The sequence below is a fragment of the Humulus lupulus genome, chromosome X (assembly GCF_963169125.1).
Source record: "Humulus lupulus chromosome X, drHumLupu1.1, whole genome shotgun sequence".
Lineage (NCBI taxonomy): Eukaryota > Viridiplantae > Streptophyta > Magnoliopsida > Rosales > Cannabaceae > Humulus > Humulus lupulus.
Window position 1 is genome coordinate 194,500,828 of NC_084802.1, and position 72,089 is coordinate 194,572,916.

General features: G+C 40.3%; 1 protein-coding gene across 3 annotated transcripts; it reads right to left on the bottom strand.

The window, feature by feature from the left end:
• Positions 1 to 24,398: 24,398 nt before the first annotated feature.
• Positions 24,399 to 39,908, bottom strand: LOC133804366 (L-arabinokinase-like). 3 transcript variants are annotated; one of them, XM_062242530.1, is made up of 29 exons: positions 39,694 to 39,905; positions 39,494 to 39,601; positions 39,258 to 39,326; positions 39,065 to 39,148; positions 38,856 to 38,932; positions 38,427 to 38,493; positions 38,213 to 38,270; positions 38,025 to 38,092; positions 37,886 to 37,948; positions 37,328 to 37,381; positions 37,118 to 37,220; positions 36,938 to 37,047; positions 36,649 to 36,768; positions 35,740 to 35,796; positions 34,987 to 35,159; positions 34,725 to 34,893; positions 34,023 to 34,106; positions 33,789 to 33,914; positions 33,395 to 33,525; positions 33,234 to 33,315; positions 32,716 to 32,833; positions 27,469 to 27,512; positions 27,260 to 27,355; positions 27,102 to 27,178; positions 26,663 to 26,863; positions 26,347 to 26,512; positions 25,871 to 25,942; positions 24,867 to 25,070; positions 24,399 to 24,632 (listed from the first exon to the last, which is right to left on the bottom strand). In XM_062242530.1, the coding sequence occupies exons 1-29, from the start codon at positions 39,799 to 39,801 to the stop codon at positions 24,510 to 24,512; spliced, it is 3,012 nt and encodes a 1,003-aa protein (XP_062098514.1). In that variant the 5' UTR covers positions 39,802 to 39,905; the 3' UTR covers positions 24,399 to 24,509. The 3 variants fall into 3 exon arrangements, with proteins under 3 accessions (XP_062098514.1, XP_062098515.1, XP_062098516.1); XM_062242531.1 differs by having other exon boundaries at positions 32,716 to 32,803; positions 39,694 to 39,904; XM_062242532.1 differs by lacking the exon at positions 24,399 to 24,632 and having other exon boundaries at positions 24,975 to 25,059; positions 39,694 to 39,908.
• Between the last annotated feature and the right edge of the window lie 32,181 nt (positions 39,909 to 72,089).

Genomic DNA, 72,089 nt, shown 5'->3' on the forward strand with positions numbered 1-72,089 from the left:
TTTTGGCAGTCTGAGAGGACAATTCAGATATTGGAAGATATGCTACAAGCCTGTGTGTTAGACTTTGGGGGATCTTGGAGTAAATATCTCCCATTGATTGAGTTCTCGTATAATAATAGCTATCAAGCGACTATCGGAGTGGCTCCGTATAAGATGCTGTATGGGAGAAAGTGTAGGTCACCGATACACTGGGATGAGACAGGTGAGAGAAGATATTTAGGTCCTGAGATGGTTCAAAGGACCAATGAGGCAATTGAGAAGATTAGAGCTCGTATGCTCGCCTCCCAGAGTCTTCAGAAGAGTTACTCAGATCTGAGACGCAGGAATGTGGAGTTTCAAGTCGGCGATCATGTGTTCCTCAGGGTTTCACCCCTGAGAGGAGTGAAACGATTCGGTGTTTGGGGCAAGCTGAGTCCCAGGTTTGTTGGCCCCTTCGAGGTTCTGGAACGAGTTGGAGAGGTGGCTTACAGGTTAGCAATGCCTCCAGCTCTATCAGGGGTTCATGATGTGTTTCATGTGTCCATGCTCCGGAAATATAAATCAGATACTACTCATGTGTTAAGCTATGAGAATTTGGAGTTGGATCAAGATTTTTCATACGAGGAGAATCCTGTTCAGATCCTTGATAGAAAGGACAAAGTCTTGCGGAGCAAGACCATTGCCTTGGTTAAAGTGCTGTGGAAAAATAGCAAGGTTGAAGAGGCGACGTGGGAGCTTGAGTCTGATATGCGGGAGCAGCATCCCGAGTTGTTCAGGTAATTTCGAGGACGAAATTCTTGTAAGGGGGGGATAATTGTAACACCCCAAGTTACTAATAAGGTTTAGGACCTTGATTAGCAGGGATTTAGATTACTTTAGCTGAAGGAAAAAGGAAATACGTATTATACTTAGTCATATGCTTTGTTTATGCTGAAATTGGGAGAAACCTAGAGGAAAAGAGAAGAAAAGGAAGAAAGGAAGGGAGTTGGGAATTCTGAGATTTAGGAGAGGAGTTAAGGTGGTTTGAAGTAATTGAAGCCAAACAACAATCAAGATTTGTTCTGAGGTAAGAATTGCTCCTGTTTTACTGAGTTTTAAGCTTGATTTTAGAAAGTAAGAATGGAAATTTAAGGATAGCTATGGCTGGTTTTTATGAGAATTCAGCTTGTTAATCAAGAGGAGTTGGTCTAAAGCTGGGATTGGGGGAAGCTCAAGCTGAGTTATTGATTGAGGTAAGAGTTTTTGTCACCTTTGAATTTTCGTTTCTGGTGTGGTTTGAGTATATTGAAGCATGGGTTAAGTTTTTCAAGTCTTGGTTTGAGTTTTTGAAATTTGAAACCAAAGGGTGGATTTTGGGTGTGATTTTTTATGATTGAGCTGGTTTATGATGTTTATAGGTTGTTAAATGGTTTATTTGGGGTTTTAAACTGATTTTGGGGTTTAGGTATGTGTTTGGGTTGAATTGGGAGTGTTTTGGTTCAGGAAAAAATGCAGAGGAAAACCTAGATTTCTGGGTTCGCGAAGGAGCGCCGCGGCCCTGTTCTGGGCACCGCGGCACGAGGCTGCTTCAAGACAGGGGAATACTTTCTGACCTGCTGGGTGTCACGGGCCAGCTATTTGGGTACTCCAACTAGACAAAACGTGCGGCACTTGCAGACTCTTCAAGCTAGCAAGTCATCCTACAACACACACCTACAGGCAAACAAACTCAGCGGTTAGCCACATACACATCTCGGACATGCAACGGGCAATAACGAAGTATGAGCAAGCACAAAGCAAGTCATTCCTAGGAACGTCCACACAACACAAAGCACACAACAAGGCAAGTGGCACACAATGGCCCAACGAAGATAGCAAACAAGTACACATAAAAAACAAGGAAGCACACAGGGGCAAGTATGGATAAATGTTATTTCATTAATATATAGCCTTGATAGGGCAAGGGAGTACACAGCTTTGGCCCCTATCTACTGATGGCCATGGTGCTTCCCTAAGTCACCAGGTCACCTCCCCCTAAGGAGCCTTCTAGGGAAATAAAGTCTTCCCAGGAACATATATGATTTTTGTCTGGGAGACATATGCAATATCCCATGAGGTTGCTTGGTGCAAGACTTGACTAATGATCAAGCACCAAGGCATGCTCATTACAAAATGGTCCCATGTGGGTGTGCCAAAGGGGCAGCACGCCACACTAGGCGCCGCGGCCCTCTAGGGTAGCGCCGCGGCGCTAGGCTATTTTCAGAACATGGAATTTTGCAATTTTGAGCTTTTGCTCCGGGGGTTCGGGGGATGTTTCTAATGAATTGTTTTAAAAAATTTGGGGATTCCGAGAGTGTGGGATTGGCCCCGGGAAGTGGTTTTGGATTGGTTAGTATTAAAGGATGTTTTATATGTGTTGTGACTAGGTCTCCGGAGAGGCTCGGGTTAGAGGACCGTGCTCGCAGCCTTGGTGCATCGGAAAGCTCGAGATACAGGTAAGAAAATTGTAGCACCCGTAGAGCAGGGCTTGGGCCCATAGTATTGTTGCAGGGCGCGGCCCTAGATTGTATTGTTGCTAGGGTGTAGCTCTAAATGAATGCTTTTATACTTGATTGTTATTTGGGAATGCTAGATGTGGTAATAGCAGGGGGAACGGCGAAGGGTCGAGAACGGCGAAGGCCGAGAACGGCAGTGGGGCCGGGAATACCACTTAGCACATGGAGTGCTCGTGGTTAGGGTGAGACCCCAGTGGATACATGGGATATCCTTACGGTGTAGACCGAGATCCCAGGCTTTGGTAACGCTTCTAGGACGGCATGGCCGTATATGTGTTTTAATCTTGTGGACTGTCTGATTAACTGTGAGTTATCTGCTATAGTGATTGTGTGATATGCATATGTTATGTGCTGTATGAGTTTTCTTGCTGGACTTCAGCTCACAGATTCTCTGTGTTGCAGGTAAGGGCAAGGAGAAAGTCAACCAGCCATGAGTACGGAGAGCGTGGGGGCGGCGCGTACATGTTTGGCCTGCCCGACTGCTTTGGGTTGGGGCATTTTGAGAAATGGCTGTATTAAACTATGTTTTTTGATAATTAGTCATCTGTAAACCTATTTTGCATTGTAAATATTTTACAAACCTCGTTTTGGGATCCCATATGTTAAACTCTTGAATTTTTATGAAATTGAGTATTTTTAAAGATTGCAGCTGTTATACCCAGATTTCGAGCCATGTTAATTATGACCTCGAAAGTTGGATTCGCAAATAAGTGGACTCATAAGGTTGGAAGCAAGCTCCAGGATCATATGCTGAGCTTGCAGGATATGGACGATCTCGAGTATGTGACCTCGAAGAGTTCATGATCTCGAAAGATAGCCCCGGGAACACATTCATCTTCGGAGACAACTTCGGATCAGGGTTCCCCGAGCTCGACGCGCATACGATCTCGAACAGGTTGAGTGGCCTCAGAAGATGTCTCCAGCTCGAAAGGTGACAGGAAACCTGGGAGACTAAAGCCTTGGAGATATGCAATAATCACTTTGAATATTTACAAGTATTATAAATATGAGATATAATCCTCATTTATTAATATAAATCCCCTAGAATCGTGGGATATTATTTGATCAGTTATGCGTTTCCTGGTCTTCAAGGACGTTTCCTTTTATATCTGATTATAGGCATTTAAAGCCATTTATTTAATTTACACAAAAAGAGTAACTACCCAAAATATGTGGGAGAGTATTCTGCATCCTTCTCTATAAATAGAGAAGCCATGCACCATTGTAAAGGACCGAAATTCTGATCCTGGAGAAAAAACTCTGAAGAATTCATGTTTAAGAATTTTCAGAGATAATCTTGAGTTTAATAACAGAGACTCGTGGACTAGGCAGATTTAACTGCTGAACCACGTAAAAATCGCGTGTTTGATTTTTTTTATTGTATTTGGCCATTATTTATTATTGTTTTTGTGCTCTTCTTTCACTGTTTGACGAAAAACGGCGTCAACAGTTTGGTGCTTTCATTGAGAGCCTTAAGCATTCATCCCTGAGAGATTCATGGTCGCAAATAATCAGAACACTCCTGAAGAAAATTACCCAAGGTGTCCTGGAAAACAACCAATGGAGAACCCGGATGTTGATGAGAGAAGTGGGTCCTCTGATTCCCGGGGACCACCTCCACAACCAAGGGATGAGGACATGTACTACAATCCAGAGCGCTACGTTCCTATTGTAGAACTGGAAAACCGGCAGTTGAAACAGCTGTTGGCAGAGGCCAACAAACGAAATGAGGAGTTGACTAGGATGGCCGCAGAGGCGCAGGTGGCTCAGCCCCCGCCTCCGCGCAAAAACCAAGTCCCTCCTCCAAGGGGCGTGCATGTTCCTCCCCGGAGGCCCCGTGGACGTCCACGAAAAAATGCTGCCACGAGGAGGCCGACTCAACCTCCGGCACCAGCGGAGCCATCTGCTCCTCCTAGGCCACAGAGGAGTACCCGAGCTCGGGTCCCGCCTAACCCACCTGTGGAAGTGCCTCCAGGAACTGAGAATAACCGAACCCTTGCTGAGGCTCGGACTCAGGTACCTGGGAGTGCACCGAATGCAACTGACCCATCTCGGGCAAATTCTGGCCCCTCTAGGCCGCGACAAGGGAGACAGCCACCGTCGCCTATACGGTTCCCTCCGTCTCCCATAAGATATCCTTCACCTCCCCGCAGAAACGCTCAACCTGTTCGAGATCAGGATCAAGGGTGTACGGGGGATAGACGAGGACACAGGGAGACTTTCCAGGAGCGGAGAGGCGCTCAATCTGAGAAAAGTCAGACGTCCCAATCTTGCACTGCGGAGACGAGGCGACATGGGAAGAACCCATCGCGAAATGACCGATCAATGAGTTTCACCAATGACGAGTCCGAAGATACCAGGTCCGTCAGTAAACACGACCGAGGTCGTAAGAATACTGGAAGCCACAAGAATCGTCCTGACCTGCGAAATCATCTGAATCAGAGTAGGAGGAAGGAAGATCAGACAAATCCGGACCTGAGGAATCACCTGAATGGGCGTAGGGATCCCTCACGGAGACGCGAACCTGGAATCCTGATCAATGACTGTCAATTCCAGACAGCACCTCCCACGGACCCAGTCCAAGAAAGGATCGATCAGCTCGAAAAAGCCTTTAGGCTTTTAAAGAATGAACGAGGGAATGGTCGATATGAGGATTCTGATGAGGAGCTCGAGCCATTTGCTCCACACATTTCTAACACTCAATTTCCTCAAGGGTTCCGGATTCCTCACGTCCCAGCGTTTGAAGGAAAAACCGACCCATGTAGTCACCTGAGTACATTCAACACTATTATGAGAGCTAGTAACGTGGGTTACGAGCTCAGGTGCATGTTGTTTCCAACATCATTGGCAGGGCCTGCCAAAATTTGGTTCGAAAAGTACAAGAAGCACTCAATAACTTCATGGGAACAGTTGTCCAGAGACTTCAAGAAGCAGTTCCGAGCTATGGTGGGAGTCAGGCCAGAGGCATCCACTTTGACCAACGTCCGACAACAGCCAGGCAAAACACTGAAAAGCTATCTGACAAGATTTAATCTGGAGGTCGCCCAGGCTCGAGATGTGGATGACAGTGGGCACCTGATGGCTATCCGAGCTGGTGTTTTACCCGGAAGTGCCCTTTGGGACGACATGCAAGGGAAACTGGTGAGGTCAATAACCGAGTTTAACAGACGGGCCCAGAGATTTGTCAATGTAGAGGAGGCGAGGTCAACGCTCAAGGCGACCTCGCAGACCAAAACTACAACGATAAACATTAACTCCGCCTCAACCTCGGCTGACCCAGCAGCTCCACAGCCTACCTTGGAGAATCCCTCCAAGAGGAAAAAGAGCGAGGGAAATAACCCCGAGGCTGAAGGAGGAAAGAAAAAGAAAGGAGAAAGGTATTTCTCCGTATATAAAGTACACACCGAACTCAACGAGTCTCGGGAAAACATATACCTGGCTAATGAAAACCAGGTCCCCTTCAGGCGTCCGGACCCAATGAGAAATCAAAAGTCCAAAAGGGATTCCAGTAAGTATTGTTGGTTCCACAGAGACACCGGACACACAACTGATGAATGTCGACAGCTGAAGGATGAGATCGAAGGGTTGATCTCGAGAGGTTACTTCCAGCAGTACGTCAAAAACCAGAGTACTGGACAGACTACTGCAAGCCAGAGAGTAGTCGCGCCTTCGACGGCACAAAATAATAACTCCCAATCTCGGGAAGAAGACAGGCCCCCGCCGATAGATGGAGAGGACGTAATAACCATCTCGGGAGGGCCTCATCTCGTAGGAGGGGGCAGAAATGCTCAAAAGAGATATGTAAACGAGCTGAAGACAGGGGACGGGTCTCCTTATGAACCCGAACCTAGGGCACCGAAAAGCCAAAGGATTGAAACACAACCGATAACCTTCACTGAGGAGGACGCTTCCCATGTTCAGTTCCCTCATCATGATCCATTGGTTATTACTCTTCAGCTTGCCAACAAAAGAGTCCGCCGAGTTCTCATAGATAATGGGAGCTCGGTCAACATTCTTTATAAGGCGACCCTCGAGAAAATGGGACTCTCCCTTCGCGACCTGAAGGCGTGTGCAACTACTTTGTACGGCTTTTCAGGAGAAGGAACTGCCTGTATGGGATCCATTGAACTCCCTGTGACCTTGGGAGACTATCCGGTCTCGGTGACCAAGATAATGGAGTTCGTGGTAGTAGAGTTACCATCTTCCTACAATGTACTGCTCAGGAGACCCGCCCTGGTCGGGCTGGGGGCAGTTTCATCTGTGAGGCATCTGGCCCTTAAGTTCCCAACTCCAAGCGGAGTCGGGACATTAAAAGGAGATCAATTGGCAGGAAGGGAGTTATAGCATTTCTCTGAGTGGAAAGAAACAAACGAGCGCTCAAACACTCATTATCATACAAAATAAAGATGGAACAGTCTTAGAAATTGATGAAGAGATCGACTCGAGGATTGAGGAGAAAGTTGACCTCGAACCTTTAGAGGAGCTCCAAGAAATTCAGCTCGAGGAAGTTGATCCCTCGAAGAAGGTGAAGGTCGGAAAACACCTCCGAGACGAGGCAAAATAGCAATTAATTTGCTTTCTGAAGAAAAACCAAGATGTCTTCGCATGGTCACACTCAGACATGGTGGGGATAAGCCCGAATGTTGCGAGCCACACATTAAACATAGACAAAAGCTTTCCCCCGAAGCAACAAAAGCGAGGACAGCTGGACGAGGACAGAAAGAAAGCATTAAAGGAGGAAGTTGACAGGTTAAAAGCAAACCATTTCATTAGGGATGCCTTTTACCCTAACTGGGTAGCCAATCCAGTGTTGGTCCCAAAGCCCAATGGGACATGGAGAACCTGTATTGACTACTCGGATCTCAACAAAGCTTTTCCAAAAGACTGCTTTCCGCTGCCAAGAATTGATCAGCTCGTGGATGCCACAGCGGGGCATGGCTTGATGTCATTCATGGATGCATATTCTGGATACAACCAGATTCCCATGCATGCCCCCGACCAAGAACATACGAGCTTCATCACAGATAAAGGGCTATACTGTTATAATGTTATGCCGTTTGGGCTCAAGAACGCTGGAGCTACATATCAGCGACTCGTAAACATGATGTTTTCAGAGCAAATAGGGAACAACATGGAAGTTTATGTTGATGACATGCTTGTAAAGTCTCAACTTAACAAGAACCATGTTGATGACCTCGAAGAGTGCTTTGGCGTGCTCAGAAAATACAACATGAAGCTAAATCCTCAGAAGTGCACTTTTGGGGTATCTTCGGGAAAATTTCTGGGTTTCATTGTCAACTCTCGTGGAATCGAGGCTAATCCCGATAAAATAAAGGCCCTGATTGATATGCCTTCGCCTCGGAAGCATAAAGATGTCCAAAGCTTGACTGGCAGGATGGCCGCCCTGAGCAGATTCATCTCGAAGTCAATGGATCGTGGCCTTCCATTCTTCAACTTATTGAGAGGAAGTAAGAAGTTTGAATGGACAGAGGAGTGCGAGCTGGCCTTTCAGGAGCTCAAAAGACACCTCGCTGAACCACCCATCCTGTCAAAACCCGAAACGGGAGAAGTATTGTACCTATACCTCTCAACCACCGAACATGCGATAAGCGCGGTGCTCATTCGAGAGGAAGAGAGGGTGCAGAAACCCGTATATTACATCAGTAAGAGATTACTGGGGGCAGAGTCAAGGTATCCATTGATGGAGAAACTCGCCCTCAGTTTAATTCATTCGTCTCGTAAGCTCCGCCCCTATTTTCAGGCACATCCCATCCATGTACTGACAGATCAACCACTTAGGCAGGTCCTGTCTAAACCAAAGGCGTCAGGTCGACTCCTTAAATGGGTTGTTGAGCTCGGACAATTCGAGATCACCTACCATCCAAGAATGACCATTAAGGCACAAGCATTGGCAGACTTTATAGTGGAATGTATTGGGATAGCCGACGACGAGGTAATAACCACGGCCCACGAGCTATGGAAACTTTACGTCGACGGCTCGTCAAATGAAAATGGAGCGGGGGCAGGAGTTATCCTGATCACTCCTGCAGGGAGAAAATTTCACTCTGCTTTAAGATTTGGCTTTAAAGCATCTAATAATGAAGCTGAGTACGAGGCTCTACTCGCGGGACTATGAATAGCAAAAGAGCTCAAAGCCAAAGCTATACATTGCTACAGTGACTCCCAGCTCGTGGTTAATCAAATCTTGGGAGAATATCAGGCTCGTGGCACAAGAATGGCAGCTTATCTGGAGAAGGCAAAATCCGCATTGGAGTATTTCGAATTTTACGCAATCGAACAGGTTCCCCAAGAACAAAACTCAAATGCAGATGCCTTAGCTCGACTCGCCACTTCCGCCGAAAATGAAGAACTGAATGTTGTACCCATAGAACACCTATCAACACCAAGCATTACTGAGCCAGACGAGGAAGATGTGTGTATGACTGAAACAGAGCCGACCTGGATGAGTCCAATAGTTGACTATCTCGAAAATGGAATTCTTCCAAAAGATCGAAATCAAGCTCGAAAATTGATGTATCAACTTCCTCGTTACACCATTCTGGACGGAAAGCTATACAGAAGAGGGTATTCCATGCCGCTGCTTAGATGTGTAACCCCTCCCGAAGCTAAGAAAATCATTGAAGAAATTCATGAAGGGTTCTGCGGAGACCACACCGGGGGGCATAGACTATCCAAGAAGATCATACGCCAAGGATATTTCTGGCCAACCATTAAAACAGACTCTTTTGAGTATGTGAAGAAATGCGACAAATGCCAGAGATTCGCCACGATACCCCGAGCTCCACCATCCGAACTGACCATGTTGACATCCCCATGGCCTTTCGCAGTATGGGGCATCGACCTCATAGGCTCTCTCCCAACCGGAAAAGGCGGAGTAAAATATGTTGTAGTCGCCGTTGATTACTTCACGAAATGGACGGAGGCTGAACCATTGGCAACCATAACTTCGAAAAAGATCCTTGATTTCGTGGTAAAGAACATTGTATGCCGATACGGAGTACCGAGAAAAATCGTATCCGATAACGGAACTCAGTTCGATTGCGACTTGTTCACCAGCTTTTGCAAAAAGAATGGCATAATAAAGAGTTTTTCATCTGTGGCTCACCCTCAGGCGAATGGTCAGGTCGAGGCCGTTAACAAAACTCTCAAGAGTTCTCTGAAGAAAAATTTGGAAGAAGCCAAGGGACGATGGCCCGAGGAATTACCTCAAGTCCTTTGGGGGTATAGGACCACGGCTCGGACCTCAACAGGGCATACCCCGTTCTCTCTAGCATACGGCTGCGAGGCAATGTTGCCCATCGAGGTCGAAATCCCAACGATTTGAACTCAGGTTTACGATCAAAGTTCCAATCACACTCAGCTCGAAGAAACCCTAGACTTGATTGATGAAAAAAGAGAAGAGGCTCAGCTGAGAAACGTTGCTTACCAGCAACGAACTACACGATATTTCAATAAGAGGGTTCGAGATCGAAAGTTCGGAATGGGAGATCTGGTATTAAGACGCGTGTTCTTAGCAACCCGAGATTTAGCAGCTGGGGTGCTCGAGCCGAACTGGGAAGGACCATACCAGATAGAGTCAGTCATCCGACCTGGTGTATACAAACTTGTGAGATTGGATGGGAGCCTGATACCGCGAGCATGGAATGGCGAACACCTTAGACCTTACTACCAATAGTGTAGGAAGTGTTGCCTGTAACCATGACTTTCTATCTGTACTAGTTTGTTTGTTTGTTTTTGAATTTCATCAAATAAAAGGTCTATTTTGTTCCATATGTAATCTCTTTTTATTTTTGCAATCTCTCTTAATTTAATAACCTATGGTCACACTCATAGGATATTAAGGGGGCATCATTGGTATATGTACCATCAGATTAAAAAATAAAATATATATATATGAAGTATTTGGAGATAACCAAGTACGCGAGCTTAGATAGTTCGGACATAACCGACTTATCAAAAAAAAAAATCTAAAGTATTTGGAGATAACCAAATACGCGAGCTTAGATAGTTCGGACATAACCGAACTACCAAAAATCTAAAACGTTTGGAGTTAACCAGATGTGCAAACTTAACAGGTCTGGAACAAACCAGCTAAAAAATTGATCGATGATAAGTAGGAGCCTAAACCTATCACGAGACAAGTCGAGACCGAGGCTGGAATATCTTAAGAGAAAAATAGTTTCAAACTCTTAACCTCGGAACAAAAAATGAGGATGAGGAAAAGTGACTAAACAAAAAAAGATATAACCAGATCATTCACATTACATACCATATAAGTACTCTTGAGTTCATAGGTTAAAGTAATATCCGACCTTGATAAGTAACGAGGTCGGAAGCGGATAATTCGAATAAACTATGCATGAATGCATCGAATTTCGAGCCTAAATCCAAACTATGTTTGTATGAATTAAATAAACATAACCGGCTCATCAATATAAAAATATGCAAAATATTTCGAGCCAAGAAATGTAAAGCATATAAAAGAATGGTAAAAGAAATTGTATCAGCCCCGTGGGCATATATTAAAATAACTACAGAAATAAGGGGACGCAGCCCCGATAACTGATCTCCCCGAGGTCAGATTCAAGGAAGAGGAGTCTCCTTGGCCTTCTCAACATCAGTGGCACCGGACCCCCCAGGACGAATAGCATGACTATCCTCTTGAGCTCCCTCCGAAACGGTGTCCGGAGCAGCCTTCTCCTTCTCGAGCTGTTCAGCCTCTTCCTTCTCGAGCCGAGCATTCCATCGTTCAAGAAGCGACGCCTCGTGGGGACCTAAGAAGCTGGTGTCCAGATCTTCATTATAAGCCCACATCCGGTACATGGCTGAGTCGACCGCCTTTTCCTTCTTTTCTTTGTACTCGGCAAGAAGGCGAGTTTTGGCATCCTCTATGATGTCGAAGGTGGCGGCCTTGTCCTCTTCGAGCTTCTTATTGGTCTCCCGAAGCTGGCTATTATCTTTCTTTTTCTCCTCGAGTTCAGCTCTCAGCTTTCCGAGCTCCTTGACCATGTCCTCACGCTCCTTAACCACTGCCTCGAGCTTAGCATTCGCCGCCTGCAGATCGTCATTCGCTCTAAGGTGGAGGTCCTTCGCCTCTTGAGCATGAGTCCTGCTCGAATGGATCTCGTTGTTCAGCTCGTAATTGAGCTGGGCAGTGAAGGCAAGAGCCTGAAAAAAGGAAGAAACCGCCATTAGCCTCAGGTCAGTATGAATGTAAGCAAAAGGAATATAGAAGGATACTTACCGCAGCAGTGTGCTCGATACTCTTCTCGTAAAGGACAGTGCGGTCTCGAGTGCCAGTTAGGCACTGCCACTGAGGAGCTTCGAAACTGCCATAGCTCTGGCCGATCCGGGACATAACATCCGAGATCAGCGTAGATCCGTGAGGTCCAGCAGCATTATCCACCACATACGAGTCCATATGGGTGGAGATTGTTAGCTTCTGAACTCGAGAAGCAGAAGGCCTTCTGGAAAGCTGAGCTGAAGACGTTTCGCCCACCACAGGAGGTTGGGACTCAATGGCAGGGGCACCAACCAGCGAATTCGGTCCAACTGCGGAGACGACGGCCTGTGAGGATGGCATTGTCGTGGAGGCGCTAGCCTGGATAGTCGACGCAGCAATAGAGCTCGAAACCGGCGGGGCAAGGGGAGGTGTCTTTTTGGACCTCTTGGAGCCTTTGCCCAGCTGACCGGTCTTCAGTGACCCCGCCCTAGGGCGTTTGCTCCTCTTAGCGCCTGCATTGTCGATAAGGGCGTCAAGGTCGGAGTCCATCTCGCCTGCACAAGTCACAACACAATGAGTCAGTAAAAGAGAAATGTACATCAAGTAATTTCGGTATCAGACATATAGAGTGATGATAGAAGAAACCTAACTGGAACTCTCCCCTGAGCTCGAGCTTGGGGACCATGAAATTCCCCCGTCTTCAGAGGAGGCGGGGGGAGTGCCTTCCCTATAAGTAGGTGATAACCTCGAGAGGTCCCTATAATCATTGGTCCCATACTGCACAACTATCCTATTCCACACCTCGTCCGTGGTGTACATGGTGTCGTATTTCCCGAGCCCACTATCGAACCTATGGACACAGTCATCTACCCAACTCCATATGTAGAAATGGTATCTATCATGTGGGCACGAGACTAACCTATTGGGCCTGTGTTCTAGTAGTGTGGGGGACCACATCCTCGAGGTAGGGAGGACTTTACCTTCATCTGAGTCCGAGCTCGAGGCTTCATCATTGGCCTCATTCCCGGACCGCGGACTCCTCAGACGAACTGGGAGTGATGGCCTCCTATCTCTCCTCGGAGGAAGGGCGCCTGTGGGCAGTGGCACCTCCTCCCAGCGTTCATATTTTTTGCTGGACCAGTCAGAGGTTGACTGGCCCTCTCCCAACAACCCGCAAGCTCGGAGCTTGTCCTCGTGTAATAGATACGAGAGAGACCTCCTGCCATAAGGAAGTTGGAGCAAGACCTCTCTGTGCCTCATCATTGTTTCATTGGGGGTGGGACGCTTAAAATTAGCTGAAAAGAGAAACACATTTCGTCTAAATATGGATTTAAGAACTAAAGTCTCGAGCTCAGGAATAAAAGTAACGAGAATACTTACGAATCCGCCTGAACGAGTAATGTCGAGACAGGGACAGACCATCTGTCCAGAAGAAGGCCTTCTTGAAATCAGGCGGGTGATTGGGGAGATCCCCAAAAACCTTCGTCTCTTTGGGATAGCTCGAGAGAGAGTAAAAACCATCCCCTCCCCGAGCTCGGGAGGGGTTACTTTTCAAACAAAAGAGATATAAAATCTCTTGAGGTGAAGGTCCTTCCCACCTCAGCTCGTGGTACAAGGACCTCAGGGCAGACAGCACCCTGTACGACTTGGTGTTGAGTTGGAACGGTGCCAACCCAACGAAATCAGTAAAGTCTTTGAAAAAAGACTTCAAGGGCAGCAAAGCTCCTGCCCTCATGTGCTCCTGGCTCCATGCCGCGTATCTCACTGTGGCATCGCGGCCGCCAGGAGCGAAACAGCTCCGTTCATGGCTGGTCGGAACTCGACACTTAAAGGCGTCTGACGAGCTAAGGCCATGGAAGGTCAGGATTTCAGATATTTGGCTGGTTGTGGTAACCGTGCTCCAGTAGAGCTCGGCCTCGAACATCTCCTTCCTCGGCTGCAAGGATGAAGTTTCCCCCATTAATGAAAACTGGAGTTCCCCTGGATGATACGCAACAGTGACTTTTAGCGCAGGGTCGAGGGGAATGGGCCTAGGTCCTGAATTGGGCTCCGGATAGAGGGCCTACCGAAGAACTCTTCTCTTCTTTTCAATGACCTCGTCTATCTGGCGGCGATAGTGAGCTCGAATGTCTTCTTGCTCGCGTGCAAGCTCGTATTCTCTTATCCGACGTTGGTTCCGGGCGAAGAGCGATTCTGGGCTCGGAGATTTCGGCTCGTAAGGGATTGCCAGCAATGACCCCCACCGTCTTTCCAGATTCTGTGACATCTAACGAGAAAGAAAAAATGGTGAGGGCCATGCATGCAAGAATCACGAGCTCGATGGGTTGAGCTCGGAAATTTAGGAACGAGACTAAATACTAAGACCCTTATTGAAGAGTCAGGGGCGTGTATTCCACGAAAAAGAAAAGGAGCGTGGATGATTTTTTGAAAATCCTGAAATTCAAGGGAAAGAAGAGTGGCGATTAACCAGGAAAGGCGTCTTTGGGTTTCGTGCATTTATCAAGACCCACGTTTTTATCCGAAAGCTTAGAGCACAAGAAACGTTGCCTAAAAATTTCAAAACCCAGAAAATGGGAACCACATTCAAACGTCAAAACTGGGTATAAACCAGAGACGAAAATCCAGAATGAAAGTCTAAAAGGCATGAAAGCCTATCGTGTTAAAACTTCCTATCATGGATGCAAACTAGTATAAACAGATACACAGCAAGAACAGTTTAAATAAAAAAATGGCATACTTACACAGTAATGGCGATTGCAGAGAGATCGTCGATTGAAGAAGAGGTTGCAGAAAAGAGCTCACTGACTCGAACAGACCAGGATTCCTTTGCTTCTTTGGTTGAGAAAACATGCACAGAATAGGAATTTTGCAGAGAGGTCTCTGAGTTTGTTTTTCTTTTTTTTGCTTATGGCGAATGAATGTAAAAGTGAAGAAGAAGATGAAGAGTGGGGTCTTGTATATATAAGTGGGGAAAAGGAATTAATCAGGAGCGTCGAGTGAAATCCTCACTAGATCGAACGGATGGGGATCAATGACAAGAAGGCGCCGAAAAGTTGTCAGACGGACGATCGTGGGCGTGTTTCCAAGGCACTCGAGTACCAAAAGTGAGCAATACCCAGCTGACGCGTGTCCATTTTCAAAGGTGTGACGGTACAGTTCTCAAGGAAAGTAGTTCAAAATTTTCCTTCTCTTAGGATTCGAACAAATACTTTTGAGGGGGCAAAATGTTATACCCAGATTTCAAGCCATGTTAATTATGACCTCGAAAGTTGGATTCGCAAATAAGTGGACTCATAAGGTTGGAAGCAAGCTTCAGGATCATATGCCGAGCTTGCAGGATATGGACGATCTCGAGTATGGTGACCTCGAAGAGTTCATGATCTCGAAAGATAGCCCCGGGAACACATTCATCTTCGGAGACAACTTCGGATCAGGGTTCCCCGAGCTCGACGCGCATACGATCTCGAACAGGTTGAGTGACCTCAGAAGATGTCTCCAGCTCGAAAGGTGACAGGAAACCTGGGAGACTAAAGCCTTGGAGATATGCAATAATCACTTTGAATATTTACAAGTATTATAAATATGAGATATAATCCTCATTTATTAATATAAATCCCCTAGAATTGTGGGATATTATTTGATCAGTTATGCGTTTCCTGGTCTTCAGGGACGTTTCCTTGTATATCTGATTATAGGCATTTAAAGCCATTTATTTAATTTACACAAAAAGAGTAACTACCCAAAATATGTGGGATAGTATTCTGCATCCTTCTCTATAAATAGAGAAGCCATGCACCATTGTAAAGGACCGAAATTCTGATCCTGGAGAAAAAACTCTGAAGAATTCATGTTTAAGAATTTTCAGAGATAATCTTGAGTTTAATAACAGAGACTCGTGGACTAGGCAGATTTAACTGCTGAACCACGTAAAAATCGCGTGTTTGATTTGTTTTATTGTATTTGGCCATTATTTATTATTGTTTTTGTGCTCTTCTTTCACTGTTTGACGAAAAACGGCGTCAACAGCAGCCTTGTCCTTTTGTTTAATCACACTTTTGTTTAAAGAAAACCTCGCTTGGCGAGTTAATTGCACTTTATAAACTCACTTAGTAACGGCTCTAAGGTAGTAGGGAGTTACATACTCCATGGAATCCTCATTCATTCTAGGCCAGAAAAATCCTTGCCGCAAAATCTTTTTAGATAGGCTCTGCCCCCCAGCATGATCTCCACAGAACCCCTCGTGCACTTCAGGTAATAAGTTTTTTGACTGGTCGGGTGCTATGCACCTGAGTAGAGGCAAAGAGTACCCTCTTCTATACAGCACCCCATCCATCATAATGTACCTAGCAGCTTGCCTCATAATCTTCTTTGCTTCATTACGATCATCTGGGAGGGTTCCTTGCTCAAGGTAAGCAATGATGGGTGTCATCCAAGTGTCAACTATTGTGATGGGCATGGCTTCTTGTTCATTAATGCTCGGCTCCGCTAAGTATTCCACTGGTACTACATTCAGAGTTCCAGCATCTTTTGCACTAGCTAATTTTGCTAAAGCGTCTGCGTTAGAGTTCTGCTCCCGTGGTACCAACTTAATGGTATACTCCTCGAATTGTGCTAGCAGGTCCTTGGTCTTATTCAAGTATGCCATCATGCGCAGGCCCCTTGCCTGATATTCCCCTAAGACTTAGTAGACCACCAATTGGGAATCACTGTTCACTTCAACCGATCGGGCACGTACATCTCTAGCTAAGCGCAAGCCTACTAGGAGGGCTTCATACTCCGCCTCATTGTTAGAAGCATTAAATCCGAACCTTAGTGCACAATGAATTCGATGCTTCTCTGGCATGACCAATATAATTCCAGCTCCTGAATGATGCTCGTTCGACGACCCATCAACAAAAAGTTGCCAAGTAGGAAGATCCTTTCTCTGCCCAGTTACACATTCTTGCTAGTCGGGAATATCAGCAATCCCAGTACATTTAGCAATGAAATCTGCCAAAGCCTGACCCTTAACAGGAAATCTCAGTTGGTACTTGATTTCGAATTGGACCAATTCAACCGCCCATTTAAGTAGCCGACCAGACGACTCCGGCTTCTGCAAGACTTGGCCTAGGGGCTGGTCGGTAAGGACTTTAATGGGGTGTGCCTGGAAATACGGTCGCAACTTGCGAGATGCAAGTACCAAGCAATAGGCCAACTTCTCGATCACGGGGTACCTGGACTCTGCTCCTACCAGTCGCTTGCTAACGTAGTACACCGGACGCTGTACTCTATCTTCTTCTCGTACTAGGGCAGCACTAACAGCGTGCTCCGTGACTGCTAGGTAAATAAAGAGGTCTTCTCCATCAACTGGCTTCAAAAGAACAGGAGGTTGGGCCAAGTGTTCTTTTATGGCTTGGAAAGCTTCACATTCTACTGTCCATTCAAACTTCTTGTTCCCTCTAAGCAGGTTAAAAAATGGGATACACTTGTCTGTCGATTTGGAGATGAACCTACTTAGAGCTGCAATCCGGCCAGTCAAGCTTTGCACATCCTTAATTTTGGCCGGAGACTTCATTTCTGCTAGCGCCCTTATCTTTTCTAGATTTTCCTCTATTCCTCGGGAGCTCACAATAAACCCAAGAAATTTTCCAGAACTTACTCCAAATGAGCACTTGAGGGGGTTTAACTTCATGTTGTACTTTCTCAGTATTGCAAAGCACTCCTCTAAGTCTCGTACATGTTCTTCAGCTTCCTTTGACTTCACCAGCATATCATCTATGTACACCTCCATGTTCTTGCTGATTAAGTCACGGAACATACCATTCATCAAACGTTGGTAGGTAGCTCCGGCGTTCTTCAATCCAAATGGCATGACCTTATAACAGTACAACCCTATGTCCGTTCAGAAACTGGTATGCTCTTCATCAGGAGGATGCATGCTAATCTGGTTATACCCCGAATACGCATCCATGAAGGACAATGTTTCATGACCAGAGGTCGCATCCACCAACTGGTCTATTCTCGACAGAGGAAAACAGTCCTTTGGGCATGCTTTGTTCAAGTCTGTAAAGTCCACACAAGTCCTCCATTTTCCATTGGGCTTGGGCACTAACACTGGGTTTGAAACCCAGGCAGGGTAATATGCTTCCCTTATGAACCCGTTCTCCTTTAGCCGCTCCACCTCCTCCTTGAGAGCCTTTGCTCGATCTTTGTCAAGCAATCTCCTCTTCTGCTGCATTGTTGGATAGCTTTCATCCACATTGAGCACGTGGCTGATCACAGTTGGTGAGATACCCACCATATCCTTGTGAGACCAGGCGAATACATCTTGATTCCTTCGCAAAAATTCTATCAGTTGTGCTCTCACTTCTGCCTTCAACTTTTTTCCAACTTTGACCCCTCTGGTCGGATCGTTCTCATCTATTAGGACCTCCTCTAACTCCTCGGATGGCCCCACATCACTTTCATAATCCCCAAAGCGAGGATCAAAGTCCCTTCCCTTGCTTTGGGCAACGCCCTATTTGGTGACTTCATCACCGGATGGGGCTTTTTGTTCTCTCAAACCAAGAGTGCTTCCTTGGCCAAACTCTTCTAACATCTCTTCCTGATCGGTTACGACTGCAAATCTTAGGTCGACATCCATCTCGTCTACCTCCTCTCTCTCGGCACATACAATCATGTTTCTTTCCTTGGCCCCCTTCCTTGCTTTTGCTACCGAGGCATTATAACATTCCCTAGCCTCTCTCTGGTCTCCTCGGATGCAGCCTATGCCTGCACTGGTCGGGAACTTCATAGACAGGTGCCACATAGAGACTACCGCATGCAAAGTTGTGAGCAGTGGTCGACCAATAACCACATTATAGGCGGACGGGCAGTCAACTATCAAAAATTATGTCATCACTGTCTCATGCTTGGGAGCATCCCCCATTGTGACTGGCAACTTGATCATTCCAGCTGGTGAAAATCCTTCTCCAGTGAACCCATAAATGACTTGAGAGCATGGCTTCAAGTCATTGATAGATAGCTTCATCCTCTCAAAGGATGATTTATAGATGATGTTCACAGAACTCCCTGTGTCAATCAAACACCTCTTCACCTTCATATTCGCTATTTGGACTATCACGACGAGAGGATCATTATGAGGATATCTCACGTGTCGAGCATCATCCTTAGTGAAAGTGAGGGACTCACTTTCGTATCGTGGGTTCTTCGGAGGTCGCTCCTCCACAGCCATAACTTCGGAGGTTGATGCTACATCCAACTCATGACGAAGGGTGCGAGCATACCTCTCCCTTGCCTTGTTGCTATCTACAGCCAGATGTGGACCTCCACATATGGTGTCTAGAGTGAAGTCCACAGGCTCAAGCTACAAAGGTGGGGATCGTTGCCGCTTGAACCCAGGATTGTTGTTACTTCCCTCTCCTTGGGTCTTTTCTGCTCGATACTTTTTCAGTTTCCCCGACCGGAGGAGAAACTCTATCTCATCCTTGAAATGATTGCACTCATTCATGTCGTGCCCATAGTCTCCATGGAAGCGACAGAACTTGTTCATATGTCTTTTACTCATCTCCTTCTTGATTGGTGGGGGTTTCCGGTAGGGGACCTCCTGATGGGTTGCGAGATATATCTCCGCTCGGCATGCCGAAAGAGTGCTGTAATTAGTGAACCGAGGTTCATACTTAGTTGGCCTGTCATTTGATCCCGACTTAGCCTTCTTTTCATTGTGGCGGTCAGACCCGTTATTCCCACGTTTCTTACCACCAGTTTGCTCACTTCCACCATTCTTGGGAGGATCAGTCGATCTGCTCGGATTGTTCAAGCCCTTCTCTCCCTTCTCAATCGCATCATCCAACTTCATATACTTGTTCGCCCGGTCAAGAAATTGTTGTAACGTTGAAATTGGGTTGCGATGAATGCTGTCCCACAAAGGACTCCGATAGATTATGCCGGAAGAAATTGCCACCATCTTCCCCTCATCTCCAACTGCAGTAGCTCGGTTAGCTTCTCTCATGAACCTTTGTATGTAGTTCTTGAGAGACTCGTCCTTCCCTTGTTTAATATCTGCCAAGTGATTGGCGTAAACTGGAGGGGTCCGAGCAGCACTAAACTGCCTGCAAAATTCCTTTCTAAAACTTTCCCAAGAAGTGATAGAGTTTGGCTTAAAATTCCAATACCACTCCTGGGCAGTGTCGGACAATGTAGTAGGGAAGACTCTGCACCGATAGTCATCACTCACTCCGAGCAGCTCCATCTGATCTTCGAATTTCCCTACATGCCTTATCGGATCTGCCTTTTTTGTATAAACTGGCAGTACCAGTGCTTTGTACTTCGCTGGTGGCTGGGCTGCTCTAATTCGAGCACAGAATGGGCTGCCACTCTTGTGGTCTACTGGATTGATCGCAGACGGTCGTTTCGATAGACCCTGAACTGCTGTTGTCAGAGCATCAAGCTGGGCTTGGATGCCTGGGGCCACTGCTTGGGACTCCGTCTCGGGACCGCCTGGTCGGGCGCTATCACCCGGCATACCATCATCAAGTATTTCTACTTGACTGGTAGGTCGGTTCGGATCTCGCCCTTCGACCGGGACGGTCCTTCTCCTATCAGCAATGACGTCTCTTAGATCATTCTGAGCGGTATTCTTTCCTAACCGATCAAACACTGTACTCCGAGTTTTTTCGGAAGGCTTGCCATGCGGAACATGCTCCTTGCCACTACGCTAGTTGGGATGCAGTGGTGGCCTTCCTGTCTGCGCTGGGCGGTCTTTTCCTCCTCGATGGTTATTATCATTCTTCTCCTTCGACTGGTCAGTGTGATGACTATCAGCTTCATCACGACCATGCCCATCTTTGAAGTGTAAAGTTTCTTTACCTCGAGGAGCTCTATTTTGCTCCTGCTCAGGTGGAGTTTTCTTGCTACCTGATTTATGACTTCCTGATCTAGAAGTCTCTGATCGGTGGCTCCTTGAGGGGGTTTTGGAGTTCCCCCTTTGGGTTGAGGTGGTGCCCGACCAGACCCCTTCTTCTTCCCGACCAGGTGGGTTACTACCACTCCTGTTTGGCCCTCAAGAATTGGGTCTATCAATGTTTTTACGACCAGCTTCTGTGGTCCTTGCTCCCGGGATGGCTGCTCCTCGTGCTACAGCTTGGGCATTGGCCTAGGTCAGCTGCATAGCTGCCTCCAGAGCGAGTGCAGCCTCGCGATGTCGCCTATCGACCTCCTCCTACTGTCGCCGGATCTCCTCACTCCTAGCGTCCATCTCCCGTCTTTGCTGCTCAAATGCAGCCTTCTGCCTAGCCATTTCTTCAGTGAACGCCTCCTGTCTGGCGTTGAATTGTGCCATTTCCTCCTGGAAAGCCCCCATGGCCTCCTGGAGTTGTTCAACCTCTGGAGTCACGTCCTCGAGCATGACTCTAGGCTCAGTCTCACGGTCTTGAGGGCCAGGAACTTCTGATCTGGCAGGCTCTTTAGAGGAACTTGTCCTCTTGGAGGCCGCATTGGTGTTCTTAGGTGCCATAATACTTCAGGGATCGTCTGTCTTTCTCTTCAAGCTCTCAATGAAAGCACCAAAATGTTGACCGCGTTTTTGGTCAATGACGTGTAGATGTCAAAACGACAAAAACCTTCAAGATAAATTAACGACACAGACGATTTTTATAGTTGTTCAGCCCCAATGTGTTGGTAATAGCCTAATCCACTTATAGTTATGATTATAGATCTACACTCAAGATCAGATGAACCTGAGTCAACTGAGTTTCTTCAGTGCAGATTACAAGAATACAAGAATTCTCTCAAGATACAAGTACTCTCTCTCTAGAAAATTAGAATTCGAATCAAAAGTCATTTTTATGATGCCATAAGCCTTGTATTTATAGGCTCAGGATCGTACAGATGATGTCCCTCATAATCGGGATATTTTGTTATTCTCATTATATTTAATATACAATAATATTCAAAATATAACGATACACTATATTTATGGGGTAATTTGAGAGATTCCCGCGCAAGCCAAGACCGATTCTTGTTGAAGCCGTTTCTGGGATCTCTTGCGTAGCCCTGCTCTGTCTAGTCAATCCATATCACATTCAGGCTGGTCGGGCAAACCTTCACTGGGCGGACATGCACCTGACTGGGCAGACATGCACTTGACTGGGCAGACATGCACCTGGCTGGGCAGACATGCACTTGACTGCGCAGACATGCACTTAGCTGGCCGGATATGCACTTGGCTGGTCGGACATGGTCATGACCGGTCGGCCAAGGTCATGCCTGGGCAGATAAACATGTGACTGATCGGACAAGGCCATGCCTGGGCAGACAAACATGTGACTGATCGGACAAAGTCATGCCTGGTCGGTCATGACACTTGACTGGCCAGTCAAAATTCTTCATTGGTCTACCGGGTCACTCCTAAGCCTGATCACCCAACCATTCCTTGCCATTTGTCTTTCTATTGCCGCGTCATTGTTTTCAAATTTTGGGGATAACAGACACTACAATGTGTAAGTAGATTATATCGTAGATTAACAAGTCAGTGTAAATCCTGTGCACTGACTAATCTTAGGACTAACTTATTTTTGAACATATAATCATATTTATATTCCACTGTGATTACGTCACTATAAATATGATTAGCTATATGCTCGGGATTTAATAGAAGTTCATATTAAACAAATAATCACGATAATAAAACATGTGATTAAAGTGATTGACCATGTCAAAAATGATTTCTATTCTTTTATTGATAATAAAATGAGATTACAAAGAAATTGAGTTTTAATAAAGGTATAAAACCCCAACAGAAACATGTTCTAGGTTTTCTTATATTAATTTGTTTAATATATTATTTACATGAAAATAAATAAGATCGTGTATAAGTATTCCCAACAGAGAGAGAGTGTGGTAGGAAAATAAGTTGACAGAGAGTATAAGAAATAAGAAATAAATAAAAATTAGAATAAAAATATGATATTGTGTTAGTTTCTCATTTTATGCTATTGTGTTGTTGTAAAATTGATGTTAGTAATTTTATTCCTTTACCAGTTTATGTTGTGTTGCTTTGGTGTTGACGTAACGTTGACAAAACTAAAATCAATACAAAAACTTTAAAATTACAACTGCGGATATAATATATTATAGACAACATTTTGGCAAAACAAAAGCTCAAGGGAATTCATAATTTTTAAATGTGATGTCCAACATTAATAACAATAAAAAAAAATTGACAATAATCCAAAATTGTTATATAACAACGAATTAAACTAAATATAAAAATAAATATGTCTATAATTCAAAATCAATGAACATATGTTAAAAGTATAAAAACAGTAGTTGTTATGTTGATTTGTTGTTGTTGGAGTCTTGATTATTTTGGTATGCATGATCAGTTTGCCCAACCCAAAAGCCCTTCATTTACCTTTGGGCTTGATTGGAGCTTCACTATTACTGTCCACTTTTACCACTTGCTTATTCGACAAAAGTACTCAGCAAAATACACTTCAAAAACACCACAATCACTACAGAACAATAGAAAAACAACATCTAACTAATAAAAAAAACTAGAGACCAGCAAAATAGAATAAAACTTTAAACATAAACAAAATTTAATAGATACTTGCTTATCTTCTTGCCCAGGCAAACCCTAAAACAACAACCCAACACAACCTAAACACTGAAAGAGCCCAACACAAACTCTAAAATAACACTTAATAAAATGAAAAAATAAACATACTAAAAGAATTATAAGAACTAACACTAAACAACATATCTCAATCATTCAAGCATTACATCAAACACATTGTATGCCTTATGAAAAATAGCACTAATATATATGAAAATATAACAAACAATTAAAAAAAACAAAACAGAAAAGGTAACATAAACATAAAAAACAACAAGATAATAAAATGCACTAACAACTAAGGGAGTAAAAATAAAATCAAATTAACAAAAAAAATCAACAAAACAAAAATATGATAGCATAGTGGGTCACGCCGGCGACAGAGAAAAGTAGCTAGAATATGGTGCTACATGGTTTCCGGAACTAAGGAGGATGATCTTGGGCAGAGAGGTGATAGAGGAAGAAGAAGAAGAGAAAAAAAATGTTAGAGGAAGAAGAAGAGAGAAAAAATGATAGAGGAAGAAGAAAGAGAGAAAATGATGTGTGGTGGGTAATGTGTGTCAATAACCATATTAGTATTTTTGTAAATTAAAAATTATAAAGATAGTACAAAAAAAATAAACCAAAACAGTAAAAGAAAAAAAAAAATATCCACCTAGTAAAAATGTTAGAAAGTGGCTCATAGTCATTTTCTGTAAAAATCTCAAAAAAAAAAAAAAAAAGACCTCATCACTCTAAAATATTGTTTTATTTACTTACTTTCTTTTGAATCTTTGAAATGTTTGTTAAGATTTGTTTTTTCTTTTTTTTTTTCTTTTGGGAAGATTTTATCTATTGTTCTGAGGTTTTAATATTGATTTTGGGAATGAGGTTTCATTATTTTGCTCAATGGTAATTATATTTTTTTTAATCTGTCAATTTTTTCCGCGCATCTTTCTGGACTATATGAAAAAAAGAACTTTACTATTGAGACTATTGAGCGTGTAGCGTATAGAGGGAGAGGGGTTCAAATTCCCATTGTATAAAAGATAAATTAAAAAATAAATTTATAAATAGAAACAGACGTCATTTTTATTAATCGATGCAACTTATTGGAAAAAGTTTAATATAAGTTATAAATAGAAAATAAAATAATAGTGTTCCTTTGAAATCTCAATTAATTTTGCTTGGCAGAGCTGCGACGGCGTAATCTAAGATACCCAAACTTCCCAGCGCCTGGTGATGAACCCTCAAAAATAAAGGGCAAATAGCCCGTGGCATCTTTGTATCTCTGCTGAACCTGAACGTTAACAATTTGACAGCTCAGTACTCCCCATCTTAAGACAACAATATTTTATATAAAGATGTAAACAACATAAGACGAGAATCATTTGGTTGTTCATCTTACAAAAGTATTATGTCTTTATCCAGAAATTGTCAAAAAAGAAAAATCAAGTAAATGCAAAGTTGAACTATAATTATAATGTGATCATGAAGAGAAAGAGAAGAACTATGTTTTAGTGCAAAAAGTTACCTCAAGAATTTGTTGGCTGCTCTGTAAGCAGTTCCTTCCAATCACACAAACTGTTCCCCCTGAGCCTCCGCCTGTTATCTTGGCTCCAAACAATGTCCCCTCATCAGATTTAGAGACTTTACTATGTTGCAATTCTTGTACCAATTGTACAAGCCTATCCGTTCCATCCGAGCCAAGTCCACAAGCACTGTAGCTATAATGGCACTAGACAAAAATGAACAAATAATAAATAAAAACAAAATAGTCAAGACAATGTTTTTATGTAGTTTGTTTGTCTCTCTATGTCGGTTTTTCTTTCCAGGGAGGAAAAAAAAAGACAACTGAAAGATGTTTATATTTAAGTTCAGTAAGGAAAATTAAATGCATGTTTCTTCTTGTAGACCAACTGTTGTTGCTTATTGGTTCTGCACTTTTGGTTCTTGATTTTCTTTCATCATCCCATGTTACACAACCCATCAAATCCCAATTAAATCCAAGTAGTGTTTTTCAAACCAGATTTCGATTTATTTAAGCACATAAACAGTTTAACTTGTAGATATGTCCCAACTAAATCTATGAGAACGTTCAGATTTGTTAGGTAATTGAAAACAAGTAAACAAACTTGCCCTAAACTACACTAGTTGCCACTTGGATGGACAAGTCAGCCACCATCTATCAAATGACTGCATCTGGATCGAACCAGTAATGGCATGAAATGGAAAAGGGAAGTGGTTCTACCACGTAAAAGTTAAGATACTATGGTTAACCACTTCATTCAAAGTTTAAAATAATTGAATACAACCTCAGACATCTGGAAGAAAGTTCAACGCCCTAAAAATATGCTCTCCAATCTTCTTCTTTCTTTCTTTCTCCTAATAACCTGAAAGAGATTCTCCTCTAACTTGTTTCTTATGAGGCAATATTTCAATTGTGCTATGATCTTAGATCTTAAACGTCTGCCTGTTGCTATTGTTTGTAAAAGTATACGTAACTACAAAATTAATTTTAAAACAATTTTCAAATACCTGATACAATAATTCTCCAAGAGCTGTAAGTTGCTCGTGTGACGTTGTTGATGTTAACAATGCTTTGAATGCCTGGAATCAAGCAATTGGGAGAGAAAGACATGTGAAATTAAATGCATAATAATAAATAAGACCATATATATAAATTAAAACAACAACAACAAAAAATATGTTGTGTATGTAACATAAAACGTCAAATCAGGTGGAAGTATAAACAGCCTGTAACATATGACCTGAGAAGGATAGCAACCTCTAATGTCGTTAACTTTACCACAGGGGAAGAGTGAGTAGCTAAATTGGGAAGACATCAATTTCAAACTATAGACACAGGGGAAGAGTGAGCAGCTAAATTGGGAAGACATCAATTTCAAACTATAGACACACCCTTTGATGAAAGTATGCTATTCAATCTTTGATATACTTTTCCATATGCTGTTCATTGACGGGTGCATAACAGTTAACTTGAAAATTCTAACCTTGACCCGGAAATTTTCATATATAGGATGTCTAGTAGGTGCTATAACTCCATAATTACGCTTTGGATCAATTACTGTGACTGGATCATTGTGGTTAACATATTTTTCCTCAAATGTCTCACCAAGCATGAACTCGGGCAGCATCTTAACATAAACGGCCTCATATCTGTACACCAAAAGTTTAATTTGAAATGACAAATTCATTTCAGAGTATGATGACCAAATTAATTGCATTGCATGACCCAGTAGTTAAGATAATTGCAAATTTGCACTTCAAAAAAAAAAAGAAAAAGAAAACCTACAGATAAAAGTTTACCTGTGAGGTGACAGGTTGCATAAGTAATCTAATGATGTTTCAGATTTTAGTAGTTCAATACCATCATCACCCAACTCATCGAGGCTGAATCCATTTGCATCAGGCAGTGATCGAGATAGGATAGAAGATGCTATGGACTTAATTATTTTTTGACCCATAAAGGTGCCTATCCTGACGGATCCATAGTCAGCACCTCCAACGCTACAAAGGAGAAAAATAAACATAAAAGCCTCTTTAATTTGTGGATTCGAGAAGCGTACACTATATTGATAAAGAAGAAGAATAACGCACCGATATAAAAAAGTAATTCAACCTTTCAAATTCATATGAATTCATTAAATTTCTTTCTTGACCCATGTAAAATCGTTAGTTCAGAAAACCCATCCATGACACAAGGCAACAATCATAGATGACACACCAACATAAATAGCCTTTCTACCTGTGTCTTATTCCGGAATCAATTCCCCAAAATCGTATGTGGCCAGGAATTTCAACAAGCCCAATTACCTCAGCAGGCTGCAAAATGACAAGTAAATTTAACAATTATCTTCTAATCTCGGTAGCAATAGCAGCAAGGTTGTTCTTATCAATGAATACCTGGCACACCATTGCAAGAAGTTTATTGGCTTCGCCACAAGCTGAAGTCATCTGGTCCATAACACCACACGGAGCTCCAACAATATGATTCTCCACCTAATAATGAATTGAAAAATAATGATTTAAACATTCTTCTGGAACATAATTCAGGACATCTCAACAGTAATGTAGGAAAAAGTATTGGAGAGAACACTCTTTTAAAGTCTAACCTTTTGGCAAAGCAATGCAAGATCTCTTGGATTAATAGTTAATCCTGCAAAGTAGAGCAGTCAGCTTAAATAGTTTGTGTATGCAAGATAGTCTATGTTGACAATTAGTAGTTAAAGAAAATGGTATGAGAGAAATTATTTTTATTTCTGTATTCTCTATCTTTTACAACATAGAACTAGACTATATATACAACATACCTCTGAGACCCTACACATTCAAAAATAAATACAATAAACAGGAATTCCTATAGACTAGGAAACTGAAACAACAATTGAAAACATAAATTCCTTGCTATCAACATGTGACAACCAATAACTAGCTTGATTTCCAACACTCCCCCTCAAGCTAGATGATATATGCTAAACATTCTTAATTTGGAGCTGAGTTCACTGAAATTAGGGCAATGGAGAGTTTTGGTTAAGATGTCAGCTGCTTGTTGTCTTGAGGAAGCTGCTTGTTGTCTTGAGGGAACATGCTTCAAGGTGATGATTTTACCTTCAATCTTCTCATTGATGAAATGACGATCAATTTTGACATGTTTGGTTCTATCATGATGGACTGAATTCTTCGCAATTGTTTTAGCTGATTGATTACCACATAAAACATTTATAGGGCCCTCAAGGCGAATTCTGAGTTCATCAAGTAAGTGTTTTCAGCCACATTCCTTCATAAATTCCATGTGCTAAGGCACAGAATTCTGCTTCAACACTGCTGCGAGCTACTACCTGGTTGCTTCTTGCTGCGCCAAGATACGAGATTTCCCCAAATATAGGAGCAGTATCGGAAGTGGATCTTCGGTCAGTGAGAGAAACAGCCCAGTATGCACCTGTGTAGATTTTATGCACCTGTGTAGATTTTAAGATCCCTGTGAAAAGTTTTTCTGAACATTAGCCATTTTCCTGGCGTTCCTTTGAGGTACCTAGGAATCTGATATACAACATCCATGTGTTCCTCTGCTGAGAAATTGACTAACAACACTTACAGCAAAGCTTATATCAGGCCGAGTGTGAGTTAGGTAGATTAATTTTCCCACGAGACGTTGGTACCTTCCCCGATCAACTTTTATTCCGTCTGTCTGTGCTCCAAGTTTGGTATTAGGATCCATCGGTGTGTCAACTGGCTTGCACCCAATCACCCATGTTTCCTGTAAAAGGTCGATGACATATTTTCGTTGAGTGACTGAGATGCCTAGACTGGATCTTACCACTTCCATCCCTAGGAAGTATCTTAATTGACCTACATCCTTTATCTCAAATTCACTGGAGAGGAGCTACTTGAGATGAGTAATTTCCTCCATGAAATATCCTGTAACCACAATATCATCGACATAAACTATTAACACCCCCGCTGAATGTTTTACAAACAGAGTGTGATCTGACTGGCACTGAGTGTAGCCATCTCCCTTTAGAACTTTTGCAAACCTATCAAACCAGGCTCGAGGGGATTGCTTGAGCCCATAAAGGATTTATTGAGTTTGCACACCTTTCCCTTAGTGAATCTGTCCTCAAATCCTGGAGGGACATCCATGTATACTTCTTCCACTAGATCTCCGTTAAGAAATGCATTCTTTACATCAAGTTGGAATAAAGGTCATTCTTTGTTTACTGCAATCAACAAGAGAACTCGGATGGTGTTCAACTTAGCAACAAGAGCAAACGTCTCTTGGTAATCAATGCCATAGGATTGAGTGAATCTTTTGGCCACTAAGCAGGCCTTGAATCTTTCAATGCTTCCATCCTCCTTATGCCAAACTGAGAAGATTCATCTGCAGCCAACTGTGCGTTTGCCAAGAGGTAGATCTGTGAGGATCCATGTTTCATTATTTTCAAGTGCTCTAATTTCTTCCATCATGGCAGCCTTCCAAACAAGAATCTGTAGGGCTTCTTGGACCGATGTGGGAACCTGAACTTGGTCCAAGGAGGATAAAGGCTCTATATGTAGGAGATACGCTTGAGTAACTCAGATAATTGTGAATGCAAGAGCGTACCCCCTTTCTGTGAGCAATGGGGATGTTTAGATCATCTGACACATTTTCTTCTATAATAGGTTCAGGTCTAGCATCTTCCTGTGTTTTTTCAAGGATGAATGGGATCGGATCATATTCTTGACCTTGCTGAGTTTGTGTAGTGGCTAGTTCAATGCTTGCTAGTTGTTTCTTTCTCCTTGAGTAAACCTGGATCTCTTTACTTGGGATTGGAACAGGACTTGAAGAGATTGGATGAGGAGTTCTTGATTCATTTTATTTGGCTGAATGATGAGGTTGGACCTCTTAGCTTGGAATGTGGATAGGAATTGAAGAAGAGATTGGATGAGAATTTCTTGGCTCATGTGATTCAACTGAATAGTTTGGAGTATGGGCAACGGAAGGAGTTGGTGATGTTCTTGGTAGAATTGTGTTGTGAGGAGAAGTATTCGGAGGAGAATCAACTGTATTGTCAATGAGAGAAAAAAAAAGTCTCAATTTTGCAATTCCTAACTATGGTTCTCCCCCGGAATTGTAGAATTGGTGTAATAAGGCTGGTATTCAAAGAAAATGACATCCATGGAGTGGAACAACTTTTTGGAAATTGGACAGTAGCATTTGTAGCCTTTTTTATTGGATGAGTAGCCAAGAAGGATACATTTGGTGGTGCGGGCATCGAGTTTGCTTCGGTGTGAGGAGTGAACATGGACAAATGCAACACAGCCAAAGACACGAAGGAGAATTTGAGACACAAGATGTGAGTGAGAATACGATTCAAGAAGGATTTGCAGCGGAGTTTTGAACTTTAGGACTCATGATGGCATTCTTTTTATGAGATAGGTAGCTGTGAGGATAGCTTCACCCTAGAATCTTTTTGGAACATGAGATGAAAAAAGTAAGGATCGAGCTACCTCAAGTAAATGGCGATTTTCGCGTTCGGCCACACCATTTTGTTGTGGTGTGTCAACGCAAGAACTTTGATGAACAATCCCATTCGATTGCAAAATATGATCCAAGGACAGAATTGAAGAAGTCACGAGCATTGTCGGTTTTTAATACCTGAATGTTTGTTTGAAATTGAGTTTGAATCATTTTGTGAAGTTTTGGAAAATCTGATTTGTTTCAGACTTTTCTTTCATGAGGAATGTCCAACTTAAGCGGCTATGATCGTGAACTAGTAACAAGAACCAATGTGTCCCACTGATATTCTGAATTTTGGATGGTCCCCAAATATCCCCGTGAATGGGTGAGAAGGGATGAGAGGGTTGATGAGGTCTTGGGGCAAAAGAATGACGAGAGTGTTTAGAAAATTGACAAATATCACACCGGAGGGACTGAGGGTTTATATTGACAAATAGGGATGGGAATAAGTATTTGAGGTACACGAAATTTGGATGACCTAGACAGTAATGCCATAATGTGATTGTACTGATTTTGTTGGACTAGTTTACTGATGTAAGAGATTGGCATTGAGAGAGACAACAATGATTTCCATGGTTAGACTCAAAGGTTTTGATTTTTGGCAGATACAAGCCCTTACTGAACTCAGCCTGGCCAATCATCATCCCTGGTTCCACATCCTGAAAAACACAAAAATTAGTCACAATCAAGATCTCTATTCAGTTTGCTCGCTAAGAGTAAATTGCAATCAAGTTTGGGAACATAAAGAACAAAATTTAAAACAAGATTTGGAGTGATTGTTATGGTCCCAATTCCATCTATTCTCAAACACGAGCCATCTGCTATACGGACAGTGCTATCATTGGAGCATTTGCTAAAAAATGAAAACAATGATCTGTCACCTGTCATGTGGTCTGAAGCACCGGAATCCACAATCCAATGGGTATGAGGGGTTTGAATAACCTGGAGTGCATGAGTGTTTCTTTGTTATGCAACTAAAGAGAAATATTGTGAAGAGCTTTATTCTGCCATAGAGAAATACCAACGGAGACGAGGCAATGGAGCACGGACGAGTGGCGCGCCGGAGACGAGGAAGACGCCTAAAAAATAGGTCATCGGAGGTAGTCACGCACCTACAAGCGCAAACGCGTGGCATAGCTGGCAGAGGATGACGGAGGCGTGTGGGGCTCACGCGCAACTTTGCTGGGCACCGGAGTTCGGGGTTCCGCCGATCGAAAGCTGGGCAATCTCCCTGGGCCGGAGGTGAGAATAGAATAACCTCGAAAATAGTTTTCCAGGATTGAACCTCAAGAATACTAAACCCTAAATTTTTAAGAGAGGGCTGAAGAAAAATTGCAAAATAAATCCCAATTTTGAGCTTCTATTGCTCTGATACCATGAAGAAAATGGTATGAGAGAAATTATTTTTATTTATGTATTCTCTATCTTTTACAACATAGAACTAGGCTATATATACAACATACCTCTAAGACCCTTTATATTAAAAAATAAATACAATAAATAGGAATTCCTATTGACTAGGAAACTGAAACAACAATTGGAAACATAAATTTCTTGCTGTCAACATCTAAAAACCAATAACTAGCTTGATTGCCTACCGTAGTTAATGCCAAAAATGAAGAAAACAACAATCTGCTCCAACTTCTACAATAATACCAAGCTCTAAGAACACAAAAGAAAACAACATTATGTTTTACCCAAGCATTCTTCCAAAGTCATGTTTCCAATGAAATTTACATTGATAAGAGTTAAATGTGACAGCTAATATTTATTTAATAACATGGAGGTATAAACTAATGGACATCGGCATTAAACTTTACATTCAATGGCATATGTCAAAATAGTAAATACTAATTTTCAGAATCTCCAAACTAGTATGCCACTTCACCCTACATTCCTCCATCATGAACCCTTTTTGGTTTCAGTTAGTCTTCTGATTAAACAGAACACCAATATGAGTGCTTTCAAATACCTAACTGTATAGACTAGAAAAGTATGTTTATGTCTTACTGTAAAGGCAGCATATGTCCAAGTATGCACTATTTTTTAAATATAGTTCTAACCTTAATCCATTTTTAAAATATGTCTAATGCACTAATATTAAATAAAGTAGTTCAAAACTTAAATTTTTAATATTCAATATCACTGACATTATTCTCCCATGAACTTTGTGAATAAGAAAACGACTTTTTTATGAAAAGACTGGTTTTAATTCCTTATTGTATAGCTCATCAAAGACTGACTGTCATTTTCATAAGAAACAAGCATAACACTAAGAATATATTCCATATAGCTAACAACTGACATGTACTTTATATACAACAAAACTATGAAGTTGGAAAATGCAAAATAATAAAGTTACCATGAGAAGCAGCTATGGCAGACATGGTAGCGACCTCAATAGAAGCAGAAGAAGATACTCCTTTACCTTCAGGGACAGTAGAAGATACCTGTGCACCAAATTTGAATCTTCGAAATGGCTTTTAAAAAGAAAATGCAGTCCTAAGTTCTTGAAATGACCAGTTGCATAAAACCCTGGCTACTAAAAACCTACAACAATGACCTCCAAGGAATGATAACTTGTCATCTTGTACGTAAATAGAAGCTGAATTGTGTATTTTCTTGGTAATTAATATGAAACTTTAGTTTCTTGCCACTATTGCTATAAAGAGGTAGTTTTATTTTTGTCATCTTGTAGGTAAATAGAAGCTGAATTGTGTATTTTCTTGGTAATTAATTGAAACTTTAGTTTCTTGCCACTATTGGTGTGTGTGTGTACAGAGAGAGAGAGCAAACAAATGTCTGAAATTAGCAACAAATCCCTATTCATGGATAATATACAAATCTACATACTTTTAAAAAAGTATAAGAAACACATACCAGAATACTTAAACTATCCTCAAAACGCACATCTAATTCTGTCATTAAAACCAGAATAGCACCCGCAACATATGCTGCCCACCTAAGAACGCACAGACCATGTAAGTAGGATATTAAGGCAAAGATACAGACAGCATATTAAACGAAGAAGATTGATATACTTTTGGGAAGGATCCTTAGCAAAGAATTTATTTGCCTTCTCATATGATATTGGCTTTCCTCCATCCATAAAATCAGATAGATCCATGTCAAAGGTTGGGCCACGATTGCTCAATTCTGAACCATATGACACCTACCAAAATAACAAAGAAAACATTATAAAATATGAAATTTTGATGTATCTAATACATTTGTTCTATTTTCATCTCTAAATACACAATCCATTCAATATATTCTAAATGTATGACAAGCTTACATTATGAATGGAAAATGCTGCACTTACTGATTCACAGCCTACTTAATATAAGAAATGTGCTTCATTGTTTCAAAGGAAAATAAAAATCAAGTCCATGTATTTTTACAATAAACTTGAAGACAAAACCAACTTGAACTTACAATTTGCAAGACGGGTGTTAAACAATGTCCTTCAGCTTGCTGTCGGGCCTGTGCATGTTTCCAAAGTCTATGTTTACTTGGATGAACCCTTTGGATAGCAACATGACAGGCTTCTCTAATTGGCATCTGTTGAAACAAAAATTAGTACAGATTCAGAAAAGGCAGGAGTATAATAACTACTGAGATCAGGGCAATAAAGTTGTACGCTAAGCTATATAGCGAGAAATGCAGCACCTGTAATACAAGGCTCCCCGAATAGTCAGCAATCCCTCCCATTACATCTAAACGCCCAGGTGCTCTGGTCACAAAAATTTCTTCCTGTAATCCAAATTTTATTTGTAATATAAAATTAGTATTGAAACAACTTGCCACATTTTATAGGTGCTAATGAATCTTAATAGGCGGATGCTACAACCCATAGTCTGCCCAGTAACACCGAAGATGAAATATAGAATCAGTATTGAAACTCCTAAAATTTGTGCATGCATATATAAGCCCAGGGCCTTATATTCATAAATGTGCAGACATACATGTTCATGCACTACAACACATGATATTTTATCATAATAAAGTTTTTCATCTGTTTATTTTTTGAGGATAAGTGGCGTGGCTCAGCTGTAACTAATCCAGATTTGTGTGATAGTAGAGAATAAAATGAAAATCCTTCTTAAGGCATAATTTCCCTGTGACGTTCAGAAATCAATGTTGTCATGCAGAGCACCAAACTCTAATAAGTCATATGTATATCAATGTCATTGTGTACCGATAACTGGATGAAATGAAGTCAATTATTCATTGAAATTATAAGATGTGATGGTATGGAACTGCTGTGCATACTTTCATGTAATAAACAAGGACATAATCTCATTTATTGAGAAGCACAGTGCAAAGACTAGAAAGAAATAACTTGTGGAATTTTAGTTAAAATAGTTAGACCTCCCAATTAAAAAGTCCAGCAGCAGCCTTACGCTCCCGCATCTGGCGCTTCTCAGCATTTTTCCCCAAATCATAAACAGCGTCTAATTCTGCTAAGCTCTTCAAAAAAGTTAATGTGTCTGGAAGACCTTGAGTATCTCCATGAAGAATCTCGAAGTCTTCTGTGAATCTGAAAGCAGAAGTTGAATGATGTAAAGCAAAACAAATTGCAATAGCACTAGTTGTCTTACCAGAACAAAACTACTAAAAAGTTAAATCTCACGAGTTCATCAAGGAACTTTTCTCGCTCATTTGGAAAGTGGGTGATCCGCTTCCAAGACCAAGTTCACTTTCAGCATTTGCATACCAATCTGGAATGCAGATATCTCGCCCAACGACCCTTTGTAGTTGATACCCAAGAATAATGGCATCACGCAACCTTCTAGCTCCACTAAGCTACATTTCAATTGAGCAAAACATAAGTTTGGATGTAAATCTTCTCGCATCATTGGCTAGCAAAAATTTTATTTTCATAATACGGTTTTCACAAAAAATGTAAGCTATGTCGTGTACCGAAGGAAGAAAATATCGATAATATCGGTCGACATTTCGGGGATTTATCAGAAATTGGAGGGTCTCGACACTTTTGCTACCTTTAAACTATTTCTTTCCATTTATCCACAATTTTCTGGAGAAATATCGATTAAAATTGATATTATCTCACTGTCGGTATAACAGTGTAGCTGAGAGTCATATTTATCGGAGATATATCCAGATATTTTGGGGATACATCAGTGGTTTTCAATGTGAGGTTTGTCAGATTTCAAAACACGTGAGAAACACATATCATATTTAAGGCTATAAAATGTTTCATCCCTTTTCTATGATTCATGGTGACATTTGGAGAATTAGTGGCAGATTTGCTGTCGAACTTCTCCTATAAATTATGTATAATAGCCTAGTCTAAATCAAGGTAAAAGATAGTTTTTCACTCTAGTTTTTCCTCTCTATTTTTGAGAAAAAAATCATTGTTTACCTTATCAGACGCATAATTTTTACCAAAAGCTGTCTCCTGCAATATGTGAGCCGCCACCTGTGATTTAAAACTTCTTTAGACTAGTAATAATGGCGCATAATGAAACAATAAACATCTTTTTCCAGAACTATTACAAAATATTAAGTCATTCTTCCATGACTTTTTTCTCTTTTACTAATTTAGTTAAGCTTCAATAATCATAAAATAATAATAATCTGTTAGGAAATGAACACATAATGTAATTATATCTAGCAAGCTTGACACAACCTTCAATGTGCTAGCCTAGGCCTGCCCAATAATATCATATGCCTTGCAAGAAACCATAATTCTTTTTTTTTGAAATAAAACAAAACTACTTGCATTATTTAATACAGAGAGATAATACAAAGAGTGGAGTAGGGTGCAGGAACCTGCAGCCCAAAAATTAAAACAAAACATGAAGAAAAACTACAAAACAATTTTCCTACTAACAAGCAGCAGAAAAACTGCAAGAAACCATGGTTACCAAGACTCAAAACAAACCACTTTAGACAGCAGTATCCATTTTGGAAAAGAAAAAAAAAAACCTTAAGACAATACTCTAACGTTCAAACCAACACACATTTCAATACTTTTAAAAATTGACATACTTTACAATCATTCGACAATTTCAAGAATTCAGGGATTTGAGTTTTGAAATTACAAAATCTGCTTTCAAAATGAATTTTTTCTTAAACAATCCCTTCCTCCTAAACATTAAAGTTAATCCATGAATAATCATCACATCACTGGCATTAATTACTAAGTGATCAATTACCAAACTAAAATAATTTGACCTGCTGTATTTTCCCTAAATTATATATGATTACCATGATGACACTTAATGAAAACATTTAAGGAATCAGAGAACTCCAAAGGAGAAGAGGATACCTCACCACCATTGATGCCTGCTTCATAGCATGGTCTCAAAGTAATTGCACGTTCAAGATAAGGTGCCCAATGGCCAGTAAGTAAATCCCTTCTAATCATCTCAACACCTCCTTGGTAAAACTGTTCAAATAATTATTGTACCCCAATTCATATCAAATGTTTGGTAAGAATTTTTAAGGAAAAAGAGAGAAGGAAGAGAGTAAATCAGAAGAAGCAATGAACAACATCAGGTTCTTAATTACAGGTTTAAAATGATAAGGAACAAAAATAATTAATAAATCAATTATACCTCAAGCATATTTCTTAAGAAAGGTTCTTCATTGAAATAATCTCGGCGAACAAAAACAAAAGGTAGCTTGTATGCCAGGGCCTCACTCACAGTGCCATAACCAATTTTTCCTACAAATGATATATTTAATTCATTCGGTATCTACAAAATCCAGCTTGCATTGACAAGTTTCATACATACCAAGCATACAGTCAGATGCTGCTATAAGATCAGGTGTATATGCATCTTTTGCCAGCTTTATAAAATTTGGAGGAAGCTCCTGAGTGTCAGATGCACCACAGACCTAATACCCCAAAATAAATTAAGAAAAAAAAAAAAGTGTTCGAAAGGGTATGCACATGTGGTGCACACTTTTAAAGGAATGTATACAGTATAAGATACAAGAAGTACCAGGCACAGCCAACCAGGAGGTAAAAATTCCTCCTTTAACTTCCAGCCTGCTGGCTGCAAAATAGAAAAAGAAACAAGGTATAATCAGAATTCACTGGACATGCAATCTCAGGCAAATAGGACAAGACAATTCTACATAAAAGTGTTGATAAATAAAATACATAATGTGATTTGAAAACAAATGTCTTAAAAAAGCCTAATAATTCACTGCTAAAAGTGTAACTTATTATCCTCAACTGACTGGGAAGTCAAATTTCCAATATCAACAATTCTAAAAGTGTTGATAAATAAAATACATAATGTGACTTGAAAACAAATGTCTTAAAAAAGTCTAATGATTCGCTACTAAAAATGTAACTTATTATCCTCTACTGACTGGGAAGTCAAATTTCCAATATCAACAATGCCTCCTACAATGTTTCTGGTTAAGTCATTCAACTATTTATTACCTACTTTGATCTCTGTATTAATGAAGAACTCTTAAAGGTGCAAGAAGGGTCATGCACCAGATGACACTGAAAACTGAAGCAACATCGTATATAAGAAAATTAAGCTAACCTGCCCACCGAAGTTCAGAATAGCTAGCTTCACTTCCTCCTCAATGCCTTGTTCCTTCCTCACCTAAAGAAGAAAATATAATGAGATCATGAATTAATTAAGCAATCGATGGGTTTACGAAAAACTGTGAGCCTCAAACCTCCTTGCGGGATTTGTGCAATCTTCTAACAACCAGGGGAACATCAATAACATCCCGAAAAGCAGGCACTGTAATTATAAGTATACAATTCAAGAGAAATTAGTTAAAAGCCCGGGAAACATACATATAAATTGAACGTAGTGTAACAAGAGATGCCACGATCTGGCAAATATGTCAAATAAACTTACTTGGGCAGTATCCAGGCAGGCGGATCAAAAATTCACAGTGAGAATAATCTTCTGCTATCTGTATCACATTTTAAGAGAGACAAGTTTATCATTGCTGGAGGACACCAAAAAAAACATACTCAAAAACCCAAAAGAGTGAAGGCAACATTAAGAGGATAAACACCAATTAAGAGGAGAAAAATACTGTATTAAGATATAGCAAGTAAAACTTAACCTGCCAAACTATTGACCGATGATGATGTCCAGCAGCCATGACGTACTCTGCATAGATGAAGTCCCAACTGTAATAGTGCAAATTAAGAAATTAGACAAATGAAAACATTTTCAAAATATTAAAATGCCATCTCTCCCATATCTAAACGAAGAATTATTTTTCATAAGCCAACAATGACTTGGAAACAATATTTTTTCTAGATTCATTGATGTTGAATTAAAAATCATGAAGGCTAACAAAGTTGCAGTCAGTTTATACTAAGTAAAACTGCATAGATGACCAGGGAATTTTTAACAGAAAATGCCTTCCATTACCCATAGAACAAGGAAGAAAATTTATGGCTAATTCTAACAAGTAAGAACATCCTACAATAAGCTACATAGTAAAATTATCACTAACTGATGAGCCAACAAACGATAAAAGATATACCTAAAGTTGGTGACGCAAACAGAGCGAATTCCGGCATCAGCTGCTGCACGGCATGCAACTGGAACAACATCGGAGACCTATATGTTTGGGTATATATATTACCCCAATTAAGTATCACTAAGACAACCACCAAGCATGCGTTTTATTCAACCGATTTTCTAATATGTGAGAATTTGAGAAAACGAATGAAAAGAAAATTAGCTATATACCACTAAGTCAGCTTTAATAGAGTTCAGCCACTCCACTTCTGTTGCCAAAATGGAAGCCCGAGGTACCACAGCTGTCTGTGAATACTAAAAACACCCAAATTGAAAAGAAAAAAAAAACAATGAGAAAAGGGTATTTACAAAGTCAAATCAAAAGCTTTTTATTATTACTATTTATTTCCCAGATAAAAAAAACCTTTTCCAAGGAAGCAAGACGATCCACGGTCAATGCATCTGCCTGAACCGCTCCACAGTCTAACAGAACCTATATTAATTTTACAATCCAATAATCCAATCAATAACTATAATCAAATCGCTCTTCCACGAATTTCATATGCTCATGTGTATGTACAAGCAACACTGTTGTTTTCAAATATACATCAGTACAGAAGAGACATTGAATTGAAACTATCGAGTGTAACGAGTTTAAACCTTGCGAAGGAATAGGCGAGGGGATTGAACTTCAGAAGTGAAAACAAACTCAGGAGCACCAGTTACCACATGCACGTCATGCCCGGCCATTATTAGATGACGCACCACCTGTCCATCCACCATGATCGTCACCATAATCAGCCATCAAATATATATAAATATATATATATAATTAAAAAAAAAAAAAAAAAAAAACAGACCTCAACTACACGAGTGGCATGACCAAAGCCATGGCCAGTGACATAATAAGCAAAGACCAAATGATTCCTGGAAGCCGATACTCCATCAGTGTCCGATTCAATCCTCATTTTCTGCCTCAAACGCTATAAACTTCACCAGTACAATAATCTGGGAGAACTGATCGCTAGAGATGAAGATAAAAAGAAGATGGTGATTAAGATATTTTAAATTTTGAGAAAATAAATAAATAAGATCATCCGAAAAATGTGAATGATTTTTCTATTTTTAGTTTTAATAAATACGGATAAACGACGTGGGCCCCATACCTTTGCCGGGGAGCTTTTCAAACTCACACGCAACGGAATTATAGTAGTACGGTTAATCTCATTGATCAATTATATGAATAAATCTGTTTTTATGTGCTTTGCCGGGATAGAATCTACCTATCGTATCCTTCAAGTCGCACATTGCTTTCTACACATCGTTTTATTTCTCAAAAATATTTTTTTTTAATTTTACCTCTAAATTTTATATTTTATCCTACATAAAATTCTCTATTTTTTTTATATTATTTAAATATTATATTTTTAAACATATTTTATTTCTTTCAAATATTTTCTATAACTATCCATAATATATTTATATATTTTAATATTTACAATATCTACCCATATGTAATATCACGTAATTATATTATAATTTAAATTTATCCAAATTTATAAGATAAACTAAAATATCAATTATTCTAAAAAAAGTTACAAATAAGAAATTTTATTATTCTCAAAGTATATTTTGGGAGTTTTTATTGAAAATATTTAAATATAATATAATATTGTGAATATATTTTTTGGTATATTATATGGATATTCTTCTGTGATATATATATAATATTTTGAATATATTTTTTGGTATATTCTATATGGATATTCTTCTTTAATAATTGTGAGAGAATATTCTTAGCATATTCTTGAGTATATACTAAGAATATTCTTTTAATTTTCTCAAAACTTCAACTATAAATAATATCATTCTTTTACAAAATTTTACAAACGCTTTCATTTATTTCTTTACACACTTTTTATTTTTCTTCTTTCTATATAGTTCCTATGGATCCTGACTTTGAGATATTTGACTCTTCGTCATCTGAGGAGGAGGATGAGATAATTTTAGCTCTTACTATTGAAGAAGAACGCTTGGGTAATGAAAGAGGTTCAACATCGCATCGTAGGTGTCACGACCCAAAATTACTAATAAGGCTTAAGAGCCTTGATTAGTGTGCCGGGAGGGCACAATTGGAAGTTATGTGAATTAATGGTGAAAATGCATGATTATGTGATAAGCATGCTTATATGATTATTTGGATATATGAGATGCATGACTATGAGTATTAGTATGCATGTAGACCATGTTTAGGCTATAAGGGTATATTTGTAATTTTGGCCCGTCGATGGCATAAATGTAAATATTTGTGATAAATTGTTGAGACCACATTATTTTGTGGATATATCTGCAGCTTGTGACTCGAGGCGATCCTAGTGAGCGGTTTAGCGAAAAAGTCACGGTGGGAACTTATACCCAGCTCGTGGGAGTCCGGGGGTATTCCTGGGAATTTGAGAAGTATATTGGAGATTATTTGATATTGAGGAAGCAATTGGTGATTAGTTAGGTGTCGGGATGTAAGCGGTAAATATTAGAGACGCTCGAGGAATTAGCGGGAATTGGGAGCAATGACTAAAATGCCCTTAGAATGGCTTAAAGGTTTAGGATTTATTGGGAAGGCAATATGGTCATTTGGTCTAATAAGAGGATAAGTCATATTTAGCCTTTATGGACTTAGTGGAATGTTTAGAATGAAATAGAAGCTGAAAGAAACAGAAGGAGGAAAGAAAGTAAGAAAAACATAATACTTAACCTCTTCATTTTTCTCTCATTCGGTTCCCTCTTGCATCACCATCTCTTGAGGAATTTTGGAGCTTTAACTCAGGAAAGCTTAGGCTGAAGCTTGGGGTTAGGATCTTTGGTGAAGCTAAAGGTTTAGCAGGAGTTAGTCACACAATTGAGGTAAGTTTCAAGGTTTTTCTTCAATTTCTGGTTTTGGTGTTGAAATGGATTTCTGAGCTGAGTTTTAATGGGAATTCTAGGGAATTAAGGCTAAGGTTTTGAGGAGTGAAAGCTAAGGAGGTGTGGAGGATAGCCTAAGGTCGAATTTCCCCATTGAAGGTAAGAAACTCTGGACTTGGTTACTTGAATTCTGGACTGTTATGGTTTCTGTTGAGTTTTTGAGCTTCAAGCTCAATCATAGTGGTTTCTTTATTTTGGGTGCATGTGCTTAAGTTTCATATGGTTGGATCATATGGGGTAAGTTATAGATGATGGTAGGCTTTTTTTGATATTTGGTTGAGGATTGGAAGGATTTTAGAGAGTTTTGGCTCGAGGAAGTTCGAAGGAGAAAATCAAGGTATTGTCTGGCTGTGACTAGCGCTGTAGCGCTAGCCTTAGGGCGCTACAGTGCTAGGCCTTGTGGTCAGAGAGCTTTTTGGCTCTGTTTGTAGCGCTATAGCGCCCTCTTTATGGCGTTGTAGCGCTACCCTGTTTCCAGAAGGGGGTTTTTGAGTTATTTCCTAGGCTTTTTGCCCGGGGGCTCGAGGTTTGATTCCACCATCCCGTTGGGTGGAATTAGGGCTTCCCGAGGGCTCAGGATTGGTCCCGAGGCTAGGTTTTGGAATGGAAGTTTGGTATGGCTCTAATTTGTGGCTGTGACTAGGTGTATGCTAGGGCTCGGACGGGATCGTGCTTGAGGGTTGATTTCATTGAACAAAGCTAGCGGAATCAAAGGTAAGAAACTGCACCCGGTTATGTGTTAATGATGGGACTAAGAGCTCCCTATATCTGTATGATGTCATAGATGGTATTATGCCATTGGACATGCGATAAACGGCCTAAGAGTGTCAAAATCAATATTTGTGCACAAGGCGCGACTCGGCCACTAGTAGCTGAGGACAGCTTAATATTCACTATGTTCGGTTTAAGCGGGCCGGAGTCAGTGGGATAAATAAGGGGTGCGACCGAAGGGCGTCGACCCTGATTAATATGTGAATTGATTATTAATGTTAATTGATGAGCTTGGTATGTGGAATGTCTGATTGTGTGAATATTATGGATTGTTGAGTATATAGCTATGCTTTATGGGTTGTTTAGCTGTTGATTTGTAAATTGATTGCTTAAAGGCCATGCTCTGTTATATAGTTTCTTGCTGGGCCTTGGCTCACAAGTGCTACGTGGTGCAGGTAAAGTCAAGGGCAGGGTGGACCAATCCTGAGTTGGAGAGCATTGGGGCTGAATGTAACGCCCTGGATAACCAAGACCGTTACACTGTGTGTTTGAAATAGTGCAAGACTTGCTAATCAAGTCCTTTGATTAAAAATGTGAATCTAATGTTACAAACAGGTTAGGTTTAAAAGATTTTGGTTATAAACGAATAATTTTCATTTAAAATACATGTTTGGTACATGGGATCCCAAATTAAGGTTTAAATAACATAATTACAGAATTTCCAAAGCTTATAAATAACCAAGCCACTCTAATGGCAAAATACACGTTTTAGGTTCTCGTTCCTGTACAAATCCTCGATCGTGGCGGCCGAGCAGCTGACAATGTACACCTCGCCCCCAGAGGTCTCCAACCCATGGTCAACTTGCCTTACCCTTGCCCTTACCTGCACCACGTAGCACCCGTGAGCCAAGGCCCAGCAAGAAAACATAACATTTAAGACACAATCACTAATAATTCTCAATTATTTCACAAGACATAACCAGGTACTCAACAGAACACAACATTCATCCATTCAACGATAATAATCAACAAGCTAACAATCTTCCATTCAATTAACCAGCATATCATAATTATCATAATAATTACAATCAAATCACATGATAATTAGGCTCGACAACTTAGGCCGCACCCTCTGTTTATCTCACTGACTTCGGCCTGCTTAAACCGAGCTCAGTGCATAATAAGCTGTCCTCAGCTACCAGTGGCCGAGCCGCGCCTTGTGCGCATGTGTAAACCCTGGCACTCTTAGGTCGCTCGTTTATTATTTACATGGCGTGATACCATCCATTTACATTATACATGGCGTAATACCATTCTTTCAAAGCATACAAGATAAAGAACCCTTAGTCCCATTATATATCCACAACTGGGTGCAGTTTTCTTACCTTTAGTTCCAAGAGCTTTAATTAGGAAAGACGACCCCCGAGCACGATCCCGCTCCGAGCCCAAGTGTACACCTATTCACAACCATGATAAAGGATTCCATCAATAATTGCATAAGGGATTCCGGATAGAATTCTAGCCTCCGGGACATCGTATTCCACCAAACACGGTAGTGGGATCGATCCCGAGCATCAGAGGTTAGGCACCCACACTTAAAACTCCAAATGGCCACAAATGCCCTTAAGGGCCGCGGCCCCCAAGACTTGCGCCGCGGCCCGCCCCCTAAAATAGAGGCTAGGCCTTTCTGACCACAGACACGCGCCGTGGCCCTGCCCCTGTGGCGCCGCGGCGCTCCCTCATCTCAGAGCCCTCACAGCTCTTCCTTGCTCCGAAGGGCCGTGACGCTCTAGAACAGAGTCGCAGCCCAGCCCCGCAACCCCAGAAAAACCACCATTTTTAATATTCAAACCTCACCCAAATCCACCCTAGACCATCCCAACAACATAACTCAACTATCACAACTCTCTAACATGCTTCCAGCAGCAAAACCCAGTAGAAATCTAGTCTAGAAACCCATCAAAACAACATTTAAATCTTTTGAACCCACACACTCAAGAACACTCAAACCAGCCACAAAACACCAGAATTCATACATTAAATCATAGTTTCGAGCTTACCTTCACTATAGAAAAAATTCTCCAAGTTATTTCTGGGCTAACTCCCAAGTTCCCAGCTTCAATTCAGTCCTTAAATATCAAAACCATAAACACCCTTAAAACCCAGCCAAAACACAGAATTCTAATGACCAAGATTATGATTCAGTTCTTACCTTTGTTCCTAGCTTGTTTCCCTTAGCTTCCACTGAATTAAACCTCCAATTGCTCAGCTCAAACTCTAATTCCCAGCCACAATCCTTTAGTTTCACTGAGTTTCTTGAGAGAAAAGGAGAAAGGGAGAGAAAAGTCGGTTCCTTGAGTTTTTACTGTTTTCTATTTTTTTCTTAGTCTAACTTTAGTTACTTAAGGCTATCCCGAGGCGCGGGGTACCGGAAACGTCCCCGAGGGCAAAATGGTAAAATTTCCCAATATTCCCACTTAGGCTTTCTAACCTCAAATATATCTCCAATTATTTATTTTCATAACCCAATAATCTGAATAATCATCTAATACCCGAAATACCCCTTGACTTCCCCAAGTCAGGTACCGGGTCCCGCTGTGACTTTCCCACTACTTGCTCCCTAGGATCGCCTCGTGTCGAAAGCTACAACACATATATCTACATAATAATGTGGTCTTATCAGTTTATCACAAAATCACATTTATGCCCTAACGGCCAAAATTACAATTATGCCCTTACAACAAAGCAGGGCCTGCATGCTTATCCAATACTCATAAACATGCATTTCACATAATCAAACATAACACACTCCATTAGTTCACACAACTTCCAATTATGCCCTCCCAGCACACTAATCAAGGCCCTTAAGCCTTATTAGTAATTTTGGGTTGTTACAACTATCCCCTCCTTACAATAATTTCGTCCTCGAAATTTACTTGGACATATTAAATAGAAAACCTCATACCTCTATCTATAATTCCAAAGGCCCAACGCCTTATTCTTAATCTTGATAGCACTCAAACGTGAGCCTCAACCTTGTTCCACAAGATCTTGCCTAATAACTATACTTCCATTAACCTTTACTCGTATCACAACCCTGCTGAAACGCCAGAGTCTGTTTAGCTCACATTGATCGCTTCATTAACTTATTCCCAATGCCAGAAATACTTATGAGTCATCACCCTTACCAGGGTGAGATCGGCTTATAGGCCCTCGGCCTAATCCTTGGTACAACCTTAGAATTCTTGTCGAATCGAGAGTTAGAACTCCCCTTTCTTTTCTTGAATAACATACTTTTCCTTGTCTGCACTTATTTGGAGAGATACAAATTTCTCATCCTGGAACTTTGCATTTCAAAGTTAACAATTTACAAGTTCTTATGTCCTTTAAGATAGGCAGACACTCCTGCCTTAAGAGTTCCAACAACCTCTTTAGTTCCCCCAGAACTAATACCAAACCACAGTATCCATTATCTTTCACTTCCTTACGTTGCGTAGTACTCCTTACTTTTCGTCACTGTGACTATCTCTTCAAGGATTACACTGTCCTTAGTGTCTCGAGTGTTCACACACTTAACATTTAATTTCTTAACATAACTGTTAAGCCCTCACACTGCTATCCTATCTACAACCAATCAGAAATTTCAAATTCCCACTCGGTTCTCTTCGTTCTCTGACCCCTTTCCAAAACTTGGAAAATTAATGGATCTCAATCTTAGCATTAGTAATGCTCTACCCCATTACTAATTTATACAAACCAAATTATGCTAACTCATTCAGCTGAGTTACAACTTTTTCCCCTGTTCAATCACCTTATTTATAGTTCAATGTGGTCCATTCCTATGATCCATCACCATATCACCTTACCTCTCAATATTCAAGTACACTGAATTCAGTCCCCGCTCAAACCCTCTGGTACAATTTACCCTAGGGAGTGAATGATGTCCATTTAGAATCCCCATCTCCATGCCAAACTTCCATCCGATCATTCATCCGATCATTCATCCGATCCTGGTACCCTAACTCATAATACATTGACAGGGTTCTTCCCTGTTTCCTCCTAACCATCACTTTCGATTTGTTGTCCAAAGGAACGCTTACCTGCTCATTACCACACACTAAGGCTATACCAGTCTCAATCATTATGTAACGACCCGAATTTGCTAATCGGGCTTAGGGCCTTGATTAGTGTTCTTGGAGGGCAATAAATGACTTAATGTGCTTATATGTGGATTTATGTGAATATATATGATAATGATGCATGTTTAGTTGAGTTAAATGTGCATGTGGGCCCCGTCTGGATATTAGGGGTATAAATGTGATAAATGCGATATATATGTGATATGTCTGTGCAGCACGATTCGAGACAGTCCTGGGGAGCGGTTAGTCGGAAAGACACAACAGGGTTGAGATTCGGACTCGGGGCGAGTCGAGGGGTAATTTGGGTACTAGGTGTGTTATGGGGTTATCGGGACATGAAAATAAATATTTTGAGATATATTTGAGGATAGAATGTCTAGGAGGGAATATTGGGGAAAATTTACCATTTTGACCTCGGGGACGTTTTGGTACCCCGAGCCTTGAGGTAACCACATAAACATAAGTTGAATAAGACAAACCTTAGAACTATACAGAACACTTAAGGAACCAACTCATTCTTTCTCTCTAAGCAAGTGGATATCTTCTCTTTGGAAGCCTGGGGAGAACTTGGAGGAATTAGCTAGAAGCTAGAAGGATTTCAGCTGAGAAATCTTGGGAGCTAGGAGCTTGGGGATTAAGGATCAACTTCAAAGATTGAATTCAGCAAGGTAAGCTTTAATTATGGGGATTATGTTGAGAATTGTTGCTGGTTTGCTAGAGTATGCATGTTAGTTAAGCTTGATCTGTGTTTTGGTATTTTAGTTGGGTTTTGGAGCAGATTTTGATGGGTTTTGATGTTGATATTGAGCTGGAATATATGTGTTAATTATCTGGGTTTGATAGATGAGCTTTGGGTGAGTTAGCTTGAGGAAAATGCAGGGAAGAAGATGAAAATTCTGGGTTTGGAGGTGAGGGCCGCGGCCCTAGGATGGGCGCGCGCGGCCGAGTGTGGCCGAGAAGTTCACGCACGCCGCGGCGCTTGGTGCGCATGCCGCGGCCCGTGTGTGTTGCAGGGGTGTGCTAGCCTCTGTTTTGAGGCTAGCCGCCGCTCCTGAGGGAGGGGTCGCGGCTCTTAGTGCCAGTTTGTGTTTTTAAGGGTGTTTAGGCTTGGGAACTCAATGGCTAAGGCTTGGGATGGATTTTATCACCCGGATTGATAGAATTCAAGGTCCTGGAGGTTAGGGTTATGGCTCAAAGTTATTTACTGGATTAGAACTTGATGGATGGATATTGTTAATGTGTTGTGACTAGGGTTTCGGCGAGGCTCAAGTTAGAGGACTGTGCTTAGGGCATCGGTGCTCGGAAAGCTCGAGACTCAGGTAAGAAAACCCTTGTTCCCATAGAGCTTGTATGCAGGGCTGAGCCCATTGTGTTTGAACTGCGGGGCGTAGCCCTTTAACTGAATTTGCTAGAATTCTGTATTTGTTTGCTATGTTATGAATGCTATTATGTGGATGTTCGGCAAGAGCCGGGAACGGTGTAGGCTGGGAACGGCAAAGGACCAGGAACGGTGTTAGGCACGTTGAGTGCAAGACTGAGTACGGCAAGGGGCCGGGAGCAGCGTTGAGCACGCGGAGTGCGAGTTGCCAGGGCGAGTCCCTAAAAGGATACCTGGGATATCCTCACGGCGTGGTCCGCAAACCCAGGGCTTGGTAAACGCCTGGGACGGCTAGGCCGTATGTGTTAAGCCCATTGGTGGCCTGTCTATATGCTTAATATATGTGTTGCATATGTTATCTGTTTGTGGGTTTTCTTGCTGGGTTTTAGCTCACAGATGCTCTGTGGTGCAGGTAAGGGTAAAGAGAAGGTCAACCAACCATGAGTGTAGTAGGCGTGAAGCAGCGTGTACATGTTTGGCCAGCCTGGCTGCCATAGCCAGAGGATTTTGGGAGATGTTTGTAAATAAACTTAGATTTTGTTATTTAGTCGACTTGGTTCAATTTATATGATGTAAATGTTTCTAAACTGTATTTTGGGATCCCAGGTGTCAAACTTTTATGGTTTTCAATGAAATGGAATTATTTCTAGAGTTTTTCCTCTGTTTATGGCTTAATTACACTGTTTATTCTAAAACCTAGATTAGCGAGTTGATCGCACGTCTTTAAACTCACTTAGTAACGGCTCTAAGGAAGTAGGGCATTATAACTTGGTATCAGAGCCAGGTTAGGTTATTGGTTCTGGAGATTGACCGAACATGTACACACGTAGTCAGTGATAGGCTAAACTCAGGGTTAGTTGGTAAGATTGGCTAATATGTTTGAATAAGTGTATGAATGCCCTGTTTGCCTGCTTATTTTATATAGAGCATGATGAATGAGTTAACATATGCATGATGCTAGGGCATGGCCCGTTGTGTGTTATGTGCTGTATGAGTTACTACTTGTGGGTGATTGATGTGTTTGGGAGGTGGTTTTGGATGTTGTTATCATGCCTAATGAGCGGCGTCGTTGGTTGCAGGCATATTTGTTGAGATGCCTCGACAATCAGCTAGACTCTGCGGCAGTAGGGCTGAGGATGATAACCAGGGTCAGGACCATCCACCTGTAATGCCCTACTACCTTAGAGTCGTTACTAAGTGAGGTTAAAATGTGCAATCAACTCGCTAAACGAGGTTTTTAAAACAAAAGTGTGATTAAGTGAAAGTCTAGGCTGTAATCTTTAAAAAGTACTCTATTTTATTAAAAGTTTAAGAGTTTAACATTCGGGATCCCATAATTCAGTTTATAAAAATATTTACAACTCAAAACAAGTTTATAAGTAATTAACCATCAAAACTTGGGTTTGTACAACCATTTCTCAGAAATATTTCCAACCAAAGCAGTCGGGCAGGCCGAACATGTACGCGCCGCCCCCACGCTCTCTGTACTCATGGCTGGTTGACTTTCTCTTTGCCCTTACCTGCAACAAATAGCACCCATGAGCCGAAGCCCAACAAGAAAACTCAACCGGTACATAAAAAATGCATAATATACAGTCATTACAGCAAATAGCTATATCTAGTCAGACAGTCCATAGAATCTAACACATATACGACCATGCTGTTCTAGAAGCATTACCAAAGCCTGGGATCCCGGTCCACACCGTATGGATATCCCATGTATCCACTGGGGTTTCACCCTAGCCACAAGCACTCCATGTGCTAAGTGGTATTCCCGGCCCCACTGTCGTTCTCGGCCTTCGCCGTTCCCGGCCTTTCGACGTTCCTGGCCCTTCGCCGTTCCTGGCCCTTCGCCGTTCCCGGCCCTTCACCGTTCGTTATGATTTTACCACATTAAGCATTCTAAAATAACAATCAAATATACAATCATTCATATTAAACTATATCCTAGCAATGATACAATTTAGGGCCGCACCCTGCAACAATTCTATGGGCCCAAGCCCTGCTCTACGGGTGCTACAGTTTTCTTACCTGTATCCTGAGCTTTCGATGCCCCAAAGCCGCGAGCATGGTCCTCTAACCCGAGCCTCTCCAAAGACCTAGTCACAACACATATAAAACACCCTTTAATGCTAACCAATCCAAAACCACTTTTCGGGGCCAATCCCACACTCTTGGAACCCCCAAATCCCTAAAACAATACATCAGAAACATCCCCCGAACCCCCGGGGCAAAAAGCTCAAAATTGCAAATTCCTATGTTCTGAAAATAGCCTAGCGCCGCGGCGGCGCTGCCCTAGAGGGCCGCGGTGCCCAGCAAGTCAGAGAGTTTCCCCTGCCCAGAATCAGCCTCGCGCCGCGGCGCCCAAGAACAGGGATGCGGCGCTCCTTCGCGAACCCAGAAATCTGGGTTTTTCCCCTGCATTTCCCCGAGCCAAAACCACTCCAAATCATCCCAAACTCATACCTAAGCCCCAAAACCAACTCAAAACCCCAAATAGACCATTCAACAACCTAAAAATATCACAATCTAGCTCAATTACACAACCACTCCCAAAATTCATACTTAAGTTTCAGATTTCAAACACTTAAACCAAAACTTGAGAGAAGGGCAAACATGACCTCTAGATTCTTAAACCATAACAGTTATGAGATTTCAAACATGTTTAATACTCTTACCTCAATCAAAAATTCAACTTGAGCTCCCTCCAATCTAAGCTTTAAACCGAATTCCCCCTTGAAAAACCAACTGAATTCGCATGCAAAACAAGCCATGGCTATCTTTCAATTCCTTCCAAAATCAAGTTCAAAACTTAACAAAAACAGGGACTAAATCCTTACCTCAGTGTAGACCTTGATCTGTGTTTGATTCCACACCCTTAAGCTCTTCACTAGCCTCAAAGAACACAGCTCACCTCCTCTTCCACTTTGCCTTCTAAGTTCTTAATTCTCCCTTTTTACTTCTTGATTTCTCTAGCCTTCCAAATCTTAATTTCAGTCACACCTAGTATAAAGGATCGTGTATATCCATTTCCCTCAGCCAAAGCTATCTAAACCACTGCCAAAAGACCATCTTATCCCTCCACTAATATCCCTTCCTAACTAAACCTCAAGGGCACTCTTGTCCTTTTACTTACATTACAATTCTACCATTTCTCCATCAAAACATGTTACTCACAGCGGTTACTAATAGTTACACAAGTTACCATATTACCAGTTACCATTATCTCACAGGAGCTAAATTACAAAATCCCCAAAATACCCCTTAGGCTCTTCCCGAGCCGGGTATAAAATCCCATTGTGACTTTTGAGTTATCTAGCTCTCTAGGGCCGTCTCGGCACGTGCATCACATTAATATCGCCACATCCACGTGGTACAATTCACTTAATATAATTATCACATTTATGCCCTTAACGGGCTAAAATTACCAATTTACCCCTATCATGCAAACGGGGCCCACATGCATATTTATACCACCTAACACATGCATTCTAATCACATATTCATTTAAATTCATATATTATCATATTAATTCACTTATTTCCCTCCAGGCACGCTAATCAAGGTCCTAAACCTCATTAGCAACTTAGGGTGTTACAATTATCCCCTCCTTACAAGAATTTCGTCCCCGAAATTACCTGAACAACTCGGGATGCCGCTCTCGCATATCGGACTCAAGCTCCCACGTCGCCTCTTCAACCTTGCTGTTTCTCCACAGAACTTTAACTAAGGCGATTACCACCATCCTAGACTTCATGAGGGTGACTGGTAATGAGAGGGTGGCCTATGCCACATACATGTTTCGGGAGGATGCCCGAATTTGGTGGGAAGTTATAACCCAAACCAGAAACATTAATGCGCTGAGTTAGGAAGAGTTTCAGACTCTGTTCAATGAGAAATATTATAACGATGCCATCATGGTGGCAAAAGTTGAGGAATTTATTAGATTGCTTCAGGGGAGTTTGTCAGTGACTGAGTACGCCTTGAAGTTTGATTGATTGACAAAGTTTTCCATGGAACTGGTGCCCACTGATGGGACCAGGAAGGAGAGATTTCTCCAGGGGCTACAGCCCAGGTTAGCCCGTGATGTTCACATTACCACTGTGGCTGCGGTTACTACCTATGCACAGGTGGTCGAGAAGGCACTCACAGCTGAGAGTGCAGAGAACAAGATCTGGCGAGATAATGCATCCAGAAAGGAGTTTAGGAGAATAGGTTTTCCTTTTGTGGGTTCAAGTAGGGGTGGAGGCCCTAGTGATCAGAAGAGGAAGGCTCCTGACACCTTCCCAGTTCCAGGTCCTGATAGGCGGCCTCATGGTATTTCAATGGGTCGTCAAGGTGGTAATGAAGCCTGGAAGACTCGTCCTGAATGCCCTAGATGTAAGAGGCGTCATTTGGGAGAGTGTAGGGCAAAGACCTGCTATTTGTGTGGAGCTGTAGGTCATTTTAAGAAGGATTGCCCTATGGCAAGAAAGGAAGAACCCAAGAAAGCGGACAACTCGGCCCCAGCTCGAGTGTTCGCATTGACACAAGCAGAAGCTGAGGCTTCTTCCTCAGTAGTTACAGGTCAGATTCTTAGTGCTGGAACCCCTTATAATGTTTTGATTGATTCTGGTGCTACACATTCTTTTGTTTCTAGTAGTATTATTGATAAACTGTGTAGACCCTGTGACTTTTATGCTGTGGGGTTTGAAACTTTGTTACCCACTGGGGAATTAGTGGTATCCAGGAGATGGATTAGATCTTTTCCAGTGACAGTGGAGGGCAGAGAGTTTTCAGTGGATTTGATAGAGTTGGTTATGACTAACTTCGACATGATATTGGGTATGGATTGGGTTGGTTAGTGAAGTATGGGGCAACCATTGATTGCAGAAGGAAGATGGTCGCCTTTGAGCCTGAAGGTAAGGATCCTTTTGTGTTTGTTGGTACTGTACACAGACCTCGCATACCTCTGATTTCTGTTTTGAGGGCTATGGATCTATTGCAAGGAGGTTGCATTGGATTCTTAGCCAGTGTGGTTGACACCACTCAGGTCATGCCAGTGAGACCAGAAGAGACCAGATTAGTCCGTGAATTCCTGGATGTGTTTCCAGAAGATTTGCCAGGGTTGCCACCACACAGAGAAATTGAGTTCGTGATAGAACTGGCACCAGAGACGGAGCCAGTGTCTAGAGCACCTTATAGAATGGCCCCAGCTGAGTTGAAAGAATTAAAGGTATGGTTGCAAGAACTATTGGATTTGGGTTTTATCAGACCTAGTTTCTCACCTTGGGGAGCGCAGTTCTGTTTGTGAAAAAAGAAAGATGGATCTCTGAGGATGTGTATTGATTACAGAGAACTGAATAAGTTAACAATCAAGAACAAGTATCCTTTGCCAAGGATAGATGATCTGTTCGATCAGTTGCAAGGAAAGAAGGTTTTCTCAAAGATCGACCTTCGTTCTGGTTATCATCAATTGAGGGTCAAGGAGGGAGATATGCCGAAGACTGCTTTTCGTACCAGGTATGGGCATTATGAGTTCTTAGTTATGTCTTTTGGATTGACTAATGCCCCTGGTGCTTTTATGGATATGATGAACAGAGTGTTCAAGGATTATCTGGACTAGTTTGTGATTGTCTTCATTGATGACATCCTGGTTTATTCGCAGTCAGAGTTAGAGCTTGAACAACATTTGAGGTTGGTTCTATAGAGACTGAGGGAACACAGATTGTTTGCAAATTTCAAGAAATGTGAGTTCTGGTAATCTCATGTATCTTTTCTTGGGCACATTGTCAGTAAGGAGGCAGATTCAGCGAAGATTGAGGCAGTAAAAGATTGGCCAAGGCCAAAGAATGCTTCAAAGGTTAGAAGTTTCCTTGGATTGGCATGTTATTATAGGTGTTTCATGGAAGGGTTCTCGAAGATTGCTACTACATTGACCGAGCTGACACGCAAGAATCAGAAGTTTGTGTGGTCAGACAAATATGAGAACAGCTTCCAGGAACTAAAGCAGAGATTGATTACAACTTTGATTCTAAGTCTTCCAATAGATCAGGAGAAATTTGTGATTTATTGCGATGCTTCACATCAAGGTTTGGGCTGTGTTCTGATGTAGTCAGAGAAGGTAATTGCTTATGCCTCTTGTCAGTTGAAGGAGTATGAAAAGAGATATCCCACTCATGATTTGGAGTTGACAGTTTTGGTCTTTGCTTTAAAGATATGGAGGTGTTATCTTTATGGGGAGAAGTGTGAGATCTATACAGACCACAAGAGCCTGAAATACTTCTTCACTTAGAAAGACTTGAATATGAGACAAAAGCATTGGCTGGAGTTAGTAAAAGATTATGATTGTGAGATTTTGTATCATCCAGGAAAATCCAACGTGGTAGTTGATGCTTTGAGCCGGAAGAGTCCGGGACAGATTTATGGTGCGAGGCTGATAGCCAGAGAGTTAGCCGAGGATATGGCCAGAGCTGGTATAGAGTTGCTGGTGGGCCAGTTGGCCAATATTATGCTGTAGTCTACACTGTTAGAAAGAATAAAAGAGGGTCAGTTGGTTGATCCACAACTGATCAAGATCAGAGAGGATGTTTTAGCTGAAGTGTCCAGAGATTCTACAGTGTCTGATATGGGCTTGTTGAGATACAAGGGTCAGATATGTGCTCCGTTAGACACTGCATTGAGGCAAGAGATTCTGGATGAATCTCATACTTCTCATTATTCTTTGCATCCGGGCACCACGAAGATGTATCAGCATGTGAGATCGTTGTATTGGTGGTCGGGGATGAAGAGGGATGTAGCGGAATATGTGGCTAAATGCTTGACATGTCAGCAGGTCAAGGCTGAGCATCAGAGGCCGGTAGAGTTATTGCAGCCTCTGGATATCCCAGAGTGGAAATGGGAGGACATCACGATGGATTTCCTGGTGGGGTTACCCAGGACTGTTGGTCAGCATGATTCTATTTGGGTTATAGTGGATCGCTATACCAAGTCAGCTCACTTCTTGCCAGTGAGGACTACATATACAGTTGATCAGTATGCAGATCTCTATGTGAAAGAGATCGTGCACCTCCATGGAGCACCGAGGTCGATCGTGTCAGATCGGGACCCCACTTTTACTTCCAAGTTCTGGGGGAGTTTGCAGAAGGCCATGGGAACACAGTTGAAGTTCAGTACTGCTTATCATCCTCAGACAGATGGGTAATCTAAGAGGACGAACTAGATATTGGAAGACATGCTGCGAGCATGTGTGCTGGACTTTGGTGGATCTTGGAGTAAGTATCTAAGTTTGATAGATTTTTTCTACAACAACAGTTATCAGTCTACCATTGGGGTTGCACCTTATGAGATGCTGTATGGTAGGAACTGCAGATCTCCCATTCATTGGGATGAGACAGGTGAAAGGAGATACTTGGGTCCTGAGGCAGTTCAGAGGACCAGTGAGGCCATTGAGAAGATTAGAGCTCGGATGCTCACTTCTCAGAGTAGATAGAAGAGCTATGCAGATCCCAAGCGTAGGAACATGGAGTTCCGAGTGGGAGACTATGTCTTCCTTAGAGTCTCGCCATGGAAAAGGGTGAGAAGGTTTGGGAAGAAGGGCAAGCTGAGCCCTAGATTTGTAGGTCCATTTGAGATCCTAGAGAGGATTGGTCAGGTGGCTTTCAGATTAGCCTTGCCTCTGGCATTGTCAGCCGTGCATAACATGTTTCATGTTTCAGCTCTTCGAAGGTATGTATCTGATGTGACTCATGTTTTGAGCTATCAAGATCTAGAGCTTGAGGCAGATCTCTCATTTGAAGAGCAGCCAATCCAGATACTTGACAGAAAGGACAAGGTCCTCAGAAATAAGACAATACCTTTGGTTAAGGTATTGTGGAGGAACAACAAGGTCGAGGAAGCGACCTAGGAGCTGGAGTCAGACATGCAGAATCAGTATCCCGAGCTGTTCAGGTAAATTTTGAGGATGAAATTTCTGTAAGGAAGGGATAGTTGTAATGCCCCAAATTTCCTAATAAGGTTTAGGACCTTGATTAGGAGGCCCGGAGGGCCATAATTGATTTAATATGCTTTTTAAATGATTACGTGCATGTTTATATGAATTATATTATAAGGTTTTGAAATATGCTCAAAGGGGAAAAACAGAGGTTTTTGGCTGAGTTTTGGGTGGGGTCACAACTCTGTTCTAGAGCAACGCGGCCCAAGCTAGTTGAAGAAGAAGGTGGTGCGGAAAAGGCCTAAGGGCCGCGGCGCTTGGGGAAGGGCCACGGCACTTGAGGCAGGTGCTTGAGGCGGGTTGCCTCTGTTTTTGGCTAAGAGTCGCGGCGCTTAGGGAAGGGTCGCGGTGCTTGAGGGCCATTTTGGCCAAAAGTGTGTTTTTGACTTAGGGATTCAAACCTTAGGCCTCAGGATCGATCCTACTACCTAGTTTAGTGGGATTCGATGTCCCGGAGGCTAGGTCTTGGTTCGGGAACCTTTTATTATTCATTTTATTGATGGAATCCCATAATTGGTTATGACCAGGTAACCGCTAAGGAACTAAAAGACAAATCGTTCTCAAAGATCGTTCTTATATTAATTCTCGCTCGAACCAGAGGTAAGAAAACTACACCCCATATGTGACATGCATGGTTATTCATGAGGCATGTTGAGTGTTTGAATGTGGACATTGATTGCATATCAAATGCTTAGCAAAACTTGCTCAATTGTGTATGGCACTGACTAATTAGTCAGAATTGGCAATGGTGTCAGTATTAACTGTGAAGCTGTGACTCATTAGTCAAGTTCGGCAGTAGTACTGAGCACTGGTCACATAGTATTGACTCATAAGTCAAGGACGGTTGTAGCATGTTTAATGCAAACCGATAAAAGGTTAGATCTAATCGATATCTGCATTGAATGACTCAAATGAGCATTAATGCCGGACCGACCTCAAGTTCGATGAAAACTAAGAAGCGCTTGTCTAGCCAAAGGCTAGTTACTTAGAGCCAGAGCTAGAGATCCCCAGTGATAGTTTAGTCACGTGGCTATGGGTGCCGAGCCCCATAGTGAATTACTCATCAGTCACTCATATGTTTATGCTAGTGACTTACTCATCAATCACTCATCTGTTTAAGCTAGTGACATACTCATCAGTCACTCATCTGTATAAGCTAGTGACTTACTCATCAGTCACTCATTTGATTTGATTAAGGCTATATGCCTCAGTATGGTTAACAGAACCTCAAGTGTTAAATCACTCATCTGTTCAGAGCTATAAGCTCTATATGATTATCATGATCATCATTTGATATTATATACTTGCATTATTGTGTTTTCTTGCTGGCCTTTGGCTCATGGGTGCTATGTGGTGCAGGTAAAGGGAAAGAAAAGCTCACCCAGCCTTGAGTGGAGAGCTTAGGTGGTGATGTGTATATATGCGGCCGCTTGACCACCACGACCAAGGAGTTCTTAGGGGAACTAGGGGGTTTACTCTATTTTTGCCGCTTAGATCGGCGGGGTGTAAATTTCAAACTGTGATGACCATTTTGCATTGTAAATAAATTGTAAACGTTTTTATGGGCCCATGAACAGTTTTATGTTTTAAATAAAACATATCCTTTCCTTTTGATTGGTTTTCCACCTTAACCTATTAATAACACCTAGAAGCATGTTTTTAACCAAAGAACTCGATTAGCGAGTTAAATTCATGGTTCAACGTTCACCGTAACGGTCTTGGGGTAACTGTTGCGAAATTTATAAGCTATGCAAGTGCACACAGTCGCAATTTGTAATAATATGGTAAAAACCAAGTATCGTCCTCAAGGACTGAATTCTCAATTACCAGTCAATTAATTTCTCTTTCTATTTGATCAATTAGAATTCTTGATTCTTGTAGACACCGCAAAAGAAACTATAATATTCAGAAGCAATAATTAAAAATTAAACAAATAACAAATAATAGCAAAACCTTGGATTGAATTCACTGTAAAACAAATAGGAATCCTAATCTTCTCTACTATCCACTCTATTAATCTTTAATGCAATTACTACTAAAACTCTTCTTCACTGAAATGATAGGTTTGCAGATGTGTTAACTATTCGAGTTAAGAAATAGAAAACTCGACCTAGTGTGAATTCCCTATATTTCTATGGTAAATTCAAACAATAGGAAGCAGTGAATACAACCTTCAATCACATAAACCAATTTGATACTCTCGTTCTAAATTGAAGTCTATGTCTATTCAATTTTAGCATATTCGAATCTCACTTTTCAGATTTTGATTCAAATTCGTAAATCATATGTAAGAGATGCGCAGTCAAATACATACACAATAAACCCAAATTGAATAGATTTCAGAATGAAGAGGAAATAGATAAATGCATTAAATCATAATAGAGTTTCAAGAGAGTCAATTAGAAAACCTAAACAGAAATTTAGTTCATGAACATGACTAAATCAAACATAAACATGAAATCAAAAGATAAAGAAGAAAAAGAACTCTGAGTTTTCTTGTTGTTTCTCCTCTAGCCTCCTTGCTTAATATAGGGTTTTTTTTTTCAATCTCTCCATCTTCTAAAAACTGCTAAAGTCACAACATTATGTTTCTTAAGTAACCCTCCAAAGTTCCAAGTGAAAAGACCAAATTGCCATTCAAAAAGTGGTCAGAAATGTGAAAAATCGCGTCACTAGCGCTGTAGCGCTATTAACAGTGGCAAAATGCCTCAAAATCTGGTGCACTAGCGCTGTAGCGCTCTTATTATGGCGTTGTAGCACTAAAGTCAGAATAGAACGAAACTCGTTTCGAACAGCCTGCAGCATCAACTTATTGTATTTTGATCATAACTCCTTCGATATAACTCCGAATTGAATGATTCAAAAATCTATGGAAAGCTAAGAGAAATATCTACAACTTCTATTTCTAAAATTGTTTCCAGAAAGTGAATAAATAATGGTAAAAATGCGGCTTGAAGTCTCAGACTTGCATTATAGAGCATAAACGATGTGTGTTGAGCATCTTCAATGTAGTATTTTCCACACATAATGTCTTGAAACTCCACAATCAACACAAAATCCATCTTATTTATCATATTTAACATGTTTCTTCTCATTTCACCCACTATTATGTACTTGACCATTAAAGCCTGAAACAAGAAGAAAACAAGCATAAATCTGCGCTAAACAATCTTAAATAACTAAAAACATAACATAAAACAATCTCTAAAACAAACCTAAAATGAACCTAATAGTAACCAGGGCATTACAGGTTTGAGTTCTTGACCTGCCCTCAGAATTTCCAGCGGGTGTTTACAGATATGCAATTAAGATTGTAGAGGCAAGAGGAAGAGATTAGGTGTTTGAAACAGTAGCAAAATCTGTCTGGGAACACATCTTCCTTCGTTATGCCAGGAGTGGCACCAGTATTGGCTTAGCCTAGGGTTGAGAACAGGTGGGAGTTTCTCTATGGAAGATTCCAGGAGTATTACCCTCTAGTCTTTGAGGGAGGCCTAGATCCATTTAGAGTTGAGAAATGGATGGGCATGATCAGTTCCATCCTCGACAATATGGGGATGGTAGGTCACGATAGGGTGGTCTGTACTACATTTGTATTGCAGGATGATTCTTCGACATGGTGGGAAGTAGTATCCCAAATACGAGATACAACTGTGATGGACTGGAAATAATTTAGGGAGTTGTTTAATGAAAGATATTACTGTGATGCAGTCAAGACTGCTAAGATGAATGAGTTTTTGACTTTGGTTAAGAGAAATGCAACAGTAACCGAGTATGTTAACAAATTTGATGGGTTGGGCAAGTTTGCTTTTGATATGGTATCCACGGATGTAGCTCAGAAGGAAGGGTTTATCAAGGGATTGAATCCCAGTGTAGCTCAGGGCATTAGAGTTGCCCCAGTGCATGTGATCTCTACCTATGGTCAGGTGGTAGGGAAGGCTCTTGCTGTTGAGAGCATAGGAAATGAGATTATGAAAGAGAGTGTCGGAGAGCACAGAGTTCAGACAGTGATACCTTTGTTTATTGGTTCAAGAAAAATAAGAACTGGAGGACTTATCCAAAATGCACTCGGTGCAAGGGGCGTCATCTAGGAGAATGTCGAGTAAGGGCATGTTTCTTATGTGGAATGGTTGGGCACTTTATGAAGGATTGCCTAGGACGGAGGACGGATGAGAGAAAGGGGGTGGACAGCTCGACTCCAACTCGAGTGTTCGTTCCGATGCAGTCATAATCGGAGACTGAGACTGAGGTTGGTTCCTCAGTGGTGGCAGGTCAGCTTTCTAGTTCTGATTCTTGTATTGTGCTGACTGGTTTTTGTGCCATGTTGTTCTTTGCTTGTTGCATCTAGAGAGACATAGAGTTGATATGCAAATTGCATGGTTATGTCGTGATAATTTAGATTATTGTGGAAATGACTCATCAGTTGGTTTGATAAGGTTGGTTATGACTGAATTCGATATGATCCTGGTTATGGATTGGTTAACCAAGTATGGGGCAATGATAAATCGCATGGAAAGGATAGTAACTCTTGGGCTTGAGAGTGGGAAACTCTTGTGGTAGTTGGCACTGTGCATATGACATTTGTATTTAGAGCTAGAGATCTATTGCAGGAGGATGCATAGAACCCTTAGCTAGTGTGGTGGATACCACTTAGGCCATGCCAGTGGGACCAAGAAAGACTGGATTAGCCTGTGAGTTTCTGGATGTATCTCCAGGGGATTTTTCAGGATTACCTTCACATAAAAAGATAGAATGGTGATTAGGTTGATGCCAAGGATGGGATCAGGTCTAGGGTACTGTATTGAATGGCTTCAGAAAAATTGTAAGAACTAAGAACTTAGTTATTGAGTAAGATGGTATTCTCTAGAGTGGATCTTTGATCTGGTTAGTACCAGCTAAAGATCAGGGAGAATGATAAACAGAAGATTGTCTTGTGTATCAGTTATGGGCACTGGGAGTGCTAAGTTATGTTTTGAGGATTTGATTAATGTCAAGTTGTTTTGATGGATTAGATGAACATAGTATTCAAAGATTATCTTAATTGGATTTGTGATCGTCTTGATCGACAGTATTATGGTATACTCTCAGTTGAAGATTTTCCAAGGTCAAGGAACACCTTAGAGAACAAGAGTTTCCTTGGACGGGCAGGATATTACATGTGCTTAGTGGAAGATTTTTGAGTCTTCTTACAGATCAGAACCAATTTGTAGGTTGTTAGGACACCTTAGTGACAGGGAAAAGTGATTGCCTATGTGTCATGTTATTTGAAGGAAATGACCAAAACTAGAGTAGAGTTACTGGTGGGTCAGGTGGCCAACATTATGTTTGATTTACTCTTTCAGAGAGGATCAAAGGAAACAGTTAAGTGACCCATAGATGGAAAATTGAGGGGAATGTCTTAGCTGAATTAGCTAAGGATTATACAATGTCAGGTGTGGGTTTATTGTGGTATAAGGATCGAATTTGGAATCCGATGGACAATGGGATTAAACAGGAGATTCTGGATGAATCCTATACTACCTCTTATTCTCTTCATCTAGGCCTCATGAAAGGTGTATCATGATCTAAAAGTTTTATATTGGTGGCCTGGGATGGAGAGGGACGTAACAGAATATGTGGCAAAGTTCCTAACCTGTTAGCAGGTCAGGACAGAGTATTAAGAATCAGTAGGGCCATTACAGCCTTTGTGTATTCTTTAGTGGAAGGACATCACGATGGGTTTTGCGGTAGGGCTGCTCAAGATAGTGGGCCAGCGTGATTTGGGTTGGGTCATTACGGACCAGTATTTAAGTCAGCTCATTTCTATCAGTAAGGACAAGTAATACAGTTGATTAGTTTGCAGATCTCTATGTGAGAGAGGTAGTATGCCTTCATGGAATTCGAGGTCTATCTTATTAAATGAGGACCCTGTTTTTACTTCCAAGTCTTGGGAAGGTTGTAGAAGGCGATGGGTATACAATTGGAGTTTAGTACAATTCATTATCCTCAGATTGATGGTGAATCAGAGAGAGAGTTATCCAGTTATTGGAATGGCATTTTATGAGATGTTGTATGGTAGAGAATGTATATCACCCATTCATTTGAATGAGATGGGTGAGATGTTATATTTTGATCCTGAGGTAGTTCAAGGGATCCTTGAGGCTATTGGAAAGGTTAGAGTTTAGATGCTCGCTTCCCAGAGTAAATGGAAAAGTTACGTTAATCTGAAATGTAGGAACATGGAGGTCCAAGTGGAAGACTGTATCTTCCTTAGAATATCACCAAGGAAAAGGGGTGAGGAAATAAGGGCAAGTTGAGCTCTAGATTAGTAAGGACCGTTTGAATCCTGTATAAGATTGGTCAGGTTGCCTTTGGGTTGACCTTAACTTTGGCACTGGTGGCTGTATACAATGTATTTTATATTTCCATGTTGAGGACATGGGTTAGAAGAGACCCATGTGTTGAGTTATGAGAAACTGGAGATTGAGGCTAAGTATCCTGTGAGGAATAGCCAATCTAGATATGAGACAGAAAGAACAGGGTTTAGAGGAACAAAGTTGTACCTTGGGTTAAGGTATGATGCAGAAACTAATAAAGTCGAGGGAGCGACCTGGGAACTGGAATCAAATATGCAGAATTTATATTCCAGGATACTCAAGTAAAATTTCGAGGACGAAATTTCTATAAGGAGGGGATAGTTGTAACGACCCAAATTTCCTAATAAGGCTTAGGGCCTTGATTAGGGGGCCAGGATGGCAAACCTTAGAATTATATGATTATGTGATATATATGTGTATCATTATGTGAATATGTGAGTTATATCATAATATGACTAGATATGTTTGTTTAGGTGTATTAAATATGCATGTGGGCCCATTTCTGTTTAATTAGGCAATTTTCATATTTTGGGCATATTTGACATATATATGGTATATGTGTGGTGCTTCATTATTATTTGGTTATGCTAAGGTTACTCAGCACGAGACGATCTTAGGAAGCAAGCTAGTGGGAAAGTCACAACGAGATTTATACTTGACTCGAAGTGAGTCAAGGGGTATTTAGCACATTACCAGGATATTGGGTAATGGGAATAAATATTTGATGATAAATTGGGAGTTAGTGAGATCAGGGGGAAATTATGGGAATTTTGACTATTTTACCCCCGGGGGCGTTTTTGGGACCCCAAGCATTAGGATTTGCTTGAGGTTACTTAAGCTTGAACTAACATGTTAGAACTATAAAAAAAATGTTCAAAACGTTCTCTCTCCCTCCAGTTCCATTTATGACACCCGATCGCATTTTCGAAGGAAACTCGAGTTTTAGGACTCAGATTCAAGCAAGGATTGAGGCATAGCGATTCTAGGGAAGATTAGAAGGTTATTAGCCGGAGGATTTAGTTGGGAAACGACTCAATTAGAGGTAATTTAAGTTTTAAGTTCTAAGTTTTTAAGCTTGTATTGGATTTTGTGTTTTGATGAGTTTTTGAATGAATTAAAGTTTAGGTTTTATTGGTGTTGGATAATTAGGATATTTGGGAACTTTAATTTTGGAATTTGGAGATGTTTGGACAGGTTTTTGGAAGGTTTTTAAATGGAGAAAATGAGGTTTTTGGTTGGGTTCGTGGTTGGGCCACAACCTTGTTCTTGGGCGCCGCGGCCCAGGCTTGAAGAAGGAGGAGGCTGGCTAATTTGCAGGTAGGGCCGCGGCACAAGGTAGGTGCATCGCAGCGCAAGGTGCAGTTAGAGAAGAGGCTCGATCTCTATATGGAGGCGAGCCGCGACTCAGTGCTGGGGGGGGGGGGGCATGGCTCTTAAGGGCAGTTTTGGCCAAATGTGGTTTTTAGTCGTGGGAACTTAACTCTAAGGTCCTGGGATCGATCCTATTTCCTAGTTGAGTATGAATCGACGTTCCAGAGGCTTGGGTTGGATCTGGAAGTATTTATTTATTCATTTTGATGGGATTTTATATTATGGTTGTGACTAGACTATCACTAGGGGCTTGGAACATGATCGTGCTTGTGGCTCGTTTATTGGTAACCTGTGCTTGGACCAAAGGTAAGAAAACTGCACCAAGGTTATGATGCATGTGATGCATAAGATACATGTGATTAGGGCATGACATAAATCCTGAATATGGAATTGATCAGAGCTTGAATATCTGTAATTGTGCATGATCATAATTATGCTAGTGATTGTTGAGTAAGCATGCTGAATGCCCTACATTTGGATATTTGACATATGATATGTGCCTCGTTGCATTGCTGACTTGTGAGTGGAACTGACCTACGAGTCAGGAATCGGCAAGGGTGTCAGTATTGACTGTGAAGCTGTGACTCATTAGTCAAGTTCGGTAGTAGTACTGAGCACTGGTCGTATAGAATCGACCTAAGAGAAAAGAGCGGCATAAGCGTAATGAACGCAGAGCCAAAAAGATTAGATCTAATCGACATAAGCATTATAATCATAAGTATGAAATACTTGACTGGCCTTAAGTTCGATGAAAACAAAAAGCGCTTGTCTAGTCTAAAGGCTAGTTACTTAGAGCCAGAGCCAAAAAGGCTAAGGTGACCGACACATCACATGGCTAAGGGAACAGATCCCCAGAGATGGACTCCTTAGTCATCTATTCAGGGAGCGGATCCCCAGAGATGGACTCATTGGCCATCTATTTAGGGAGCGGATCCCCAGAGATGGACTCATTAGCCATCTATTTAGGGAGCAGATCCCTAGAGATGGACTCATTGGCCATCTATTCTCAGTATGACTTGATAGTCATCTATACAAAGGGCAGGACCCATAAGTCATCTATACAAAGGGCAAGGCCCATGAGTCATTATTTGGACTTGCTTGCATGCATGAGTAGGATTATTACTGCTAGGCATGCCTATTAGGATTCGGTGATATGTTATTACCTGTTCATGAGCATATTGAGTTTTCTTGCTGAGCTTCGGCTCATGGGTGTTATGTGGTGCAAGTAAATGCAAAAGAAAGCTGGACCATCATTGAGTTGGAGAGCTTAGGTGACGATGTGTACATATGCGACTGCTCGACCGCTACAGCTGAGGATTTAAAGAGGAACTAGAGATAAACCTTATTTTGCCGCTTAGGTCGACTGGTTGTAAATATTTTATTGTAATTAACCTTTAAAATATGTTTTCAGGATCCCAATGTATAGAGTAAACTTTTTAGTGAAATGTTGTATCCTTGACAAAAAAATTTAACCCCAAACCATTAATCATACTTAGTTACATGATTATGGTCAAATGGCTCGGTTAGCAAGTTTATCACTGTTTAAAATACACATCATAACGGTCCCTGGGTAGTAGGGCGTTACACCCCCTAATCAAGACACTAAACCTTATTAGAGAAATTGAGACGTTACACTAGGCATAAATGAGAGATCGCCGAGCCTAAGATCTATGAAGACATTGATTATGTTGCCCAATTTTCTCCTCATGCAACTGGTGATCACCTTCCACTAAGGATCAGATGACGACACATGCGACTTAATCGAAGAGGATACAAAGCTCAAAGATGGAACCCCGCTTTAAGATTCAATACAAAATTTTCTCATCATCGCGAGCAACAAGAAACTTCGGTCTTTCTTTTTTCTTCACTTCCTCATCTCTTTTTTTTTCTGAGTTTTCTCTCTCAAACTTCAATAACATAATCACTGTTGAGCAACTTCTACATAATTACTGTTGAGCAACTTCTACTGAAGTTACACACAATTGAGTTTCTGAAGTTGAAAAGATTAAAATTCAACCATTGATTGAGTTCAAATGTTGCTAGATTCATTTTTAAATATGAATTCTTTGAAACTTCATAAAATATGTATATATATAGAGTAATAATATGTGTATATAAAATATGTATTAAAATATTACATCTAGTAATCAGGCTCGATCTTTAGCACAGGTGGGTTAGGCCTGTGCCTAGAACCCCCACATAATAAGCCTCAAAATTTAGAAAAATGACATTTTTATACATACACAAAAGACCCCAAAATTTTGAAAATTGTTACTTTATGTATAAATATTTAAAAAATATCATATCTTGTATAAAACCTCCCACAACTTAGGGCCGACCCTGCTAATTATATGGCACTGCTTTTTAAAAAATAATAGGTCTTATGATCTAATTAGTCGTTAAAAATCGACAAGTCACTGACATATATGTTTTAATTTTTATTTTCAAAATTTAATCGTTTCTTTTAGTTTTAGAATCTAATCGTTTCCCTATTTATTAATTTCATAATGGGATTTTTTTTAAAAATATGGCTTTTATACCATCAATGTGCAAAAATTTGGGAATTATACTTTTCTTAATTTGTATGGGAAAATTTATTAAAAAAAAAAGTTAAAGTATGAGAAACATAATTAGTAGCTAATTAAAATATGGAAATGCCACATTTTTTTATCATAGTTATGTTTTCTTTGATTTTGAAGGTAATTTTATTCTATTTTTTTATTTTAATTTTTTCCTTCATTTTTTTAATTATTTTTTCAGTTATTTTTTCTTTTTTTTTTCATTACTTATTTTTTCTTCCATTTTCTCCTTTTTTTTCTACCAATTCTTTCCTTCATAATTTTTTTCTTTCCATTTTTCCATTCTTCTTCTTATTCTTTTCATTTTTATTCATTTATCTATTTTTTTTCTTTCATTTGTATTGTTTTGTTTTTTTTGTTCATATTTTTTCAGTTTTCTTTCTTTCTTTTTTTCCTTTTTTTTTCTTCATTTTTTCATTCTATTTTTTCTTCATTTTTGTATTTATTATTTTCTCCTTCCATTTTTTTTTCTTTTTTCACACATATGGGCTTTTTTCTTTCTTTCTTTTATTTCTTCTTCCATTTTTCTTTTTTCTTTTTTCATTTTTTTCTATCAATTTTTTCATTCATATATTTTTTTTCATTTTTCTTCTTCTTTTTTTTATTTTTATTTATTCATCTGTTTTTTTTCTTCATCATTTCTTTTGTTTTGTTTTTTTTTTCATTTTTGTACTTATTCTTTTCTCATTCCATTTTCTTTTTTTTTTTCACTTATTTTAACATTATATAATTATTTGACTTTTTTTTTATTTATTGTAATTTTTTTTATATTTTTTTCCACTATATATAAAAAATTCAAATCAATTTTTTTAGCATTTTCTTCTTACTGTAACACTTATTGGAATACCAAAATTTTGAAAGAAAACTAATAAAAATATGAAAACGTGAATGGGTAACTGGTTACCTTCACATTCTTTGTGTGTATATTTTTGGATGTAACTGGTTACCTTCACGTTATGATGTGTGTGTATATTTCTGGGTTGTTTATGGTAACTGGTTACCTATGTTACTAAAATCATAGTTACTTCTTCTTCTTTTTTAATGAAAGTATTCTTCCTCTTTTTCCTTCAAATTTGATGTTTATTTTCATATTTAATATGAGTAACCCGTCACCCCTCTTATGGTAACTGGTTACCCCTCTTATGACAGAAATTTACTCATACCAGGATAACTGGTTACCCCTCCTGGTACATGTTATTTAACCTAGCTCTAGGATTTTATTTACATAACTATCAAAGATCAATCAAGTAACTGGTTACCTTATCCAGGTTTTGAAAAAAAAAACGTACAATCTAAAAAAAAGGAAAAAATGTTTATAATAAATAAAAAATAATTTTAAAAAAAATTCATATTACAAAAAAAAGTTTGCAAAACAACCAAAGAAAAATTTAATATAAAATTAGTAATATAAAAAATACAAATAAGCTAAAAAAATAATAATCAAATTACAAACATACCTTCCAAATTAATAAAACTTGATTAAGAGTAAAACTATGACATAAGCCAATTTTTATACAAAAATATGGGAAAATAAACCCATAAAAGTAAAAATTCATAAAAAAAAACCATATTTTTGCACACCCTATTAAAAATCTCATATAAAATGTAATTTTCTCTCTCACAATTGTATAAATAAATTTATTAATTAATTAGACATGTAATTATTAATTTAAAAACTATATATTTTTTATCAAAAATAAAACTATATTTTTTATCAAAAATAAAACTATATTTTTTTGTAACTATTAGTTAGCAGTATCACAACAAAACATAAAAGAAAGGGTAAGTCTATACTCAAAAAAAAAAAAAAAACCTTAAATCACTGAACTTTTATGCATATTTTCTTCTTGTCGTATACCTAAATTTTTTTAAAACAAATTACATGTTTTTATGTAAGGGAATTTTTTATAAATATGACATTTTAGCCATTAATGAGCAAAAATATGAGACTTAAACTTTCTCTAATTTGTATGAACAAATTTAATTAATAAAGACTCAGTTTATAGGAAAACTAATCACATATAAGAACTCAAAATCAAACAAGAACACATTAGCAAAAGAAGGGGTATTATGGTAATTAACATAGCAAAACTCCTCAACTGAAACTTGAGTCGATCAAAAGCATCTCCACACAAAATCGCGTCTTCAGCCAAGGCACCCAAACCCCAGCAACACCTTCCACCTTCAATAACAGCTTCAAAACTTCGACGAGATCTTTAAGATCCGATCAAGAACAACAATCAAATCAATTCTAGCAACAAATTCGCAACCTCCAGCCAACTCTGACCGGCGAACCTCCAGCAACAATCAGCAACCTCTGATCGGCTCTACTACAATCTGAAATTTTTTTTTTCTAGGTATAAACTTTTTTTTTCTTTTTTAAGATTTGGAACTAACTTGTAAAAAATTAATGTTTAGGTAAACAATTGTTCATATTATTACAGATATATATACTTTCTTCTTCTTGAGTTGCATATCAAAACTCATTTGTTTTATTTGGATCTTTATTTTTTTTTTTATCTTCAGGTATGCAATACGTAACTTGTTACCTTCACGTTTTGTTATGTATATATTTTTGGGTTCTTTATGGTAACTGGTTACCTTCACGCTCTAATATGTGTGTATACTTCTGGGTTTTTTTTCTATCTTCAGATATGCAATAGGTAACTAGTTACATTAACATTCTGGTATGTGTATATTTCTGGGTTCTTTATGGTAACCAATTACTTTCATGTTCTGGTATGGGTGTATATTTTTGGATTATTTATGGTAACTGGTTACCTTCATGTTCTGATATATGGGTATATTTTTGGGTCATAAGATCAGATCAAGTATTTTTTTCCCTTCAAATTCAATTTCATATTTATATAAGTAACTCGTCACCCCTCATATGGTAACTTGTTACCCTTCTTATGGTAGAATGTTACTTCTCTCAGGGTAACTAGTTACCTCTCCTGATACATGTTATTTAACTTAGCTCTAAGATTTTTTTTTTTACATAATTTTGAAAAATCAATCAAGTAACTGGTTACCTTACCCAGACTTCGAAAAAAAGCGTACAATCTAAAAAAAATGTTATAATAAATAAAAAAAATGATAAACACAATTCACATTACAAAAATAAGAACAAAAAATTGCAAACACAACCAAAGAAAATTTTAAAATAAAAAAATAGTTATATACAATTAATATAAAAAAAATCAAATAAATAAAAAAAAAATAATCAAATTACAAACATACTCTTCCAAATTAATAAAACTTGATTATGAGTAAAATTATTGCATAAACCAACTTTTATAAGAAAAATATGAGAAAATAAACTCACAAAAGTGAATTCTTTTTAAAAAAGCCATAGATTAATTTTTTTTTTAAAACTATATTTTTGCAAACTTTATTAAAAATCTCATATAAAATGTAATTTCCTCTTGGGGCTTGGTGTAAAATGATCCTTAATAGAGTGTGAAAGTAAGTAAATGTCTATGTTTTTAATTTTGTAGTAAAATATACTAACCACCTTTTTAATATTACATATTACCAGATATGCCCTTTAGCAAATTAATATTTTAATATTATGGTATATGTATATTAGTTTTGTTTAATTAATTTTTATTTTAAAGTTATTTTGATTTTTTTTTTCGTTTTTTATGAGTTGTTGAATGATATACCATACCACAAAAATACATATGTTGAGTTGAAAAATAATATACCAACAAAACTTACAAAATTATTACTAAAAAATATATATACTATGCTAACAAATTTATATACTACCATTAAAATATATTTACCATGATACAAAATTATATACTACCATTATGTATAATAAGATAAAAACTAAATATCATAAAAAAATATATATACCATACCACAAAAAACATATACACTAGTTGAAAAACAATATACCAACAACTCATAAAAAACTTAAAAAATCAATATAACTTAAAATAAAAATGACTTAAACAAAACTAATATACACATACCACTATATTAAAGTCATACGCTCCTAAATAAATAAATAAAATTATAAAAAAAACAATTTAGATAATCAACAATGTAAAATTATCACTTCTCTACAATTTAAAAAATGAGGACATTAGCTTATTAATGCCATTGTTTTAGGTCATTTCCATTCATTTATCTTTCTCCTTTATGTCATTTTTATAAAATTGGGCTTTTTGATGGGCGAATTGAGTAGAGCCCAGTCAATAGTCACGCCTACATTTTCTTGGGCATCAAGACATTTTCCTAGCTTCTAATTGGATAAAGGGTTGTCACCATGGAAATCAACCTCCACAGGTGGATTTCCAGCTAGTATTAGGTAGGCACAACAGATATTTTCCTACGTCAATCACGAGGACACTAATTTTTCTTTACCATTTTCGACTTTACAGTATTCTAGATGTTTACCAATGGCACCTATAGAGTATTTTTATAAAAGCATCCTTAAATCCTAAAAATTCTGTTTTTATTACTATCCAATCTACTCACTCACTCACTCACTCACAAGTCACAACCCGTTTCTCATGGCTTCCTCTGTGAACAACATTGCAGCCACATTTTCGAAACTTTCCAAAACGGCGTCGTCATCATCATCTTCTACTTCTTCGACTCCTCACCATCAGAACTTCCCTCTTACGGTCTCGCTAAAGCCCATCTCGACATCATGGAACCCACACGCCACCATCCCCAAGTCTCAACGGTCATCCTTACTCAACCTCTACGGGCCGCCAGGCCCACCGCCGAGTATCCAGCCATTGTCGACCCTCCATCCCCGTCGTCCGATGATCGATGAAAAGCCCAAAGCTCTTCCAGTCGTGATAGGCAAGACACTTCCGTCCAACGTGCCACTTTCCTACCTTAACCGAAACGGCGTCGTTCAGACGGTCAATCTCTCGAGCCTCTGTAAAGGAAGGAAAGTCGTTGTCGCTGGCATTTCGGCGGCATTCTCTCCCGGTTGCTCCCGGTTCGTCAAACGTGTCGAGTTGGCGAAATCAAAGGGTTGGGATTTGATCGCATGCGTCGCGGTCAACGACGTGTTCGTTATGCGCGCGTGGGGGGAGCAACTGGCCGTCGGTGAAAAGGTGATGATGTTATCCGACGGTGGAGGAGAGTTGGCTAGGGGACTTGGAGTGTCGTTGGACACCAGTAGTAGCAAAGCGTTAATAGGGTTAGGTGTACGGCCCAAAAGATTTTGGTTGAATACAATCAACGGTGTGATCACCGCCATTGACTTTGATGATGAGAATGATGGCTTCCTTTCATCAAAATAGAGGGTCAAAGTAAAGGGGCATACCAAAAGCAAACATATATGACCCTTTATTGGTTAGCCTTGGAGTCATAATTCTAAGTTTTGTTTCACTTGTGTGTTGTTGTTGTTTAAGAAGATTGTTATGGCAATCCTGATTGCAAATTTTTGAACATTTGAAGTGAAAAAATAAAATGAAAAATAGCTGCTTTGAGGCCATAAATACATTTGGTCAACCTTTTATGTATTTTATATGTGTTATACCCAGATTTCAAGAGCCGAGATTGTGATCTCGAAAGCTGGACTCGTCAATTGCGAGCTCAAAATATCTGAACCGCATGTGCATAAACTAGATGTTGAACCCTAGAGTCAAGATGGCAACCTCGAAGACTTTTTAACCTCGACGTTCTTTCTGAGCTCGAAAGAGTTAGCATCGGAATATGCCCGATGTTGGGTGTCTGCGGATCAAGTAGTCCGAGCCTGGCACGAGTATAACCTCGGAGTGTGACAGCCTCGGTGGTATCCACCTACTCCGAGCTGGTCTTGG

What these genes read in the sequence shown, in the direction of transcription:
- LOC133804366 (XM_062242530.1), bottom strand. Translation starts at nt 39,801, where the DNA reads ATGAGGATTGAATCGGACACTGATGGAGTATCGGCTTCCAGGAATCAT. An exon ending in CCTGCCTGGATACTGCCCAA is followed by an intron (nt 38,093 to 38,212) that starts GTAAGTTTATTT and finishes TTATAATTACAG; the next exon opens with TGCCTGCTTTTCGGGATGTT. An exon ending in TTGGAGAATTATTGTATCAG is followed by an intron (nt 25,071 to 25,870) that starts GTATTTGAAAAT and finishes ATTTTTGTCTAG; the next exon opens with TGCCATTATAGCTACAGTGC.